Source organism: Carcharhinus amblyrhynchos, chromosome 8, assembly GCF_965287045.1.
Source record: "Carcharhinus amblyrhynchos chromosome 8, sCarAmb.v2.hapA, whole genome shotgun sequence".
Classification (NCBI taxonomy): Eukaryota; Metazoa; Chordata; class Chondrichthyes; order Carcharhiniformes; family Carcharhinidae; genus Carcharhinus; species Carcharhinus amblyrhynchos.
In genome coordinates this window covers 46,694,871-46,762,852 of record NC_137331.1, presented here as the reverse complement: position 1 = coordinate 46,762,852, position 67,982 = coordinate 46,694,871, and the positions used below count along the sequence as shown (strand labels likewise).

The window sequence follows — 67,982 nt, the reverse complement described above, 5'->3', positions numbered from 1 at the left end:
TATTTCCTTTTCAACACCCCGTTGCTCCTGATGTCCGTCCCTAGTGGAAGTTGGGTGAGTGGTTATGGAAATGGCGTTGGAATGTAAAGAGCGATGGTGGATATGAGAAGGGCGGGTGGCGAATGGAGAATCTGAGTTGGTATGGAGGGGCCATGGTAGTTGGGTAGGAGGTTAATAGGGAGGTCGAGGTGGGGACTACAGGGCCCAACAATTTTTACAAGAAGCTCTGGAGAACCGAGTTGGGCCTTCTGACAAGGTCACCTCAGCAATCCCTCCAGGGTTGGCAGGTCTGACTCTATACTGACTCCATCCCCCAGAGCTAATTGTGACTCCCCTATAAAGCAGGGTGGATCTGACAAGTAACAAAAATTTGGCATCGGTCTAGCCAGCAGCAGCTCATGGCCTGACACCAATTGAAGAGGTGAGGCGGAGAGATGAACGTTGTAGCTTACTCACGTCCTTTCCTATGGGTATGGGCACACTTCAAGTCACTGGACCGGAAAATTGGGTGAATGTATTTCCCACTCAAAGTCTATTTCCAAGGACTTATTGCACTTAAACTTGGAGTCTGCTTTGGTGTTATTCTTTGTACCTTCTCCAAAGTCAAACTGTCCTTCTTCAGAGAGGGGTAGGTGGTGGAGTGGTGACAAAATGTTACACAAGACTATGCTTTCACCAAAACCAGGCTAGATCCTGGAATCTAGGTCAATACGGATTTCATTAGATAAATAAATGTCACAGTTCTTTGTTCAACATATGTCTGTCAAGCTCTGCTTCTTACTTTGCCTCTCTCAAACACTAAACACACGGTTGATTTCTGAATAAGAAACTTGGTCATTATGTTTTGTATCTCTTAGAAAGTTGGTCGGGATAGGTAGGATTTTCCATCAGCTTCCTCTGTAAAACGACAATCTTGCTGTAAACCACTAACCAATTACACTTGAAAATAAATCCTTTAGCAAGTGTTACAGACAGTAGGAGGGTTAATTTAGACAGCCCTGAGTTCTCCTCTTGTCCGTAAACAGAAAAGTGTTTTTGCTTCCCCCCTTGGCATACTTTTCCCAACCCTTCAGTTTTGGAGTATTGATGAACCACAGCAAACTCTAGATAAGGTAAAATAAGAGGGTTGGTTTTATTTTACACACATATAGTGGGGAGTTTTCCTGTCCCATCCACCATGGGAATCTTGGCGGGTGAGGGGTGGACCATGGAAAGATACGTTTACCTCTGGCAGGATTTTCCGGTTTCAGAGCGAGCGCAGCTGGAAAATCCCACCCATGGTGTGGGAGAAGGGTTCTACAACTTTTGTATCCATACAATAAAAGAGGGACGAGGGAAAGAAAGAGGTATGGGGCCGGTCCATGATAAAAGTGAGACTTATAGTTTCACGTGAGTTCCAGAATCTAATGGTACATTCCTTCAGAGGTTAGCTGACTGAAACTATGAAAGGATGATCCGTTTTTCCAGAGACAAGGACGGAAAAAGGTATGTAGGGATGAATTAGTCTTAAAGGCACGGATCCAAGAGTTCCAATATTCCAGTAGTTCAGAGTGTAGATGAGGACCAGACAATTTACCTGGACAGAGCTCTTTCTGCTGTTACCGGCTGGGTGGTAAAATGGCGGACTGCCTGTGTTCAATTCCACACAGCAATATTGCAGCTTAGTGGGGGTCATGTGACATACCTTCCACTTTTACTCCTGGGCTTTGGATAAAGGATGTGTTTTTCCAGTTGTGGAATCTGAAGATGATTAATCGAGGAGTGAGGATCCTTTTTGTCTTTATAGACACACCTTCTATGTGGTCCGGAACTCTGCTTTAGAAATGTAAAGGGGATTGGTGCAATTCTTTGGAATTCAATCTTATGCAGTCACAGGGGGCTTAAGCGCCTTTTGAAAGATAATGAGGCCCCTACTGGCTTTCTGAAGGCTAGAAGTTTCTCTGGAATGAATCATGATTAGTCAGGGTTAAGCCTTTGTCCGTTTTTGAAAACAATAAAGTTTTTAAAGTAGGCTAACGTAGATAGATATATTTCTATTTCCTTCCTGTCTCCTGGGCAGGAGACAAGGTCGAAAGTCTAAAAGTACTTTATCTTGGATAAAACCCTGTTCTTGGAGATTCTGCAAGGACTCTGTAGCAGATATTAGTAACTGTCTTGGAGACAAGGAATAGGTAACTGTTTTTAGTCATTTACACCTATTTTCAAAGGGTTTCCCTGATCTCCCAGTTCAGTTAATGCCAGAAAAACCCAAATTAAAAGTACCATATAACAGCATCATTTATATTAACAAGTCAGGCAGAAAAATAATTCAGTGAAAAGTACAACAGCCGCGATTTTCTGGCTGCCTTGTGCCTGGTGCAATTTGCGTTAATCCGGGGAAATTGTGTATGGGCCCAAGGATGAGTTTTGTGCCGAGTGCCAAACAGTTTGCGATCTTCCCTATCTGCTGGCCATGGCTACAAATTCCTGCCCCAGGCTTTTCGCTGTGGTCTCCATCCTTGCAGTGTTGGCCTGTGTGCCAATGCAATGCCGACACCATCTCCTGCGCCTGAAGGCTGTGGGAATCCACCAAGCAGCATTGCAGTTGTGAGAATGGTACTGACGGCTCTTTGAGTTATAGAATCCCTACAGTGCAGAAGGAGACCATTCAACCCATCAGGCCTGCACCGACATTAATCCCACCCAAGCTGTATTCCTGTAAACCCATGTACCACCCTGCTCTTCACCCTGACACTAAGGGGCAATTTAGCATGGCCAAACAACCTAACCCACACATCTTTGGAGTATGGGAGGAAACTGGAGCACTTGGAGGAAACCCTCGCAGACATGGGGAGAATGTGCAAACTCCATAAGGAATGTCACCCAAAGGCTGGATTTGAACCTGGGTCCCTGGAGGTGTGAAGTTGCAATACTAACCACTATGCTACCATGTTGGCTTATCAGTTTCTGCATCTCCAGCAGCTCTGGGAGAACTTTTTCCAGCAGCTCAGCATCTGGTTAGGGGCTAACTGTTTCCTGAGATCCAGCAGACTTCTGCTTGCCCAATCCTTTGGACATTCCTACCTCCAGTTGATGTGCATCAGCAGTTGTGTGGTGCTCAACAGATAGTGATCCTGAAATCTGTCTGCTAATTCCACACATTGAGGTCTCTGTGCCGGCGAATGGTGCAGATGATGCCTGCAACTCTTGGTCAGTGATTTCCTTCGCGTTTTCCACTGCGGAGCTGATGGGGGTTGGAGGGGTGGGGGACGGGTGTGCGGGCGTTGACTTCTGATGGGCCAGCCTCATCCGATGTTAATCCTGCAAGACAAGAAACCTGGTTCAGTGCAAGGGGGGGACAAGTCTCTGGGCAGATTGACACTCACTTGAGGGAGGTCATTCTGTGGCTCCTCACTTCTGTGGCACATACTGACCTCACGGGTAGATCTCTTGCACGGCTCCCCTGAGATCTCCATTACTCTGTCCTGATCCGTGGTGAGGGACACAACTGAAGAATTCTTCCACCAGTCTTCTCCTTCTCCCTTTTATTATGGACTATCTTCTCCTGCGGGCTCAAAAGGGGATGATTGAAAGCCCGATGGCTGGTGGGCCTGGGTTGGAGTTGGGAGTGCGGACAGGTGGTGTACATTGGCACCATGCCTAGACAGGAAGAGGTGTTGTGATGAGGAGTACCAGGGGGATTTGAGAAAGATGTTGGCAGGGGAGTTCAGTATTAGGAGACTGCAGGATTGTCAGGGAGTGGATTTATTGGACATTCCAGGTGTGACAGACAGGACTGATGCCAGGATGTGACAGATGATCTCTAACCTTTGCAGCTCGAACAAGGTCATTCATTTTCCCCGATACAGATGGAGCTCCATCCCTGCCTCCCATCATAGTCCTGTCCCTGTTATGGGCCCACCTCCTTGAGGTCCCACCCTCCTCTTAGGCCCTGCCCCCATGGCACTGCCTGGTGCCAGGATTCATTGTGGGCAGTGCCAGGATTCCAGGCTGGCACTGCCCAAGGGACACTGTCCAGCCCTGCCTCTGACCACCTGTGGGGCTTCAATGATCTCTGATCCCAGTGGTGAGACCCTCATCTCTGATCCTCATTAATGGGGCCCATACATGATCCTTGCAGGTGAGCCTTGATCAGCAAGGGGTTAAGTGTAAGTGAGCCCAGACAATTACAAGTGAGCATAGAACATTACAGCGCAGTACAGGCCCTTCGGCCCTCAATGTTGCCCCGACCAGTGGAACCAATCTAATGACCCTCTACCTAAACTATTCCAATGTTATCCATATGCCTATCCACTGACCATTTGAACGCCCTTAGTGTTGGTGAGTCCACAACTGCTGCAGGCAGGGCATTCCACACCCTTACTACCCTCTGAGTAAAGAACCTCCCTCTGACATCTGTCCTATAATTACCAACCCTTAATTTAAAGCCTCGTGTTAGCCATCACCATCTGAGGAAAAAGGTTCTCACTGTCCACCGTCTCTAATCCTCTGATCATCCTGTATGCCTCAATTAGGTCACCTCTTAACCTTCTTCTCTCTAACGAAAATAACCTCAAGTCCCTCAGTCTTTCCTCATAAGACCTTCCCACCATACCAGGCAACATCCTGGTAAACCTCCTCTGCATCCTTTCCAATGCTTCCACATCTTTCTTATAATGCAGTGACCAGAACTGTACACAATACTCCAAGTGCAGCCGCACCAGAGTTTTGTACAGTTGCAACATAATCTGATGCCTCCGAAATTCAATCCCTCTACCAATAAAAGCTAACACACCGTATGCCTTCTTAACAACCTTATCAACCTGGGTGCCAACTTTCAGGGATCTATGCACATGTACACCGAGATCTCTCTGCTCGTCGACACTACCAAGAGTCCTTCTGTTAGCCCTATATTCCGTAATCCTATTACTCTTTCCAAAGTGAATCACCTCACACTTCTCTGCATTAAACTTCATTTGCCACTTCTCAGCCCAGCTCTGCAGCTTATCTATGTCCCTCTGCAAACTGTAACATCCATCCTCACTGTCTACAACTCCTCCGGCTTTAGTGTCGTCAGCAAATTTACTAACCCATCCTTCTACACCCTCATCTAGGTCATTTATAAAAATGACAAACAGCCCCAAAACAGATCCCTGAGGTACACCACTTGTAACTGAACTCCAGGTTGAATATTTCCCATCAACCACCACCCTCTGTCTTCTATCAGCTAGCCAATTCCTGATCCAAACTGATAAATCACCCTCAATCCCATGCATCTGCATTTTCTGCAGTAGCTTACCATGGGGAACCTTATCAAATGCTTTGCTAAAATTTGCTAAAATGTGGGACTCAATAATTATATTGAAATTACTCAATAAATATTTAAATTAGCCTCATGCTCTTCCTGGGAGTGAGACTGATTTTGCCGGCAGACTGGGGCTGGTAACATTATGAGAGGCGAGAACCTGGGCGCGAGTCCGATCTTCCGCCTCTTGCCCGATCTTACTGGCTTGTCATAAGAACATAAGAAATAGGAGCAGGAGTAGGCCACCTAGCCCTTCGAGCCTGCCCCGCTGTTCAATAAGATCATGGCTGATCTGAAGTGGATCAGTTCCACTTATTCCCCTGCTCCCCATAACCCTTAATTCCCCTGTCTATCAAAAATCTGATCGTCATGCCGATGGACGACCAGGATGAGCCAGTAAGATTGCTCCCAATGGCTTTGATTGTACTAATATTTAATTTGAGGAAATTCCTCCTCATGCAGTACTGGATGGCAGATAAGCAACCTGACAAACAAAATAGGGTGAATCAATTTCAGAGAAACACCAACACTAGCATATTTCAGACATAAATAAAGATGATGTCAGTTCAGAGATGCATTGGGGTAAATGGCAAATGCTCCATTAAAGTTATAATTATTCATGGATATTTGTTTTGGCTTGCGAGATCCTGAAACAAGCATGAAGGAACATGAAAAGTAATTATAAAAATGATATTTAATTGCAGACAGTGCAACAGTGTGTCAGAATCAGACCTATGACAAATAATTTAATGGTAATAACTGTGTGTTATTACAGAGTGGAAAGTACTATTGATAATTACTTCTGTCTGTTAGCTTTTGTGTTTTAAATAGATGTGGAAAGCTATTAGACCCACCTGAGCTTATCTCTCCATTGCAAAATACAACTGTTTCTGAAATGAATTCATCCTGTTTGCCTCCACTCCTCAGAAGTGCATTCCACCTTGATCAAGTGTGCCAAGATCTTCTGGCTCCGGTGATGGCACACCTCTGCTGTGGGGAGGGTGCAGTCAGTGGCAAATCCCATTGACAGCGGTGGGCAAGAGGATTCTACTGCCGGAGAATTGTGTACTGCCTCCTACCACATGAAACATTATAGAAACTAATTATAATCCATCAGTTTGAACCCATCATCCTTGTCCTAATGTCAGAACTTGATTCAAAGTAGTGTTTATCTCCTCTGCACAATTTGCAATCTTTATACATCTAATATCATAGAATCATAGAATCCCTACAGTACAGCCCATCACATCTGTACTGAATACAATCCCACCCAGGCCCTATTCCTGTAATCCCACACATTTACCCTACTCATCCCCCTAACACTAGGGTCAATTTAGCATGGCCAATCAACCTACATCTTTGGACTGCGGGAGGAATCCGAAGCACACAGAGGAAACCCACGCAGACATGGAAAGAAAGTGTCAACTCCATACTGACAGTGATCCAAGGTCGGAATTGAATCCAGGTCTCTGGCACTGTGAGACAGCAGTTCTAACCATGCCACCCAATATGTCTAAGAAATTCTCTCAATCACTTTTTTCATGACTTAAAAGTACAAATTTCCCTAATTTCACTTTATGGTAAGATCAATCAGCTGTTCCACAAACTCTTTGCAGGGTTCCTTGCATCATTGTGAACAGCACTGGGCATTAGAACTAAATGTTCCATGCGGTTTAAATGTGACCTCCTCCAAAGTGTGCATGCTGCCCTTTTGACTGCATGGTGCAGTGTCATATTTGCTTTATTGATTGCTGCTCAGTGTTTGGATATGTTGGCTCATAAATTCACCTTGGGAATTGAGCGGAATGGGTAATAGTAAATTCCCTTGATGTCATCTAATTTCACTCTTAGCAATTTATATTGGTGTGGTATTCCCCTCAAACAATTACAAAACTTACATAAGAGTAAGATCTGAGAGTTGCGCTATTACAATTTCCATCGGGGAGCCTTCTAACGTTTAATTAAATTGGCAAACATTATCTTCCCTTCCACCACATTCCCGGCTGTACGGGAAAGGATGAGGAGTTTTAGTCCTTGTTGGAATATATCCTTTTCATACAGAATATAATTGACTAGAACTTATTTCATTCCAGAAAGCAGAGCAAAAACAGACCAGGAACTGACACATTGAGAAAATATAACATAGAAATAAAATCTGCAACTGTTTGAAATTCTAAGTGCTAAAACTAGGTAGTCAGCATTTGTGAGATTTAATCTGAATATACTCATTCATTACAAAAACAAACACAACTCTTCAAAATGAAAATGGTGTCCAATAATATTCTAAGCTGTAATAGTCTAGCAGGGAGTGACCTGTAAAGATCCACTAAGTGTCTCTAAAGATCCACTAAGTACTAAGGATTAGCATAAACATTTTGGCTTGCAAAATATGCAATTAGCTGAACACAATTGATGGAGCAGATTGACTCACTAGTCATCCTATTCACCATAATAGATTCCTCCTCTGTAAATGCTGGGACATTTATCTCAAAGTCCTGCAGCTGTTAGAGTCAGCAACCAATTATTCTGTGGTTAAAGTGGGCCCCCAGTTTGAGCAGCATCGTGTAGAAAATCAATCTGGTAATGCACTCCCCGCCAAAGTGGCAAAGCTTTAGTAAATCTAATAAATGTAAGAAGAAATCAAACTTACATATTTCAGAAACCAGGTTATGTTAAATAACAATGCATTAGTTAAGCAGCATTTTTCCTGTTGAACATACGGGTCCAGACATTTGCTGGTTGCAATAAGTGAGCTTAGTGGAAGTTGCCAGGTTTAAACGTCAGTGGTGGTCCCCATGCCACTATCAAAACACCTCGAGCATTCACTTGCCCCTGATTTCCAGGGCCAGGTTTTACCGTTGCTGCTGTGTGCACACACCCAACCTGAACTCGTGAGAGAATGAACACATTGGCTAGAATTTTACCGCCACGCCCACCCTGGAATCATGGAATTCTCTGTTGGCCTCAGGCGGGATTTTATGAGCCTCGCCCCAAGCGAAGTCGTAAAACATCAGCCATTGCCCTCACACAATATTCCAGTCGGTGGGCACGCAGGGGAGTTGGAAGCATGCTCACCGACAGTTAAATGGGCAATTAAGCCCAATCACTGCATGGGCAATATATTCAGGTGGCCATTCCATTCTGATGGATATTTCATGCAGGATAAAACGGGATCAGGATCTTGGCAGTGTGAATGGTTAGCAGTTTGGTGAGAGTTTGTAGCTGATTTATTGCTGACATTTCATAGCTCTCTCTGTGTTTTCTGCTGGACCCTCTGCATTGGTAACAATTTTTTTGGAGGACTCCTCTGTTCGTCCAACTTTCTTGGAGACTTTCTGCCGAGTGCACCCTTCAGTGCACGAGACGGTGCCAACTGCATCCCTGTAAATGGGGACTGTCTACTCCACGGATGGGACCTCCTCTGAAAAGGGAGAGAGGGGCAGAGGGAAAAGGGGGGGGCCAGGTATGTGTAGGTATCATTCTAGAGAGCGGTTTGTGGGAATAGACGGGAAGGCCTCCCGGCTGTCCTTACCTCCCTCAAAATTCCTCATGCAAGCCTCCACATCCTGAGGTGCAGGGCCAGCAAGAAGTGCAAGGCAGAAGGCGCTGCAGAAAACGCCACTATCCTGCAGCCAGAATCTACAGTGCTCCAGCTACCTCACCATGCCTGAGGTCCAATCCCAAAAGAGGCTCTGCCTCACTATACAAACTGTAGCCCCCGTATGGGGGGGACGATTGGGCCAGAAATTGCCTCCAGCCGTGTGAGTGGCCACCTTATGCCAGTGTGTCTGAAGGTAACAGTAGGCATCAACATTTTCACCACTAGTTCTTTCCAGGGATTACTGGGAGATTCAATGTATTGTGTCCCAATCTGCAGTCCATAGTTGTTTCAAGCTGGTCACCGAAGCTCTCTTCAAACAGGTCATGACCTTTATTCATTTCCAGTCTGACAAAGCCAGCCAGGTTGAGTAGATCAGAGGCTTTGCAGCAATTGTCGTGTTCCCTGCATCCAGGATGCCATGAATTATAGTCATGTGGTCACCAAGGTGCCAATGGATGAGCTTGCTGACTGTGCTGACCTCTTGGCCCTGATGACCTTGGCGGTTATCCAATGGTCAGTGCAGCCAGTGTAAGTGCTGACTGGGAAGGTATGTCCGGTGCCATGGCTGGGACACGCCTCAGTCAGTATGGCCTCATCAGATAGCACAGTCACTGGCAAATGAACAAGGAGATGGTGCTGTCATTCAGAGTGTCCTGAGAAGAGCATACAGAGACGATTAGCAACTTGTCCACCAGCGTGGAGTTGCTTTGAACCTCCCTGCTGACCATTGATGGATGGGTACCTAGCGGAGAGACAAGGTTCCTCTCCCATCTCTCACACTGTCAGTGATCTGCTGACGTCACTGACAATGTGTGGGTTTGAAGGTCCAAGTGTAACCCCAGGAACCTCTGATTCTTTTCCTGGAGCTGCCTCTCTATGGAACTTGCCACCCTCTCAATGGAGGCTTTTTTCTCAGAGCTCAGGGTCAATGCAGTGCTTGCGTTCTGTAATGACTCCTCCATGACAGAGGTCCTGACATGCAGACCCTCAGGGATCTCTGACAGATTTTTCCATGTGTCCTGTTGGATATGCCTAACTGATGACTAGAGAGACTCAACATCTGTCCTGACTCAGCACATTCCTGATCTCCAGCAGCCCTCTGTTTGTCTGTACAATTGGCACTCTCTACCACTGCTAACTTCTCATGTGAGTCTGCAGCACTCTCCCCACTATCCTCTGCCATCTGAGCTGATGACCTAATGACCACCGGCATGCCAATATCTGTGCTGGTTCCCAGACAGGGTGCGACACAAGTGAATCTGTCTGGGATAATCCTCAGAAGTTAAAAGAGGATCCACAGGATGTCAGCAACCTCTTGAGGATGACTAATCTGAGGGTGAAAAACAATGTGTCAGTGCATTCAATCATCACATAGTCAATACAAAAAACAAAGAACAAAGAAGAACACAGCACGGGAAACAGGCCCTTCGGCCCAACGAGCCTGTGTCACCATCTTAACATTGTGAGTGCCTTCCTCTACCTATGACTTTTGTCTACGTCAATTGGGGAAGATTGAGGGAAGACTAATTTAGGGACAATTTGTTAACACCGATCAGCCTAAGAGCACATTTTTGGGGTGTGGGAGAAAACCGGAGCACCTGGAGAAAACCCACGCAATCACGGGGAGAATGTGCAAACTCCCACGGACACTGGCCCAAATCCATGTATCTGCACAGCAAACAGTGAGAGTCACTGAGCTGTCATGTTGCCCATCAGATGGTTCAGTTTAAGTGTACACTAACGACGTGAAGCACTAGGCAACTCCCGAAGCAACATCCAAGAGCAGCCCTCGCACGACCCACCGCGTGTATGTCCCTTGTTGGACAACAAGGCAGACCGAATCACCTGTGAAGTAAAAGAAAAGACATCAATAAACATGCACAACTTATATAGACATTTACGGAATCCCCAGAAGCTCAAAAGTAAGACAAGTGAGCCATGAAATATGTTGGAAGGTCTGTAGGAATTAATTGATTCCCAGGGATGTCCCAAGGCTCTTGATCTTTATTTAGATCAGTCTCCTGTATCCCTCCATCTGTAGTCTGCTCATGTGCCTGTCTAAGTAAGCCTTAAACAACTCTAGTGTGCCTGCCTCCACCACCCTACTTGGCAGTGCATTCCAGGCCCCCACCACCCTCTGTGTGAAAAACCTCCCTCTAACATCCAAATTATATCTCGCCCCCCCTCACCCTAAGCCCGTGGCCCCTCGTAATTTTTGTATCCATCCTAGGAAAAAGCTTACGTCTGTTCACTCTATCTATACCCTTCATAATCTTATACACCTCTATTAGATCTCCCCTCATTCTCCGCCTTTCTAAGGAGAACAGCCCCAATTTGCCCAATATCTCCTCATAGCTCAGTCCTTCCATACCAGGCAGCATCCTGGTAAACCTCCTCTGCACTGTCTCCAAGTTCTCCACGTCCTTCCGGTAGTAAGACGACAAGAACTGGATGTAGTACTCCAAATGTGGGCGAACCAGCGTTCTGTACAACTGCAACATTAGACGCCAGCTAACGTGCCTGCAAGACAGACTGGAGGCATTGTGATAGATGGTCAATTGCCAATCTTCATTGGAAATTCTTACTTGAAATGGGATGTCCCTACATTTATTGCACTCTTTCAGTCTCGTCCCTGTCTACTAGACTCTAACTCCTCCAAAACCTCTGCCTCTCCACAACCTATGGACCTTTCTCCACAATGACACTCATGCTCCAGGGTTCCATCTCACACTTGGTCGTTCTGAGGAGGTTGGTCACCTTACCACTCATCTGTGTTTTCTCAACATTGTTACAGCTTTCCTTCTCCTGACTGGACAGAAGAGAATTCATTCGCCCATCTCTACCTGCAAAACCATTTCAGCCTGGCCCACCCATCGAGGTGCATGTCAGAAAAGCACGCCTCACCCTTCAATGCACCCAAGGCAAGCAGACAGATCTATCAGTCTTGGCTGGCGCAGGTTTCAGTGCCATTTGGCACAGATTCTTAGACTCATGAGAACCACGATGAATGATTGCCACTTAGAACATCTCTGCACAGTTACATGCCAAGTCAGTACTCAGCACTGTAAAGAAGATTGTCAAATCTTTTGTGGTACTGTATCCAGCTGTGACACATCGTATCGTGCCCACCGACCTGGGCTGCCGCCTCCGACTATGCCTTCTTGGTGACGTGTATGGTCTCCTCTTGCCATCCTGTGACATTATGACTTAATTCCTGGCAGTTACCTCCTCAACAAGAATGTGTAGGTATTTGTCAGAAAAGTGGGGGCAGAGAGCCCACTGGCATTGCCCTCCTGCCTGGTGACCCCCCCCCCCCCCCCTCCGCTGCTGGTGCAGAAGCTATAGCTGTATCCCAAGCTTCAGTTTTTGCCAGCACCGCTCTCTCTGTGTTCACTGGCAGCCCTCAGGGAACAGCCTTTGCTGTTTGTAAATCCTAAGCCCCATCGGAGCTGGCACCCACCACACTCCTGCCCCCACCACGGGCACTTCTCCAACCAAATGCCATGTTTCATACCCTTAATTGGCTACCTTTGACCCTTCTAATGAAGCATGTCACTATGGGAGTCTGCATGGGTCCTTGCTGTATCTGTTTCCTGCAGGTTATGTTAACAGACACTTTGATCTCTTTCTCAGACCCAGTTGCAGACTCCTTCTCCCAACTTATGTGTCCCGCTCTTGGTCTGATTGAATTAATTCCCTTAACTCTGCTTCAAATTTCCATTTATCCATTCACTAAACTTGATCCATCTCTGACTCTTCCCTTCCTTTCCTTTTCTCTCTGCCTTTCTCCTTCTCCCACATGCGGGCGGACCAACTGGGGATGAGCTTTCCACAGACACCTATTATAAGCTCATTCATGGATTTTAGTTTTTACTACCCCATTTCTTTTGAGGACTCCATTCCTTCTTGCTGATTTATTTGGCTCATGTGCTCTGCTGATGCCACCCTTTACATTGGTGATTCTGGGTAGTCCCCGTTTTAGCTGAGCCCAGCACTGTATTACACTATGACAGGCAGCACCTCGGGAGAGGAACTGCCCCATTTCCTGTACTCATTCCTCTCACTCCTTGGGCGAGATTCTCCCACCTCCCAGCTGAGTGTTTCCCGCTGGCGGGAGGTTGTTCTCTAGCAACAGAATTTCCTAGCTGCTGTTGATGGGAATTCCCGTTGATGTCACCCCATGCCGGTGGGAAACCCACGGGCAGAGGTACACTGCTGGTGGGACCAGAGATTCCTGTCGGCATGAACGGCCGGACAATTCCAGCCCTTGTCTTCCCTCAAAATGGTGATAAAATTCTCTTGGTCCTCATGTTGCATCCCACTAGCCTTAAATTTATCTGATCATCTTCTGCTATTTCCACTACCTTCAGTATAATCCCACCATTAAAATGATGTTCTCCCCTCTAAGTTCACCGCTTCTCCATACCCGTCACCTTTTGTCCTTCCCTTATAATCATCCGAGACAAGCCCAAGAGGTGCAACAACTGTTCATTCATCATTTTGTCGAGTGGATGCTTCAGTCAGGAGGCCTTAACAAGACCTTGAATTCAATTAACATAACAGAATCTTGATCAACATTGATCGACAGAGCTGGGGTACGCCCACTTTCAGATGGCTATCAGACAAACAGAAATGCTATAAGTGGGCTACATTATCGGAACAGAATTCCCAGAAGGAAAGAATAGTTTTAAAGTTTTTAAAAAGTTTTACTTATTAGTGTCACAAGTAGGCTTACATTCACACTGCAATGAAGTCACTGTGAAAATCCCCGAGTTGCCACACTCCGGCGCCTGTTCAGGTACACTAAGAGAGAATTTAGCGTGGCCAATGCAGCTAACCAGCGCGTCTTTTGGACTGTGGGAGGAAACTGGAGCACCTGGACAAAACCCACGCAGACACGGGGAGAATGTGCAAACTCCACACAGACGGTGACCCAAGCTGGGAATCGTACCTGGGTCCCTGGCGCTGTGAGGCAGCAGTGCTAACCACTGTGGCATCATGCTGCCTCCTGTTACAAAAAGTAGAGTTGGTTTGCATGCGAAGATTCAAATAACAAGCAGCAGAAAAAGAGATATGTTCTGTGCACGGAACAGAAAATGAAACTCAGACAGAAGCCTGTGAAACACCCCAATGACCTCATGATCAAATCACATGACTGGCTCTTAAAGCAATCGTGCAACCACTTAAATAGATAACAGGACCATGATTCTTATTTCCTTCTATTATCGGTGTTCCATTTTAAGGTTTACAAGGCCAGTTCAGGCCAGCCTTCACATTTCCCTGTTTTACTGTTTTTGTTCCTTTCAGGTACTCCTCAGTTCTTTGAAAAATTACAGCTCAGTTCAGAAGACTATTTTGGACTGTTAAAATACTAATGAGTATTTTGCAGTTGTTAGCATACATTCTGCAGTGTAGTTCTTTGAGGCTGTCCTGTCAATTAGATCATGGCTGAACTTTCCCTCAAGTCATTTCCCTGCCTTGTTTTACATTTCTTTTTATTCCTACACAACAATAAATGTCAGGCCTGAAAATTTCAATTGACCCGGCATCCACTGGGTTTCAGATTTGTACAATCTTTTGCGTAAAAAAAACCTTCTGAGTTCATTTCTAACTGTTCAAACTCTAATTTTGAGGTTAGGCTTTCTTTTTCAGGATTCCCCCTACACTGCAGAATGCATGCTAACAACTGCAAAATACACATTAGCATTTAAACTGTCCAAAATAGTCTTACCAACTGAGCTGTAATTTTACAAATTAAGATAATGCAAGCTGAAAAAAATGACAGTTTGAAAATATATTTTTACTCTACTCTGATCCCATGGAGTCTGACTGGAATTTATGTGGCTACGTTTACTAGTTCATCAAATATACAATTAAAAAGAGCTGAATCATGACACATTTAATCATAAACTGGCTGATCGCTTTCACAGATGTTTACAAAAATGAACTAAAACAATGAATCGTGCCATGTGAGTGGCACATTTTCAACATTTTACATGTATAATCATCCATGGATTGTAAGTGTTACTCATTAACTTATAAAATTCTAACAGGATTAGACAAAGTAGATTCAGAAAGAGTGTTTCTGAGGTCGGGGAGTCCAGAACTAGGGGTTTGAGGATAAGGGATAAATCTTTTAGGGCTGATGTGAGGAGAAATCTCTTCACCCAAACAGTACTGAATGTGTGGAATCCCCTCCCACAGAATGTCGTTGAGGCCAAAATGTAGTGTGATTTCAAGAAGAAATTAGATTTAGCTCCTGGGGCTAAAGGCATCAAGGGATATAGCAGGAAGGGGGATCAGGATATTGAATTTGGTGATCAGCCATGATCAAAATGGCAAAACAGGCTCGAAGGGCTGAATGGCCTACTCCTGTTTCTCGTTTCCCAGGCTGGAATTTATTGTCCTTCACCAATTGGCTCGAGAAGGTGGAGGTGAGCCTCTTCCTTGAACTGTTTCAGTCCACGTGATGTAGGTACATCCACTGTGCTGCTAGGGCAGGGCATTCCAGGATTTTGACACTGTGACAATGAAGGACCAGCGAGGTAGTTTCAAATCAGGATAGTGTGCGTGTATAGGGCAATTTGCAAATGCGGTATTTCCTGTGGCTGACCTGCGTCCATCTAGGTAGTTGGAACACAGAAACATGGGATTTAGGAGCGGGAGGAGGATATCTGAACCTGCTCTGTCACTCAATAAGATCATGGCTGATCTGGTTGTGGCATCATAAGAACATAAGAAATAGGAGCAGGAGTAGGCCATCTAGCCCTTCGAGCCTGCCCCGCCATTCAATAAGATCATGGCTGATCTGTCGTGTCTCAGTTCCACATTCCCGCCCTCTCCCCATAACCCTTAATCCCCTTGCCTATCAAAAACCTATCAAGGCACCATCAAGGCACCTTTCCTGTCTGCCCTCCCAGAACCCTTGACTCCCTTACCTATCTAACTCCATCTTGAATAAATTCAAAGAGCCAACCTCCCCTGTTTTCTAAGGAAGATAATTGCACAGACTAGCAACCCTCTGAGAGTAATCTTTTGTTTCTCACTTCCATCTTAATAGGGATACCTAATATTCTTAAACTGCATCCACTCGTTTTAGTCTCCCTCGCAAGAGGAAACATCCCTCCAGGATCTCCACTATCAAGTCCCTTCAGGATCTTATATTTTTCAATTAAGATCACCGCTCATTCTTTTAAAGTCCATTGGGTACAGGCCTAACCTGCTCAAGGTGTCTTAGGGCTGGATTTTCAATGCCTCCATTGGGTGGGTTTTCTGGGAGGGGGGCAGTGACACATCAAATAGGGCAGTGCACAGCCCACCACTTTCCCACCCACTCCCCCAGCTTACCCCCATGACATGGTAGATGGGCAGCCAGTAAAATTGGTTGCACCCCCCCCCACCCCTTTGCCCCAACAATCTGATATTATGCTGCCCATGCCATAATGGGGGCAGCACAGTGGCACAGTAGTTAGCACCGCTGCCACACAGCGCCAGGGATGCAGGTTCAATTCCCGGCTTGGGTCACTGCCCGTGTGGAATCTGCTCGTTCTCCCTGTCTCCACTTGATTTTCATCCGGGCGCTCCGGTTTCCTCCAACAGTCTGAAAGACATGCTGGTTAAGTGCATCGGCATTGCTAAATGCTCCCTCAGTGTACCTGAACAGGCGCCGGAGTGTGGCGACTAGGGGATTTTCACAGTAACTTCACTGCATTGTTAATGTAAGCCTATATGTGACTAATAAATAAATAAATAACTTTAAATATCTTTAATATGGTTGGGTGGGCATTCTGTTTTTGTAAAAAGATTTTTAAAGGATTGGTGTCATCAGCAAAATTAGCAACCACATATTCAGTGCCTTCATCCAAGTCACTGATATAGATTGTAAACATTCAAGGCCTCAGTGCTGACCCCTGTTGCACTCCACTAGTTACAGCTTACCTGCCCTAAAAGACCCATTTACTTCTGCTTCCTGCTGTCTTTAGCAAAGCTTATTCATGTTAATATGTTATCCCTACACCATGCACTCTTGTATAGTAACCTTTCATGTGGCACCCTATCAAATGCCTTTTAAAACTCTAAGTACACTACATCTAAAGGTTCCCCTACATCCACCTTGTTTGTTATTTACTCAAAAGGTTTATTTTGTATTTAAACATGATTTCCTTTTCACAAACATGTTGGATTCAATCTTGCCAAAAAAATTCTATGTGCCAAAACGAGAGAGAATTGCACTGATTTTTTGAGCAAGCTCCCAGATACAAGCCCAGATGTGATTCTCACCAGTCAGAGGAGACTGAAGTCTCCAGCCTGCTAGCGTCTTCTTCCCTCGCCAGAAGTGATTCCCTCCAGCAGTGTTTAAAACAGCTCCCCGCTAACCAGGAGCAGGCAGCCTGACCCTGCTGGAGGGAACAGGGGCTGTGAAGGCACCACAGGAGGTCGGGGATGAGGGGTATGCCCCCTGAGCAGTGCCAGCCAGTCCTCCAGGCACTGCCAAGGGGTAAACTGGCAATGCCTAAGGGGTACCTTGGCACTGGCAACCAGACATTGGGCAGTGCCAAATGGGTGGGGCCTATTGGGGAATGGACCTGTTGGGCGTGGGGGCTATTGAGAGCGTGACCTATTAGGGGTGGGAATATTGAGGGCAATCGGTGGAGGTGGGGGGGACTTTCTGCCACTCTTCATTGGGATCACAGGCAGAGGGACGGTGGATGGTGATCGGGATGGGCCGTCCAGGTGGTGTTGGGAGTTGGGTTTGCCCAGGGAGGTTAGGACTGTCAGCAGTGGAGTGGGTCAGCACTGCCGTTGTGTTGGGCGGGGGGGGCGGGGGAACATCCAGGAGATTAGGGCTTGCCCAGAGAGATTTGGTAGGCCAGCTATGGGGGGAGAGGGGGAGAGTTGTTGAGAGTCGGAGGGGCAGTGAGGCAGGTTGTAGGACCAGCCAGCAATCGAGACGCCAGCAGTGTGGGGCCACTGCGCATATGCTGATCTCAGTGCTGACAGATGGGCACATGCACAGTGGCCCACTCAGTGCTATGCTGCTGGCCTCTCCAGCAGGAATAGGCCCTGCCTCCTGATTTTCAGAGTCAATCTCCCCAAGGCACTCTAGTGCTGCAGTGTGAGAGATTCAACCTGAAAAAAACAGTGGGATTTACTCTTGTTTTCACATGAATTCAGCATTTAGAATCTTTTTTGGGAGAATCCCAGCCCTGATGTCTGATAATGTTAGCCAAATGAAGCACCTTGCAGTATTAACATTGACAAATATAATTCTTGATCTCATTACGAGCAGTTCTTAGACACACAAACAAAACTGATTATGCCATTTCCTCAGTTATAACATTGTTGGATAATCAATGAAGATTATCAATATTCCTTTTGGACATTTTATACATCCTCTTTTGGAGAAAAAGAGGTTTTAGTTATTAATTTATTATTTGTTTAAATACATTCAGTATATTTTTACCTTTTAACAGATGCGAGTGTATTTGAAATACATTTGAGTGTCACATAAGAAATTAGAAGTGAACATTGGTTTAGTGTCTCTGCCAAGCCTTATAAACTCAACGACAAAGATAGTACAGCAACTTACATTTACACAGTACTTCAAAGAGGCAAGCCAAATGAAAAGAAACACGAGCTGTGATTTTCTGGCCATGTCAACTCCTGGCACAGAGTGCATTGGAACGGAATATGGCCAGAGAATTGTGGGCGAGTGGTTTAGTGCATTCTGCTTTGGGTAAAACCTCATCAATCTCTTCCCATCCACCACTTTGGGAACATCTCCATCGCCGGTGAAAGCGAGGGCAGAGAATTTGGCGCTCAGCCAGAACTCCGTTCTCTGCAGCAGACCCAAAGAATCCCACTGATGTGAACAGCCAGGGAATTCCTGCTGCTGAGTCCATCTGAGGCCAGATCTCCCTTCTCCTGGGATTTTCATACACTTGGGTGTAGCAACAGCATGGCGAGCATCACTACTGGTCCTCACAGAGACAAAGCGTGATGGCCACTTCAGGCAGGAGTGAGGAAGGGGAGGCCTGGAGGCCACTGAGAGTGGCACGCTAGCACTGGCAGGTAGGCTTTGCCAGGGTATCAGGGCAGCGTCAAAGCGGCTGGGACATGAGGGAGCTGGCGCTTTGTGGGAGGAGGGGGTCATGAAGTGAGGAGGGTTGAGATCGTGGGGGCTCATGAGAGGCGGAGGGGGAACATCATGAGCAGGGAGTCAAAAAGGGAGAGCTCACAGTTCGGAAGGGATGCCCAACACTTTATGACAATGGTTTCACGCTCATCATTAGGCTTCTAATTCTAGATTTTTATATGAATTAAATTGCCATAGTGGGATTCAAACCTGGGTTCTCACAGTATTACATAAGAACATAACATAAGAACATACGAAATAGGAGCAGGAGTAGGCCATCCAGCCCTTCGAGCCTGCCCCACCATTCAATAAGATCATGGCTGATCTGTCGTGGCTCAGTTCCACATTCCTGCCCTCTCCCCATAACCCTTAATCCCCTCGCTTATCAAAAACCCATCAACCCGCGTCTTAAAAATATTGAGCGAGGCAGCCTCCACCACTTCAACGGGCAGAGAATTCCAGAGATTCACCACCCTTTGAGTGAAGAAGTTCCTCCTCAACTCCATTCTAAACCGCACCCCCTTTATCTTGAGGCTGTGCCCCCTAGTCCTACTGTCCTTTCTGAGCGGGAAGAGTCTCTCCACCTCTATCCTATCCATCCCATTCATCATCTTATATGTCTCAATAAGATCTCCCCTCATTCTTCTAAACTCTAACGAGTACAAGCCTAGTTTATTCAGCCTCTCCTCATAGCTCAACCCCCTCAACTCCAGTATCAGCCTAGTAAACCTCCTCTGCACTCCCTCCAAGGCCAAAATATCCTTGCGTAAGTACGGTGACCAAAACTGCACACAGTACTCCAGCTGCCGCCTCACCAATGCCCCCTCAGCCTCTGGATTACTAATGACAATACCAGCACGCCAATACCTCCTATCAACGGCAGATGGACTTGAATAGGTTTTTCAAAGCAAATGATAGGGAAGGAATAAGATTTGAAGATTGGAAAGTGGAACTGAGCAGCGACAGATCAGCCATGATCTTATTGAATGGCGGGGCAGGCTCGAAGGGCTGGATGGCCTACTCCTGCTCCTATTTCTTACGTTCTTATGTTATGTTCTTATGCTTGTGTTCATGAGCTCACACTTGCAGGCATTAAACTAATTGTCACAAATCTCCACTCTTCCAAATGTGGCAAGTTAAATAAAATATCATCAGATGTGAGCTACTGGCTGAGATTTCACATATAAATGAAGCAATCACATCTTTCTGTACTATTCTGTTTTTTATATTTCTAACTCAAAAGGTAACTAACAGAAGAAGATCATTTCAAGAATTTTATTAAAAGATATTAGATAGGCTAGGATTTCAATTACCAGTTAATAGAGTTTTTAATTTCCTTAAAAAGCCTTTTGGAATCTGTATTAAAAAATATTATGAATAGATTTATTTGTTCTTATTTTTACTTTCCTTATTTCATTCCAGTTTTAATTGTTTTCCACTACATTGCTAACACATCTTGCAAGATCTTTATCGTGCAGCACAAATGATTCAAAAGCATTATTTACTCCAAAAGATTCTGCTGACAGCCTTTTCTAATACTTCCTGGTAAATTGTTTATTATATGCTTCTTCTGCTAAATGAAAATTAGCTTAACTCCACCCAAAACCTGTGGTATAAGAAGCATTGCTCCATAAAATGTTGACTATACTAGGTACATAGAACTAGGAGCTCAGTGTAGCAGAACAAGAGGACAGTGATTCGGGATTTGTGGTAACAAAGACATGAATTCCTTCTCAGGTAAAACGATGATTTACATCTCCCTTCTCTCCAGTGATTAACAGACATTGAAAATTAGATAATGTTCAAATGGACCTTCAGCCAAATGTTTATCGTTACGTCTTTTGCTGCAATAATGCTGTATATGTGTTTGAGATTCAATTCACAATGTAACACTGCATCAAAATAGATTATTATTTTTCTTATTTTTGCAATGAGTATCTAAAAGTGAGAGAGATTATCATGTTGCCTAAAAGTTTGTCACTTAAAGACAATATTAAAGTGAATTATGCTGAAAGTATCAATTAAAATAATCTAGAACTATAGAATTTTACACAAGAGTACAGAGAAACATGGGCTGAAAAATTTTTGCAGCAATGATGTAGGTGTATAACGTGGTTACATATTTGTCTTATACAAGAAGTTAAATGTATGACAAGTTTGCAAATGTTCTGTACCCAAAGAGGGAAAGATGATTATGAAGATTATCTGTGAAATTCTTGGATATTTATTTTGTCGTTGTTTTATATAGAGTGATGCAGATCCCAGGTAGACCATGCTTTATAAATAAGATGAATAAAGCTTGGTCATTCCCTCAACATAACATCACAATGCTCGGCTCCTAAATTTGAAATCTGAGTTTGAATCTTAGCCTTGATTGACAATTATCAGAATGTTCCTCCTCCAAGTTTTGCCTGGCATGTTGAGGGTTGAAAAGGAGGTCATTTTAACATGTGGTCATAATATTAAACAATCTATGTTGGCTGGAGTCAGTTGTGCATTATACCTATCTCCTGATTTCCAATTTCTTTGAAGGTATCTGGTTTTGGTCATTTCAAATGAAGGATGAAAATGACCTACCTGTTTGCTATACTGACTGAGAAAAAGTTGGCAGAAGTTAGCCGGCTAGTTATCCTGTTCTTATTACAAGCTGGGATAACAAGCACAAGGGGAAAGGATAAAAAGGACAGGGCAAAAATAAAAGAATAAAGGAATGTTGCTAATGACCACATTATGGTGGATTTACTGTCGCAGTTCTTTAATCAGTACTGTCATCTCACAACTTTCTGCGCCATAGGGATTCTATTCTATTTTAACCTGAGTTCCCACAGCCTAGCCCTCAAATCAGGCTGTTGATAGTCGTAAATGTGGGTGGGAATTTCCTTGGAATGACAGCCACACCACTGCTGAAACTGTATCATAAGTATGGTGACAACTCTGTGGATGTATGGAAGGAGATTCCTGGCCCTCATCTCCCATATATGAGGCCCCAGTAGGTAAATGCACGATTGGCAACTTGTCCTTTTTGGAATAAAGTCAAATCTTTTGTTCAAGTAATTACTCTGTTGAAGCATAAAAAATAAATTTTGAGTACACTAATCTGCGTAGAGCAGAGTTCTGGGTGCCACAGATTTAAATTGCAATGTGATAGGAAAGGCAAACACACCAACTTGCATTAACGCAATGCCTTTAATGTGGAAAACATCCCAAAGCACAGAGAAAAGCCCCAGCAATTGCTAAAGATGCTTCATTAGTTGTGGGCATACGTGGCTGTGAGTCAGAAGTCTATTTAAGTTTCACATTAGAACACCCTTATGGATGGAAGCTGATATTCCAGTCCAAGGAATGCTACTATGTTAGGTATATCCCCACCTTTGAATGTTGCGGATCCCCTGGAATTTTGTGAAGAAAAGCAGGGAGTTCCTCCAGAATCATACATTCCTCCCTTAATCATGATCACCACAGAAGATTAAAGGGCTGTTCCAACTGCTGTGGAATATTACATTTGTACAACATGGCTGTTGCATTTGCTGACAGTGACATACAGCATTTAAAAATAATTAGTTTGGTCAATGAATTAAAGTGATAGCTACACACACTCACCTTTTAAAATCAAACTCCAGAATGCTGAAACTAAAAATAGAAGAAATCCACATGAGTCTGAATCGTACTTCATAAAATCTGAGTTATGAATTGGAGACAAGGCTAAGACCGTATATTTGATTTGATTTATTATTGTCACATACCAAAACACAGTGAAAATATGACTAACATAGGATTTCAAAAATCAAAACACTCTGGGTTCAATAGCAGGACCCTGTCAGAAATTGGGTTCAGTAATTCTGAGGGAGGCTGAAATTCTGGGTGGACCTGTTAACAGCTCCCTGCCATGAGTTATTAGACACAGTGAAGCCTGGAGTAAGCGTAGTCCTTGAGTACTTCAAACATATCCCAAGAGGGGATGCCAAAGAAAGGGGGGGAGGGAGGGGGTAGAGCTGAGTGGGAGGACTTCCCACACCAAAAATTTTCCTGGCCCCAGCTTCTCTGACCAAACATATGGAAGAACTCAGTATATGGTTGCCCAGGTTAGCATTTAAATTGGGCACTCTTCCCCTACTCCCAGCTACTTCAGCATGATCAGAATGGCCAATGATGTCTATTCCCAGGCACTTACAACTGATGAGCAGCCCTGTGGATTTTTTTCTTAGTTTCCTTTATCATAATTTAAATCCAGTACAGAAGTCAAAACAATCAGGGAATTAACTCAGCAGCAGGGGGCCCTGAGAAATTCAATTCCTGAGGCACCAGCTTCATGGCCTTAGTCAGTCTCTTGCCCTGAGTCAATGGAAAGAAGCAGCTACTCAGCAGATGGGATCACCAGCAGGATGGAGTTCTGAGAAAGGGCTTCAGGGTGGCATCATGATTAAAGGTTGGGTGGGAAGGGGTGCAGGGGAACAGAAGCTTTCCTCATGGAGCCCAGGGGAGCACTCCTGTACCTCCTGATCCACAAAGAAAAAGAAATGAAGAAGAATATTATGGCTTCTCCTGACAATATAGGCCTCTTGTTAAAACAGCAGTTGAATGTTGATAATATAATTGAAGCCCAATTTGCACATTTATAGATTTGACAGTTCTCCAGTCAGTGATCCTCTTGCCTGCTCAGAAGATTGGAACTCTCAGGATTCAACATTTACCACCTGATGACCCCACTCTTCCTTCTTCATTTAACAATGGGGGAGGTGATGGCCTAGTGGTATTATCGCTAGACTATTAGCCCAGAGACTCAGCTAATGTTCTGGGGACCTGGTTTCAAATCCCACCACAGCAGATAGTGGAATTTGAATTCAATAAAAAAATCTGGAATTAAGAATCCACTGATGACCATGAAACCATTGTAGGAAAAACCCATCTGGTTCACTGTGCATGAGTCGCAAAAACCCAGCCAGCAGGTGGTCAGGAAGGCGAATGGGATGCTGGCCTTCATAGCGAGGGGGATTGAATATAAAAGTAGGGAGGTCTTGCTGCAGCTGTATAGGGCATCGGTGAGGCCGCAGCTGGAGTACTGTGTGCAGTTTTGGTCGCCGCACTTATGCAAGGATATTTTGGCCTTGGAGGGAGTGCAGAGGAGGTTCACTAGGCTGATTCCGGAGTTGAGGGGGTTGAACTACGAGGAGAGGCTGAATAAACTAGGCTTGTACTCGTTAGAGTTTAGAAGAATGAGGGGAGATCTCATTGAGACGTATAAGATGTTGAATGGGATGGATAGGATAGAGGTGGAGAGACTCTTCCTGCTCAGAAAGGACAGTAGGACGAGAGGGCACGGCCTCAGGATAAAGGGGGGCGCGGTTTAGAACGGAGTTGAGGAGGAACTTCTTCACTCAAAGGGTGGTGAATCTCTGGAATTCTCTGCCCGTTGAAGTGGTGGAGGCTGCCTCGCACAATATTTTAAAGACGCGGGTTGATAGGTTTTTGATAGGCAAGGGGATTAAGGGTTATGGGGAGAGGGCGGGAATGTGGAACTGAGCCACGACAGATCAGCCATGATCTTATTGAATGGCGGGGCAGGCTTGAGGGGCTAGATGGCCTACTCCTGCTCCTATTTCTTATGTTCTTAAGAAAGGAAATCTAACTTCACAGCCACAGCAACGTGGTTGACTCTCAACTGCCCTCTATACAAGGGCAACTAGGGATGGGCAATAAATGCTTGCTCAAAAGTGATGCCCATATCCCAGGAAGGAATAAATTCCTGAACTCATTATTGGCTCAGAACTCAAACCAGAATGCAAATATTTGCCAAAGTTGCTGCAAGAAGCTGGATTTTCTGTTTAGCTCTTTTCTTTAGTGTCATATAAATCCCGAGCTTGAATGAGATCTGAGTAGTGCCACTACATTTGGAGAGGAGTGGTGGTTCTTCAGGCCCATCTCTTATAATCCTGAAAACAGTACAAGACAAAAGTTGCCATCCATTTGGCAATCCTTCTTTGTCCCTGACAGCATCCAACCTCTCTCTGCATTGCAACTCCTTTTCTTATGGTCCTTTATTTATAAATATGACTACATCCTCCTCTGAACTTTCTAACTCCTATTTCACTTTTCCTGATCCTGACATCCTCCCCACTCTTGCGCTGCAATTCCCATTGTACAATAACTTGAGAGCTTGAGTGTTTTTGTCCATGGCATCAGTTGACCAAGTTCGAGGGCAATAAAACTTAAAACACTGTCTCTGAATGTAACATGTTTTACTTGGGTTGCAAAGATTACCTCCCTCAGTCTGATCTTCCTGCTAAAAAAGCCAATAGTTCCTGATTTACTTCATCTCTTTCTATTTATGTAAGCCTTGACTATGTCCTGAATATGAGCTTTGTAAATATAGCCACAGTCCCAGAGGCTGCTCTCCCCGCTTTGAGAGAGAGCTGACTGATAGTGATTTAAGCTGAGGGGCAACATCCATTAGTTGGAGGGCAACAAAAACAGAAAATGCTGGAAAATCTCAGCAGGTCTGACTGCATCTGTGGAGAGAGGTGAAGGGCAAGGTTGAGAAGTTGTTGCCTTCATAAATAACCTCAGCCAGTCCGGGAATGGAATGCACACCGTTGGCATCGCTCCACATCATGAATTACCCACCCCGTTTTAGTCCTTAATTTGCCTTTGTCACCTTATTTTATAGCTGCAGAGAGAGGCATCAAAATAAGAATTCGGAATCATGGAAAAAAGTAGCTCCATAATGATTAAAACACATCAAATAATCTTTGCTTAAAGAAGTCATAGTAAAAGGTAAATGTCAAGCGTCCAGCACACAAATGCTAGTTGATAAATACTCAGGTATGCAGTAGATGGATGGATGATACAAGATGGGTGCATTGTCTTCCCTGCCACCATTTCTGTTGTATGCTGCCGGTACATCGAGTTCCATAATGGCTGGAGTTGGAGAGTAGAACATTTGTAGAATTGATCCTTAAAATAAAAAAAGAAACGGAGGAACATTGCTTGAGAGGACTGAGGAGAGGAAGTAAGTTGTGCAATCTCAGCAACCCTTGTAAAGAGATGAAACTTTCCTGGATAGATTTGACTTTTGGCTGAGTGACATAGAATGTGATGGCCAGCTTCACCTGCCAGCAGCAAAGACAGCAGCAGCAAAGTAGTTTTGAGGCCTCAGCTTATTTTAAGTTTGACAAATGATTTGAGGCTTCCTGGTAAAACCTATTGGATTGAGGCAAGAATAGCACAGGGTGCATTGCAGGGAGAGTGTCACAATTGTGGGGATTCTGGGTGGCAGTCACCTGGATTACAAACAGATTAATTCGGAGCAGGAGCAGATCACCCAGCCCCTCGAACCCACTGCATCATTTCATAATTCATGGCCGAGGTGATTGTAATTTCAACCCCACATTTCCACCTACCCCCAACAACCTACCCCCTTGCTTGTCAAAAATTTGTCTACCTCGGCGATAAAAATATCCAAAGACTCTGCTTCCACCATCTTTGGAAGAAGATAGTTCCAAAGACTCACTACCCTCTGAAAGAAAAAAGATTCTCCTTCGCCTCAGTCTTTATTTTTAAACAGCGACCCCTAGGTTCAGATTCTCCTGTAAAAGGAAACACCCTCTCCACATCCACCCTGTCAATACCCCTCAGGATCTTACATGTTTCAATCAAGTTGCCACTTGCTCATCTAAACTCCAGCGATACAAGCCTAGCCTGTCCAACCTTTCCACATAAGACAACGCACTCATTCCAGCTATTAGTCTGGTAAACCCAGAAGGACCATCTTCCTCCTGAGAGCCTCACAAAAATAATTCAACTCTCACCTCCAACTGGCCATCTTCAGTCCTGCCGCCAATGAAACTGGTCAGAGTTTAAGCTGCAATCAGTCTCAACCTAAAATTGGGGTCCAATCATAAGACCCTGATTTCCATATCAAAAGGAGTGGGTAGTCTGGAAAGCCAGCAGTAGACAATGAAAATCATATACATTTCAGAAAACAATTTTGCAATATAAGTAATTTGCTAAGTGTTGCTGAGTATTGCATTCTTAGGAGCCAAAGGTGAACCTGCACCTATGTTCATCATCACTGCGGCTTTCCTTGCATTATTTCATAGAATCATGGTATCTACAGTGCAGAAGGAGGCTATTTGACCCATCGATTCTGCACCAACAACAATCCCACCTAGGTCCTATCCCTGTAACCCCATATATCTACTTTCCTAATCCCCCTGACACTAAGGGGCAATTTAGCATGGCCAATCACCCAAACCTGCACATCTTTGAACTGGTGCAAGCTCCACACAATCACCTGAGGCCAGAATTGAACCTGGGTCTCTGGTGATGTGAGGCAGTAGTGTTAACCACTGTGCCATTGTGAAGGGTCTGTTGTGGACTAATTTAAAGAGATTGATTGCTACTTTTACTCAAGAACTCCATTGTCATTATATCATGTAACTATCAGCTGGAGAGAAAACCTTCTTTTCATCTCATAATGCCTACATTTCTATGTAGGCTCCTTTCAAAATATTGCTGGTCACATCAGCCGTACTAACAGGGCAGTAGGACTGCAGACACAATTTTAAGATTGTTAATGCGAAAATTAAACCCAGTCATACTCCATCCTTTGAAATAATAAGATGGAATAATCAGTAGCCTTCAGCCATTTCTGATGCGGGAATAAACAGATGCTTCAAAAAGAAAGTGTCAAAAATAATACCATACCTTCATTCTGAAGTAATCACCGATTAATACTGGCCAACTTGGATGAAGCAACTGTGCCAGGAGATAAAAACTGACATGGGCGCAACCACCAACTAAATTATGATAGGGATGCTTAATAGCCACCCACACACATGCCCCTCCCACATTCCTGGACTGTCTGCATACCCTCTTAACTTTTCATTAACCTCATTATTGCCCAGACAATCAAATGACGGTCTGTGGTGCCGACTCTTTCAACAGAACTGTGTTTGCAGCACTCTACATTGTTCAATTTGGGACAAAAATAGAACACGCTGGAAATATAATCAGGTCCACCAGCATTTAAAAAGAGAAAAGGCAGCTTAATATTTTGAGTGCGTAACTCTCAGAAGTAATGTTTCACCACCCCCCCACACCTCCCCCCCCATGTATAATTTTATACATCTCCATTTAATCTCCCTTCAGCCTCCTCTTCAGTCTGTGCAATCATCCCTCACAACTAAAATTCTCTCGTCCTGATAATATGCTTGTCAATCTCTTCAGCAGCCTCTCAGTTACAATCAGATCCTTCCTGTACTGTATTCACTATTCTGGCTGCACTCTAATTCATATTGTTTATACAGTTCCAGCACAATCTCCTTTGCTCTTCAATGGGTGGGATTTTCCATTCCTGCCAGTGCCTGGAATTGCGCCAGACAGCAGCACAGGAGTCATGGCGTAAGTTTGTTTTGCATCAGCAGGAAATTAGTCAGAATCATAGAATCATAGAACCTTACAGTGAGGAGGAGGCCATTTGGCCCATCGACTCTGCACTGACCACAATCCCACCTAGCCCCTATCCCCATAGCCCCATATTCACCCTAGCTAGTTCCCCTGATATTAAGGAGTATGGCCAATCCACCTAACCTGCACATCTTTGGATTGTGGGAGGAAACCGGAGCACCCGAAAGACACGGAGAGCGCTTACAAACTCCACACAGACTGTTTGCTCAAGCCATGGAGAATAAGGCCGCGCTGAGTATTGTTCTCGAGGATCAACGTCCATTGACGTAATATTTCTCCTTGACTACTGGTGTGCATTCATGCAAGGCAGGGGGCACGGTGGCATAGTGGTTAGCACTGCTGCCTCACAGGATGTATTCGTCCTAATCAATACCCTCGTTGTGGATGTGCAGTCTTGTCTGAGACGGATGCTGAGCCACTTGTGGGCCTTCAGGATGTTATTACTCTGCAAGGTTGGCCTAGGGGTGCCATGTTTAGACTGAGGGCAGGTCACAGACTTGAGACTGGATTCTTGACTTGGTGCTAGAGGGAGACCATTCAAGGCAATTTACAGTGATGTCTCAATTCTATTTGTCCACAAATACAATAAGGAGTGGGAAATGCAGGTTGCAGGCAGTGCTGCTTTACTAATGGCCCGGCAAAACACCACTGAATTCTGGCTTCCAACCATAAAACACCCACCTACCTTTAATCTTTGTTTCCTGCCACTGAGCCAATTTTGGATCGAACTTGCTACATTTCCTTGGATCCCATGAGCTTTTAATTTCCTGACCAGACTGCCCTGTACCTTGTCAAAAGCAAACAACAAACAAACAAAGAACAATACAACACAGAAACAGGCCCTTTGGCCCTCCGATCATGTGTTCCTAACTAGACCATCCATTTGTATCCCAGTCTGTTCATGTGACTATCTAAATAAGTCTTAAATGATCCCAACATGTCTGCCTCAACCACCTTACTTAGTGGTGTATTCCGGGCTCCCACTACCCTCTGTGTAGTCTCCCGCATATCTGTATTGAAGCTTGCCCCCCTTACCTTGAACTTGTGATCCCTTGTGTTTGTCATTTCCGACCTGGGAAAAAGCTTCCAACTATTCACCCTATCTATGCCCTTCATAATTTTATAAACTTCCATTAGGTCGCCCCTCAACCTCCATCTTTCCAGCGAGAACAACTCTAGTTTACTCAGAAAGTTAACCTTGCTAATATCTATGTAAATGATATCTTGGGTGGAATTGAACAGTCCTCCACTGGCAGGTTTACAGAGGGATGAGAATGGTGATGAGGGGCCGTTAACATTCCCTCTGCCCTCCCAGTTGCCCCAATCTGTCCTCAATTTTATTGGCATGGATTAGGAGCAGACCAAGCTCCTGTCCAGGCAAAGAAAGAGTTCCGCATGGCACAAGATGTGCATTCAATTGAACTGGGGCACCCTACTATGCCTTTACTTATTAGATTACAATCTAAATTTATAAGGTGAATGCTTGGTCCTGTGAGGTGCACACCTTAAAGGCAACATTGCTTGCGTGTGGTCTATTTGTTCCTGCACCGCATATTCCCAATAGTGCTTATAGGGAGCAATGGCTAGATTTTTATCCCTCTCCATAGCATGTTTGACAGCAGCAGGAAGTGGGGCACCACTCACTGGTGGAGAGATCCTATGGCCTTGCCATTGTTCAACGGGGTTACCTGTTGAATGGACTTCTTGCTGCTGGGGAAACCCATGGTGGGAGTGGGCTGTCGGCTGGACCATAAGATCCCACCAGCAAGACTGGTAACAAGAGTTTGGTGATTGTCACTAATTAAATTTCATTGAACCATAACTCTAAAAAAGGTCAACTATAATACTCACCAATCAACCTGCCGTCCCATCACATCACTCTCTGATTTTCTGCCAAGTATACACTGCTTGTGCCATTGTTTATCTCTGTGTATTGTGGTTCCATTTCTCCTGAGCTATTCATGCCACGACTATTACTCCTCCTGTGTTCATGTCTGGATTAATGGACTGACGTGCCATTTGCCCCATTAGAGCTTAGGGAGCATTCTCCAGTCTAAACTGGTTATCACTTTTCCTTCAAATTAGCAGTGACTACACATCAAAAGTATTATATTACTTGTAAATTGTTTTGGGGTGTCCTGAGTTCATTAAAAGAGTACTGTTGTATAAATGTAAAATTTTGTTTTAATCTCTCTCAGTTCTTTGCCAGGTTAATACGCCCAATATCTTCACTCTGGCTTCCTTCAGCACTTTTGCCTCTGTTCACTCTTGAGTCGAATGTAAATCTCACCACATCACTCGGCTGATGTAACGCATTTACTGAATCTCTTACTCTCTACTAATTCTTCCAAATTTCCTGCTGTCTGCCCTTCTCTACATTCTTGTACCTTGCTTTCTAAAACTCAAGTGTTCTCTCCTGAAGTTTTCTTTTATTTAATGCCCCCTTTCTAATTTCTACTTGCGATCAGGAATTGCTTTATACTCTGCATTCTCTCTATTAACTTTACATTTGGTGAGATGCTCTTCTTATTTCTATTTCTGATGCTATTTCCTTAAGTTTCTTTAATCCTGTGACCTCTTTTCAGCTCTTCGATTCTCTTAGTGACTTAACAACTCTCCCGGAAGCCCACAACATGCTGTGCCATTTGATATGTTTTGTCATGTTGCGCACTTTCTGATGTTTTTCCTGTTTATAATTTACTTCTTTTGGTACTGATAGCTACTGCTAGAACCTATCTCAGACCTTAATCTTGGATACAGGCCAGAATTCTCTGACCTTGCCGGTGGCTGAGATTCTCTAGCCCCGTTGCAGTGAATGCAGTTTTGGCTGAGTGCCAAATTCTCTGTTCTCACTGGCAGCAGTAGTGGGTGAACAAGATTGGAGAATTTTGCTATAAAGTATGTTGGGAGTGATTCTTGCGGCCTGCTGCGCTGCTAGAGCAATGCAGCGGGCCAGGGGAGATCAGCGGAGGCCATGTAGCAGGTTTTCTGCTGGGTGCCATGGCCTCTGCCAGTCTCCAGCAGCCAGGTTTCAGGGATTTTTATGCGAGTTCAGCACTTAGAATCTTTTTGGGAGAATCCCACCCACTGAGCTGTGAGCCCGAATTCTCCAACCTTACCTGTGGCTGGAATTATTCAGCCCCGCTGCTGTGAACAGAGATTTGGCTGAGTGCGGTCATAGGATATCAGAGACTAGAGAATTCTGGCCATGAGGTCTTTCTGGAACAATGCACTTGAATGACTAACTTTAGATTTTGACTTCTCATTGCTAGAAGCTCCATAATAAGTTTCAATACAATGTGCTGAAAATTACTGGAAAACTGCACCGTGAAATTGGACTCAACTATATTGTTGAGGTCAACCTTCATTGCAAAAATCAAAGAGAATTATGGAGTCAGTGAGTTACACCATGAATGAAACTTGAGTTCTTGGAACCTTTGAGCCATTGAAAGTTTAATCATTACATCTCCTCCAAGGCATGACGATGACAGGAAATATATGATTGGATTTCCACTCATTTTCTTGCCACTTCTAGTTAGACTGAGAAGTTAGGAATGTGGTGTGCCCTTCGTCATCTAATATCAATGTGATTTTGGCTCTCACCTTCAATGGGGAAGACCATTAAAGATTTGGAAATTGTCCATCTGAAGCTGAAATTGGTCCCTTAGGATTTTTAGCCCCAAAAAACAGTAAAGGATAATGGTCTAGATTGGTTCTTGTGTGCCTTAAAAATGATGTGGAGATGCTGGTGTTGGACAGGGGTGGGCACAGTAAGAAGTCTCACAATACCCGGCTAAAGTCCAACAGGTTTATTTGGTAGCACGAGCTTTTGGAGCGCTGCTTCTTCATCAGATGAGTTCACCTGGGGCCTTCATCTCACTTGCGTGTGTGTCTAAAGACAAGTATTTTAGGAAGCTCACCCCACTCTGCATTGAGAAGATCAAAGGATTGCCATGGTATCCCATAGAATATTCCCATATTCTTCATTGCCATGAGTGAGGAGGAGAAGCAGATACAGGAGGTAGATGTTGAGAGTGCACAGGGAGCAGACATTATTCCACCAGTTGGGACTTACCAAAGAAACAAGTTGTCACTTCTGTGAAATGCTGCAGGAATACCTGAATGTCCAACTTCCTGTTGGACCAAATCGGTCAAAATATAGGTGACCAAAGTTCTCAATTTCTATATCTTGGGGGCCTTCCCCCAAGTCACCCACCGCAGACCTTTGCAGCATCATTGAGAGAGCAGCATTTGAAGGCCTGCATACTCTCTTTCACAGGGGATAGTACTTAATTAAACATAAAAGAGCTCTCTGAAGCAAAGCTTCAGGACCATTAATTCCTCCAAGATTGCTGGCTTCCCTGAAGTACAAGGAACTATTTATGGTATTCATTGACATCTGCTCTGAGCTTTTAGAGGTTTCCCAGTGGCGGAGTATTTTTGAGATCCACCACTGCTCTTTTCCAAATTGTCACTGCCGGAACTTTTGGAATAAATGTTTTCAATGTCAAAATCAGCATTCAAAATGGCATAAGTTATGATTCATTCTGCCAATTGGGCCATTCCAGGAAATTCTACACAAATAACCCATATCACCAAGAATTAGAACCAAGGACATCCAGCTTTGAAATAAACAGAGTGATACAGAATGGTACATGCAGGATTATTTCCTTCTGAGCACAATTGGTTGCAGAAAGAAAGATGAGGTGGCTGGATTCTGTCAGCACTGAGCTCGGTAAGGATGTCATGTGGAGAGACATTAGGGAATCACTAATGCAGTGGTGGGCAACCTCTGGCCCCATAGGCCATATTCAGCCCCTCAGGCTGCTGAGTGCAGCCCACAAGACATTTTGTTGACCATTGAATTTAGGAGTCGCAGCGTCATGTTGCAACTGTACACAACTCTGGTGCGGCCGCACTTGGAGTACTGTGTGCAGTTCTGGTCCCCACATTACAGGAAGGATGTGGAGGCTTTGGAGAGGGTGCAGAGGAGGTTTACCAGGATGTTGCCTGGTATGGAGGGGAGGTCCTATGAGGAGAGACTGAGGGATTTGGGGTTGTTTTCGCTAGAAAGAAGACGGCTAAGAGGGGATCTTATTGAAACATATAAGATGATTAGAGGTTTAGATAGGGTGGATAGTGATAGCCTTTTTCCTCGGATGGAGAAAGCTAGCACAAGGGGGCATGGCTTTAAATTAAGGGGGGGTAGTTATAGGACAGATGTCAGGGGTAGGTTCTTTACCCAGAGGGTGGTGAGGGATTGGAATGCCCTGCCTGCTGCAGTTGTAAATGCGCCTAGTTTGGGGGCGTTTAAGAGATCTGTGGATAGGTTTATGGACGAAAAGGGATTGGTTTAGATTAGTGGGTCATTGTTTTTTAACTGGTCGGCGCAACATCGTGGGCCGAAGGGCCTGTTCTGCGCTGTAATGTTCTATGTTCTATGTTCTATTGCCCACATGCAGGATTGCCAGATTCCACTGGTTTCTATCTGCAGTTTTTCCCTGCAGTATGATTAAAACGATATATGATTGCACATATCGTTGACTGCGGGAGCTGTGTGCTCTCTCTGTGTTCGAAGCAAAGATATTTATTTTGTTTATACAATTCCAAGTTGATCTATTAACAGTTAAGCATTTTCTATAACTCGTTATGAAATATTTCATTGAATCATAGAACCCTACAGTGCAGAAAGAGGCCCTTTGAGTCTGCACTGACCACAATCCCACCCAGGCCCTACCCCCATATCCTTACACATTTACCTGCTAATCCCTCTAACCTATGCATCTCAAGACACTAACTGGTGATTTTAGCATGGCCAATCAACCTAACCTGCACATCTTTGGACTGTGGGAGGAAACCGGAGTACCCGGAGGAAACCCACGCAGACACGAGGAGAATGTGCAAAATCCACACAGACAGTGACCCAAGCTGGGAATTGAACCCAGGTCCCTGGAGCTGTGAAGCAGCAGTGCTAACCACTGTGCTACCGTGCTGCCCCTTGGCATGTGTTAAATGTATTCAACCTTATTCATGGGGTCATGGTTAGTGGGCAAGCCTGACTTCAATCTGGTGGCTCGCTATCACTCATGGGGCCCACTCACTAGCCCAGTTTGCCTATCAATGGGTCAGTGCTGATGCTCACTGCAGTGCTGAATCTCCTTTCAAAATCAATGTCCCAGCACCTAGCAGAAAATGGCTGGAAGTATACAGCAATCCTAATGGCATCTGTGAAAGAGAAACAGTAACACTTAGGATGGAATCGCAAGATAGAAGGTACCTGAGCCTCACTGTAGCAGAATGCATCATAACACATGAACCTATCTTTTCTCTTTATTTGTGCTAACTAATCTGTTACGTTGTGCAACATTTTCTGTTTTGACTGCAAAGAAGCAATTAGTGTGTTTAATATGATGTGAATCAGTCTGTTCCAATCTCTCACTGTGAACCTCCATCTGTCATCGGTACCTATTATGTTGTGGTGATGTGAACATCTCTGCAGTCTCTTGCTCAAACAATGACCTGCTTGAAGAAATGGCAGTGTTTGAACTGTGGGTGTTGCTCTGAGGTCTCGTACTTGTTTTGCTGCAGGAAAAGGGTGTTGGTTAGGAGAAAGTCATCTTCTAGATATTTCATCAGGAGGAAGTCTCACTTGGAGTTTGTTTTCTCTATTTAGTCATTGCCTATCTCGGCCTATCCAGAGATTCAGATCCTTCCCAAATCTGACACTGAAATCTCAATGGAGAGCCAGTTTATTGCCTGTTGGGACTTAGGCTATGGATTGCTCGAGGTTGGTGTAGAATCCCTCCTTTTTCTCATGGGATGTGGGTTCCACTGGCTAAGCCAACACTTATTGCCCATCGCTAATTTCCCTTGGGAAGGTGGTGGTGAGCTGCCTACTTGAACCACTGCAGTCTGCGCAGATCCCTCTTCCTTGGTCTCATCTGTTCCCTCTGGTGTAAAGGCGAATGTGATGAGGCATGCCAATTCCTCATCAGAGTGAGCTTGTCTGTCATAAGATGCTCACTTATCCCACAGGAGGAGTTACCGGGGCAGGGGGGCGGGTGGTGGGGTGGTGGCAGCAAGTTCAGTTTTGATGTCGGATCCCACCCCTTGGAGGCGACATTCCTATTCAGCAAGGTCCTTCTGCTGGCTTGCTCCTCCGATTGGCCTTCCCTTGTATATCCTGTCTCACTTTGGGCAATGATAATGATCATGATGAAATTCAAGAAGGGACAGGAGTTTGATTTTGGTAATTGTAGAGGAGTCTTTTTGTCGTCTGTCACAGGAGAGGTCATTTCCAGGATCCTCCTCAACTGCCTCCTCCAAGTGGCTGAAGATTTCTTTTCCGTAGTCACAGTGTGATGTTCACCCTTTGAGAAGCACCACAGACATTGTATCACTGCACAGCAAATTCAAGAAAATTGTAAGAAACAGTACCAAATACCGTGTGGCCTTTTTCAAACTCACGGAGGTCTTTGGGGGTAATTTTCTGCCCTCCTCCTTGGTAGGTGAGAATAGAAGGAGTGGAGAATTGAGTCCCAAAACTCCATTTACGTTCGTGGGATTCACCCGCCCTCCCACTATGCAATGACGAGAACCTCCTAATAATACATTTACATATGATTAGCCAGTTTCCCCACTATACCACCTCCCCCTGGTCTCATCCCTGGTGGTCTGTTGTCACAGCAATGGGGTTTTCAACAGGTAAAAACATGGAACTAGCGAACAGAACCCACAGGGGGGTACACAGGTAAGTGAAACCCCCCCCCCATGTGTAAGTGGGTAATGCCAGGGCAGTACTCCGGCACTTCCCCAGGGCAATACCAGAGGGCAGTACCAGGGACTAATTCCGAGCATTCAGTTTCTGTGAGGTGGGGGAGGGATTCCATGGTGTGGCGAGGGTTATTTTATCTTATTTTTAACATATTTTTATCTTCTTTACATGGAGGTGTCCACCCTCAGAAATTTCCCTGCATGCTCCATAATGATTTGCTAGATAGGATGCTTACAAATGGAACCATTACACGTGCTATCTCATTGAAGAATGGGACCAAACAAGGCTGTGTCATTGCACTAATTCTCTTTTCTCATTACAATACTGCACCTTATTCTAGCTAATTCCCTACTGGCCCGGAGGTAAGTGACTGAATAAATAGGGAAGTGAACAACCTGTGTTGTCTTCAATCCAAATCCAAAACCACTTCAGTCTCATCATTGAGCTCTGATATGTAGATAATGCTTGTGTGCGCTCACTCAGAAACTGAGCACCGAGTTATTGCTGACTCTTTCTCTGAAGCTGAGGAGAAAATGGGTCTTTCATTTAACATCTGGAATACTAAGATCCTCTTCAAACCAGCTCCCAGAGCAAAACACCTCCCACCATTGATTCAGCTGAATGACAAGATCCTGGAAAATTTGAATTATCTTCTGTATCATTTACCCTGCCAATCCCCCTGACACTAAGGGCAATTTAGCATGGCCAATCCACCTAGACTGCACATCTTTGGACTGTGGGAGGAAACCAGAGTACCCAGAGGAAACCCATTCAGACATGAGGAGAATGTGCAAACTCTGCACAGACAGTGACCGGAGGACTGAATTGAACCAGAGTCCTTGGCACTGTGAAGCAGTAATGCTAAACAATGTGCCACTATGCCGCCCTATCTTCCCTATCTGCTCTGTAGATGACCTCCAGGCTTGTGGGTAATTTGCTGGAGTGAGGTGCAGTATTGCGGCGAGAAAGTTGGAAAAGAGAAATGGCACAATGTCACAGCCTTGTTTGAGAATTTGAGGACAAGGATCTCAAACCCAAGACTAGAGTCACTGGGCAGCAGTGATCCCTGCACTCCATATGCTTTGCAGAATTGAACAAACATCAGCAAGCATCTCAAACACTGGAGAAATACCGTCAGCAATGCTTTACCAAAACCCTCCAATCCAGTGGCAAGAAAAATGGTCCAACAGCAACATCCTTCCTTCAAGGCAACATGTCCCGCATTGAGGCACAAATCTCTTAAAATCAGCTCAGCTGGGCAGGACATATCTTTCATGTCCTCTTTCAGAACAGCACTTGTTCTATTCAGAACTCGGTCATGGCAGGAGATTCCTGGGAGGTTAGAGGAAATGCATTATGGATGAACTTAAAGCAAGAACAGAAAATGCTGGAAAATCTCAGCAGGTCAGACAGCATCTGTGGAGTGAGAATCAAGCCAACATTTCGATGACCCTTCATCAGCTCTGTTTCAGGTTTCAGCATCCGCAGTGTTTTGCCTTTATGAACTTAAAGCATCCTCAAAGAGGTCAAATATTCCCACAAACTCATGGGAATTCCTGGCTTGTGACTAAACAATGTGGGCAATGTTCATTTGGAAGGCAACAAACACACTGAGAGACTTTGCCAGGAACAAGAAGAGGTGAAATCGAGGCCTCGGTAAGATAGCAAAAATGATTCTCTTTATTCAAAACACCGATTATTAAAAAGATCTAGGTAGCTAAGCTTTGCTGTTAATTATAGCGTTATTGTAGCATTCATTTTGAGAGACAGAAACAATATTCCAGCCTTATGGGGACTGATTACTGCATCGGTGAACCTTCATCCGAAGTAAACACACATCTGGAAGAAAATTGCATGCCCTTGGTCTCTGCAGGTTCATTTTAAAATGAATTCTGTATCTAGTTGTTTTGAAGCTTTTTGGTTTGATTACAGGTGTGAATTGCTGTGGTTGTGTTTTCTCTCTTCACTAAATTGGCTTTATTGCAAACTGTTGGGAGGTATACAAGCTTGTGTCTCCCATTAGGAAAACCTCCAATTTTCAGCCTCGCAGCCTGATGGTTTTCTGAGAAGTTGCCAATTTACGAGGAGAAACTCCCTAAATTACACAGGATCCTGAATGTGGGTTAGCAATCTCAGTAACCTACCCACCTTTTCCAGTGGCTTCCTGCGACTGCAGTTGGAGCCCTGTGCGTCTGAAAGAAAGAGGAGCAAGGTTACAGCATAGTCATTTACAGACTGTCTGCTCTGTGTTTTTAAACCTATTCTTTATTCCTAAAATACACGCTGTTGTGATGTGGCTTTTGGGTGTTGGTGAGAATGTACTCAGCGTCCCCCCATAATTGGGCTTTTGTCCCTGTCTCTGGAAGGTAATTTACAACAGTTTTAACTCCACCTTTGTCGGGACGGAATGCCAATTTAATTCATTCCCCATGCTATTAGAAACTGCAGTGCTGCCATCTGCCACCTGGAACACCTCCCAGTGTAATCCTGATAGCGGCAGTATGCTTGCTACACCATGGGCTGAGTTTAACTGACCCCCAGGAGGCTGGGTCAGGGGAGGGAGGCTATAAAATCACGGGAAGCCACTTTGGATCATTAGATTAGATTCTATACTGGTGGGACTGGAAGGAGACAGACGCCCACCCCAAGTAAACAGGCAGTCAACTCCCATTCTTAAGGACCCAATGAATGTCCATTTTAGGGTTACCATCGGCATCTTGCCAACAGCAAGCGGATCAGTCCCCCCACCACATAAAGGGGTCACATCTAAATGTCTCCCTGCGGCCGGCCGAAGTGAAGGCTTGATGAAACAAGGATGGGCCCGCAGTCAGGGAAGCTAGCTGCCAGGATTTTACCTGTAGGGTTTAGCCTCCAACACACAGGGCTGCGATCACTTCCAAAGTGGGTGATGCCCAGGCCCCACTCACCCAGGCGCACATCTCATTATGGACAGATATTTTCTTGTGAGGGATCATAACAGGGTTTCCAAAAGAAAGATCGCATTTTGAGATTCTCCCTGCCCATGGCCGCCATGTAATCTGGTTCACACTCAGCGAGGACGGCATGGTGGCACAGTGGTTGACACTGCTGCCTCACAGCGCCAGGGATCCAGGTTTGATTCGGGCGACTGGCATTTTCCCCGTATCTGCATGGGTTTCCTCCGGTTTTCTCCCCCAGTCCAAAGATGTGTAGGTTAGAGGAATTAGCCATGGTAAATGCACAGGGTTATGGGGATGGGTGACGGGAGAGGGCCTAGATAGGATACTTGATCAGAGAGTCAGTGCACCTTATTAAGGATGATGACCAGTCCCCAAGAGTTGGGTCAAATGCCATCCTTCTGTGCTGTAGTGATTCTATTTGTGTAGGTAAATATTAAGTTAAAGATTCAAAATCAGCTTTAAGCCAAATTCTCCCACCTGCCAGCATCACATGAAACTGGCGGCAATCACTACTGGTATCCAGAAATGGAAACCAGACATGCTGACAATGCCAGTGGGGGGCTAAGAGTTTACTGTAGCCCTCGAGTGGCAAAGGACATAGATGGGCAGTATCTCCTTGAATCCTGGCCAGTATGCCAGGGGCACTCCCAGGCTGGTACTGCCAAGGGGTGGGACTTGAAGGGGCTGGGGCCTGAAGGGGTGGGATCAGAGGGGGATTGACCCATAGTAGGGGTTTGCACACATGCAGGAGGTCCTTTAATGTCAGCAATTGTGGGTTGGGTGGCGATATTGCCGGCAATAAAGGAAGGGTACCTTTGACGCCAGTGATTTGTGGGCGGGAGAGGGGTTAGTTTGAGATGGTGCCCTGATCTCAGACTGCTGGCATCTTTAGACCCTGCTCCCCTCATTCGCAATGCAAATCATCCTGCCCCCTCCAAAAAACATGATCATGTTGGGGAGAATTGTGATCAAAATTGCACCAACAGAACTAGGGGGAATCGGAGATAAGATTTAGCCATTTTTTGGAGTATTGCACCCTAATTTTTTTCTTACCTATCTGCTGTAGGCCCTAGGCCTACTCCATGCCTCAGCAATGGTCATGGCTCCATGTAGCCCTCTGATTGGTCACCTTCTCTTGGGGATAGACCATCAGCCTTAATAATATTCAAGTCTTAGGTGGCTACTCAATTGGCTGCTGCTGGTAAAATGCTGTCCCAGATCCTATTGTCCACTCAAGGTGAAATTCAAATTAATCCGAGCCAATGGATTGTTGTTATATGTTTGAATGACACATTGGAAATATTTGCTTGAAGGTTCACTCTTGTGATAGAAAGGAAGAAAGAGAGAGAGAAAGATAAGTGAGTCAGGATGTATTGATAGGAAATAAATCAAAAAACTGAATCCTCATGTTACACCCTGAGGTAATTACTGGATGTGAGTTTACACAGTTACAAAAGGAGAGTGCTGATTCAAAAAGAAGGGGAAGAAGGAAGAGAGCAATACTGCCCCTTGGAGGCAGTGCCCGGGTATGACCCTCTCTCTCCAGGGGCTGGACTCCCTGTGCATCTCTGGCAGGTCCTGCTCACCAGATGCACAACATGGGGGACCTGCCATGATTCATGTCGATGTGCCCACGTTCTCTGCTTCTCCCAACTTTTAAATTTGGATTCCCATTATGTCATTAACGGGGGCCGGGGACAATCGATCAGGAAACCCTACCAGTGTAAAAGCTGTTTTGGGACTCTCGCGCTGTTCTCAACCCCCTCTGCTGTTCCCGCCCCCCCCCCAAAAACAGGGGCAGAAAATCTCCTCATCAGAGTATCACTATTGATCAAGAAAGGAGTGAAAGGTAAAAGCAGTTAACTGTCAGCAGATAACCTAATGTCAATCACAGGCAAATGTATAGGGCCTGAGTTCAACCCTACAGATTTAGGCACTCAAAATTTGAAAACCTTCAAACCCAAACCCAATCCACCCATTTCTGGTTCTTTTGGGTGACCAATCCACTTTCAGGAGACATGTCAGTTGGGAAACATTCCTCCAATTTTACATGTTTTTTTGATATATTGCATTTTGGTCAGAGTTCCCTGGACAACCGAACAGACAAAAGAGGGGTTACATTCATAAGGTAATTTACTGCAATGTTTGGGGGCCAGGATGAGCAGGACTGTTCCTGCCAAGTCCAATAAGTTTACCTACTTCCATTTCCCTGATCTTTCTCTGCAATCACCCTGATTTCACACAAGCTGCTACAAACTCTGAACTCTCCTCCAGCCAAAAATTCTGCCCCCCACCACCATCATTCCCTAACCACAATCTGCCTTGCTGACCACCATTATCTGCACCTCCGGACCATGATGCCCAGATTATGACCCCCAGACAATGTTCCCCAGACCATGATCTGATGATCCCTGCTGACAACAATCCCTTCCATCAGAATGTCCCCTCAAACCAAGATCTCTTTCTCCCCACCACAATCTGCCTTACCAATCAAGATCCTGCCCTTCAATCTTGATTTTCATGACTGCAATCTACCCCCCCAACCATGATTCTCTCTAACTGCAATCTGCCCCTTGAAACTGATCATTCACTCCTCTTGATTTCTCTCTCCCTCCGTACCTACTCACTGCAGATTGGCCAGGGCATCTTGCAGGCAGCCACTCAATTAGGTTGACCGTCAGATGGGAAGCCTGGTAAAAACATACAAAGGTCTGGAAATCTGCACTCCTCTCCCCCAATGCTTCCTCTCAGCAAATACTGAAGTGTTAGAAACTGTAATTAGGGATGGAATTAGTGACAATTTGAAAACATGTCCGCTAATTAAGGACAGTTAACATGGATTTTCTAACGGTAAGTGGTGCTGACAAATTTAAGAAAATTTTACAAGAGATAACAGATTGGAGAGATATGAATGATTCAGTTTGTGCAGCATTTATTGATTCTCAGAACTTTGATAATGTGTCTCTCAAGTGTTTGTTAGAAAAATCTTGTTGGAAAATATAAGAAGAAATGCAGTCCTGTGGATGGAGAGTTGGTCAACAGGCAAGAAACAAGTTTCCAATGAATTAGGTTTTCTCAGTCAGAAAACAAGTTGCTGAGTGTTTTTGTTCTGAGTCTAGTTACTTGATTTGATTTGCACAGAAGGAGCACAGATTCAAAGTTGGCTAATAAGAACATAAGAAATAGGAGCAGGAGTAGGCCATCTAGCCCTTCGAGCCTGCCCCGCCATTCAATAAGATCATGGATGATCTGAAGTGGATCAGTTCCACTTTCCCGCTTTCTCCCCATAACCCTTAATCCCCTCGCCTACCAAAAACCTATCTACCCGCATCTTAAACATATTTAGCGAGGTAGCCTCCACCACTTCAACGGGCAGAGAATTCCAGAGATTCACCACCCTTTGAGTGAAGAAGTTCCTCCTCAACTCTGTTCTAAACTGCGCCCCCCCTTATCTCGAGGCTGTGCCCTCCAGTCCTGCTGTCCTTTCTGGGCGGGAAGAACCTCTCCACCTCTACCCTATCCATCCCCTTCATTATCTTATACGCCTCTATAAGATCCCCCCTCATCCTTCTAAACTCTAACGAGTAGGATGAGGGGGGATCATTGCTTCCTCATGACAGACATGGGGGCACACAAATGATGAAGCTGTAGTTCGGTTAGTGGAACAGGCAGGCTGGTGAAACCTACAATTTATTTGACTAATTGACAGAAATAAAACAAGAGAATGGGTTTAAACACACAATGAACGGATATGAATGAATAAGAAATCTAAAGAATCAAATACAAAATGTTTGAGTCTGAGTAAAGTCATGAAACAGGTCAACAGCTTTTTTATATTCTCAATATAGGCATAGAGAACAAGATACAATAATAAATCTGTACAAAAATTACAAAGGCTACAGATGAAGTACTGTAGACACTTCTGGGTACCCATCATGGGCGGTATGGTGGCACAGTGGTTACACTGCTGCCTCACAGTGCCAGGAACCCTGGTTCAATTCCAGCCTCAGGTGACTATAGAGTCTGCATGTTCTCCCCAATTCTGCATGGGTTTCCTCCGGGTGCTCCGGTTTTCTCCCCCAGTCCAAAGATGTGTGGATTAGGTTAATTGCCCCTCAGCGTCAGGGGGACTAGTGGGGTAAATAAGTGTGCAGTTACAGAGACAGGGCCTGGGTGGAATTGTGGTCGTTGCAGGCTTGATGGGCTGAAGGGCCTCCTTCTGCATTGTAGGGATTCTATTCTGTTCTATTGAATTACAAAAAGTACAGTAAAGCCATTAAGAATCTACAACAGTGGCAACAATGGGAAACTTCAGTAATGAGAAGAGACTTGAATTACTGAAGCTATTCCCATTGGAGCAGAGAAGGCACAGAGGAGGCTCTAAGGTGAATTTTCAAACTATGAACAGATATGATTTAAAGGAAGAGTGCAGGATTATTTCCTTTGCGCAAGAAGATGATGTATAAATTTCAGAGCCCGAATAATACAGTGGGGAGAGAGGTGAATGCATTTCTTTATACAACAGGTTGTTGAGACATGGAATACTTTACAACAAGGAGAATGAGGCAGTGACCATTGTATCAATTTAGGGAAAATAATGGACGAATATTCAAAGAAAACTATGCAAGGCCGTGAGGAGAAAGCAGGGCAGGGAGATGTAACTTGAAATGCTCAAGCAAAGAGATGAATGACAAGTTCCTGATTTGTTAGATTCGGTAACTAAGAAATCAAACAAATTGAAATTCCTGAAAGCCTAAAATTAACTTGAATTTCCAGTTTAGAATAATTAGGCTCCCATGATTACAAAAAAAAGTTAGGCAAATGAGGCATACTTTTAAATGTTATTTACAAAAGCTTACCTTATTCTTATTTTGTTTACTTGAGGGAATAAATGGAAATAGATCTACTACAATGATGTAACTGTTACTTATCTGACTGCTCAATTTTTCAGTGAAATTTATTTACTTGATGTATTTTCTGATGTGATGCCATACTGCTGCCAAAGACTGATGTGGGAGCATGTGGAGACGTAGGACAGGTCGTATTGCTTAAAGCAATTACCAGACTGGTTTATTTGTTCATCTCTTGGGCATATTTCCAAAATTTTACCTATATCACAAGGCGAAGACAGACATTTTTGATGATATGGGAAATTAGGATTCACGCATGAGTAACGTTCCTCACTGCAACCTGAAAGATATTGTGCAGGTTTTGACGAAGGTTAAATACTGTGTAACCTGGCAGAACAATTCAAAGGTCAGACAGATTAAAAAAATTGGATGCACACAGCTAAATTTTACAGGCAACACTGCTGATGTGGGTAATTTAAAATAGGAGATTGAAATAATCAATAGTAAAGGTCACAGAAAGGCAACAATCACCTTGCTATGTATTATGGAAACATCGCAAAATGATTCCAGATACAGGAATTACATTGAAATGCAGTGCCTGCTATATGCACAAATTTAGCTGTCAGCATCGTCTCAAAACCACAATTGAATTGAATGCGCAGTTAATATAAGAACATAAGAAATAGGAGCAGGAGTAGGCCATCTAGCCCTTCGAGCCTGCCCCGCCATTCAATAAGATCATGGCTGATCTGTCGTGGCTCAGTTCCACATTCCCGCCCTCTCCCCATAACCCTTAATCCCCTCTCTTATCAAAAACCCATCAACCCGCGTCTTAAAAATATTTAGCGAGGTAGCCTCCACCACTTCAACAGGCAGAGAATTCCAGAGATTCACCACCCTTTGAGTGAAGAAGTTCCTCCTCAACTCCATTCTAAACCGCCCCCCCTTTATCTTGAGTCTGTGCCCCCTAGTCCTACTATCCTTTCTGAGCGGGAAGAGTCTCTCCACCTCTATCCTATCCATCCCATTCATCATCTTATACGTCTCAATGAGATCTCCCCCCATTCTTCTAAACTCTAACGAGTACAAGCCTAATTTATTCAGCCTCTCCTCATAGCTCAACCCCCTCAACTCCAGTATCAGCCTAGTAAACCTCCTCTGCACTCCCTCCAAGGCCAAAATATCCTTGCGTAAGTACGGCGCCCAAAACTGCACACAGTACTCCAGCTGCGGCCTCACTAATGCCCTATACAGCCACAGCAAGACCTCTCTACTTTTATATTCAATCCCCCTCGCTATGAAGGCCAGCATCCCATTCGCCTTCCTGACCACCTGCTGCACCTGCAAGCTGGATTTTTGCGACTCATGCACAAGGACCCCGAGGTCCCTCTGCACCGTCACCTGCTGCAGTTTTTCGCCACGTAAGTAATAATCCTTCCTGCCATTATTCCTACCAAAGTGGACCACCTCGCACTTGCCAACATTAAATTCAATTTGCCAGTTCCTGGCCCATTTGCCCAGCCTATCTGGAGCCTTCTGTAGACTTTCCACACCCTCCGCACAATTTGCCGCTCCACCAATCTTGGTGTCATCAGCAAATTTCGACACCCTACACTCGGTTCTCAATTACTTACATTTACATAGCACCTCCTTCTTGAAGCCAGCCCCACAACAATTCAAGCTAAACTCCTGCAAAATCAACCACAATAGATTGGACATAGCGGGTGGGATTTTCTGGCCACGCTCACCCCAAGACCGGAAAATCCCTCCTGAGGTCAGTGGAGCTTTGCTGTCCTGCCCGTTACGGTTCCCATGAAAGGCCAGATGAGAAAATTTCACCCGATGTCTAGATGGGCGAAAACTGTCTCCCTGCTAGGTCCTGTTTTCTGAACTCGTAAATGGTCAATGTTGCAGAGGAAGAAAACAAAAAATGCTTCAAAGATACTCTGAAGCTCTCCTTGAGGTGCGGCAGCATTGACCTTAATGATTGTGAGGAGCCTGTTACCAAACCTTTAAAATAGCCAGTGCTTGTCCACCAAGCTGAGTCACAAAGTTTTAATGATGAGACAGAGAAGGATAGAAAAAGAAGCAAATCTTGCACTCCCGTTCCCTTGTGGAATATGCTGCTCCAAGTGCCAAAGGATCTGTGGTTAAAGAATCAGCCTGTTCAGTCACACAAAGACCCTGGAATCAAGGGGCAGCTGATATCAACGACGGCGAAGTAAAGAATTTCCAGCATCTTGAGTTATATCTTAAATGGGCAGAATATGTGAGTGAATTGGAGGATAAATTTTCCAGAGGCGGAGAAGTGGTATGATGGATGATGTAAAGGGGATTGTGGGTGGAAAGTGACACAAGAAAATGATCAGCAATGTCCTTATTGAGAATGGAAACCATTATGTTTCAAACAGTTTTTTTGCATTATGCAGTGTTTTATGTTGTTAGTAGCTTTCTCTGGCCATGTTTTTGAAAATAATTTAAATTGACTCCATTGTAGAGGGATCCTTTCATAGGGAAGCTTTAATTATCTGGTACTGTCATGAACCTATAATTAGAGCAAATGATTTGTTTTGTTGTCAGTCAGATCTGCTCACAAAGACACATTTTCTTTGCCACCAGGAATTTTAATCAGGAATTAACTCAGTTATGCCACACACCATAAGTGTGGAGCCTGTTGTGAGACTGCAACAAATCATTTGCATACAAATGATCCATAAAGCTAGCCCAGAGAGACTGGAAATATTAGACTGACAGAGAGCACACAGCCACTGTACAAATGGATGGAACAGGTATTTTCAATAAAACAGAGAACATATAAATGGAGGAGAATATTTATCATACAACAGCAATCAACAGATTGAGGGGGGATTTGTGTGCACAGGAAACATCTATAGCAGATTGTTTTATTAAACTGTGAACTTGCTTCATATCTTCTCAATAATGAATGTTTATCCATGTCCAAATGATTACATGGAAAATAAGAGAGCACTACATTTGTATTTTGAAAAGGAGCATTCTTGATGATCATTCATAATTGATAACAGTAAATTCTTATATTCTTAATCCTTACAATCTTTCACATCATTGTGTTTCTTACCAGGATTTTGCAGCTCCATGCTCCTTGTGTTCCTGGTTGTGTTTTGTTCTGATGGTGTCACTACACGCAGTATCCGTAAACACCGGCGTAGTAACAGGGAAGTAAATAGTGAGTATTCAAGCATATATGTACTGCACTGAAATAATCAGAAGTTTTCAGTCCAGTGATACCTCGGTAAAATGACCATTTCAAATGATCTTTTCAATGAATTGCACCCTCAGGTTTTTGCTTTGTTGGCAATAGTTATTCAATCCAACAATATGTTCTGATGTAAACAGCTGGCTCACACAGTAAACTTCATTTAGCAGATATTTAGTATGAGCTATGTAAGTAAAAATTAATTTGCCCACTTGGTTAAATCAGGCTAAAATCATGCGTAAGATCACGCTTGCGATCAGATGTATTACCTGTTCTTGTCAGCTTGGATCTGGTATGTCCCTCACCTGGGGACCATGAATTGAATTGGTTTTTGGGGCAAGTAGATGGATTCAGGGCTTGCCCTACCAACTCTGCATGTTGGCTCAGTAACTCTGAGAGAGGACTGAAAAATAAGTTACTAAAATGAAAAATAAAATGATAAATAGCAATTAAGCCAATTCAACGCTGTAGAACATTTTAAAGAATCAAGAGGAGCATAGCACCATAGAATCCTTACAATGCAGAAGGGGGCCCTTCAGCCCATTGAGTCTGCACTGACTCTCTGAAGAACAAGGCCCGCCACCCTGACCCCCGCTCCATTTCTGTAACCCTGTATATTTACCATGGTGGCTAATCAACCTAACCTGCACATCCTTGCATACTAATGGGCAATTCAGCATGGTCATTCCACCTTTGAAACTTGGAGTAAATTGCAAGGGTTCTACTTTCATGAACTAGACAACTACATGCTGTTAGGAATGCATACGGTTCCTCTGATCTCAAGAGTTATTAGCAGGATGACAATGCCTGGTAAGGTGCTAGAACACCTTGAGGGGTTCCATTAAATGCTAACCACTGGTCCCACTGACAGAATGTGTGAATCATGCGAACAGCCTGGCCAATAATTTCCCTTACTTATGCAAATAACTGAAGATGAATCTAAATGTAAAGATCAACTGTCTGAAGAAGCAATCTCAAAAGAGCAGAGATGGGGTAATTTTTTAAATCAAAACAGATTTAGGAAACACATTTTCTGCTCTACCACCTTATCAGAATTATGGCCATCATAAAGTTTGTATCATTTCTGAGGAACACAATTTAATTTGATGATAAAGTCCTATTCTAAATTAAGTTTTAAATTGTTGGAGGCACAGTGGCACAGTGGTTAGCACTGCTGCCTCACAGCGCCAGGGATCCAGGTTAGATTCCTGGTTTGGGTCACTGTCTGTATGGAGTTTGCACATTCTTCCCATGTTTGCATGGGTTTCCTCTGGGTGCTCTGGTTTCTACCCACAGTCCAAAATCTGTTGGTTAAGTGGATTGGCCATGCTAAATTGCCCCTTAGTGTCAGGGGAATAGCCAGGATAAATGCATGGGGTTATGGGGATAAGGCCTGGATGGGATTGTGGTCGGTGCAGACCTGATGGGCTGAATGGTCTCCTTTTGTACTGTAAGATTCTATGATTCTAAATTTGTTAATTTGGATGCATTTAAAGATTGTTTGGAAATTTGTCCTGAAAATCATATTGGGTTGGATTTTACAGCTGCAAATCACGGTCCCTGCGCTCACATTAAATATGGTAATAGCATTGGATCGGCAATCTGTTGTCGTCCAGCCGGTTTCCCATAAAATGGAAGGTCAACAGATGCCAAAATTGGAAATCCACCCACCATTTTGAAAATAACAATTAGCAGAAATAAAAGAGCGTGTTAAAGAGGTAATTGACTGCAATTTTACATTGCTCGCTCCATTTATCGGAAGTCACATAAGTAAAATCTTTGGGTTGATTTGATTTTTGATTTGATTTGTTATTGTGACATGTACTAATATACAGTGAAAAGTATTGTTTCTTATCTGCTATACAGACAAAGCATACTGGATATAGAGAAGGAAACGAGAGAGTACAGAATGTAATGTTACAATCATAGCTAGGGTGCAGAGAAAGATCAACTTAGTGTGAGGTAGGTCCATTCGAAAGTCTGACAGTAGCAGGGAAAAAGCTGTTCTTGAGTCGCTTGGGACATGTCCTCAGACTCTTGACTTTTGTATCTTTTTCCCAATGGAAGAAGGTAGAAGAGAGAATGTCCAGGGTGTGTGGGGTCCTTAATTATGCTGGGTGCTTTTCTGAAGGTGCGGAAAGTGTAGACAGAGTCAATGCGTGAGAGGCTGGTTTGAGTATGGACAGGGCTTTATTTATGACCCTTTGTAGTTTCTTGGGGTCTTTGACAGAACAGGAGACATACCAAGCTGTGATACAACCAGAAAGAATGATTTCTTTGGTGCATCTGTAAAGATTGGTGAGAGTCATAGCTGACATGCCAAATTTCCTTGGTCTTCTGAGAAAATAGAGGCTTTAGTGGGCTTTCTTAACTATAGCATTGGCATGGAGGGACCAGGACAGGTTGTGGGTGATCTGGACACCTAAAAACTTGAAGCTCTCGACCATTTCTACTTCGTCCCCATTCCTGTAAACAGGGGCATGTTTTCCACTATGCTCCCTGAAGCCGATGACCATATCCTTCGTTTTGTTGACACTGAGTGAAATATTATTGTTGCTGCACCAGTTCACCAGATTCTCTATCGCTTTTCTGAGAAAGAGGAAAATTTCTTGAGTGATTTATCAGTTATAAGGAGACAAGGGCTGATGAAAAGACCGACAAGTGGGATAATGGCTGCTTGTAGTAGCAGAGTCTGCTACTGTAGGTGGTGGCATCTGGTTGCCAGTAGAATTTATTTCTTAAGGTTTTATAGGCTGATGTTACAAATGAGAAGAGAACGAGAGGGAAAGAAGTCTGGAGACAGGGCTATCTTGGAAACTGAGCAGATACACCAGAGATCATTGTCCCAAGTGGATCCATGTAACAGAAAACACTGTATGGACAGTCTACAGGCAGAGGATGAATTACCTTCAGCTATGAGTGCCAGTCCTTTGCAGGTGTATTAGTATGCCCGCCCCAATTTCAGGGCAGGTGAGATTCGCAGAACGGCATTCTCTGTTGGCCTCGGGCACAATCTTACGTTTCTCAGGTGGGCATGCAGGTAAAATTCTGGCTGGGATTTCTCCTGGGAGACAGTGACTTGTCTTGGTGAATTGCTGGTTAGGTAGATCAGTTGAAATTGTGTTTGTAGCCATTTATGATCTGGGGCATTCCAGGAACCAGCTGGAAAACTTTGTGACATATCTCAAGCTTCAGATTACCATTGTATAAATACCATCTTGGATGAAATGTTTAAACAAGCGAATCTCTTCATCTCCTTCACCACCTATGACATTAAGTTGAGTTGAGAGAGACAGAAGCTTTGTGTGTGTAGCTGGATTCCCCAAAGTTCAAGGTGCTATAGATTGTACACACGTGGTTATCAAAGCTCCATCAGGCCAGCCTGGGGCCGTGTGTCAATTATGAAGTTTTCATTCCATCAATGTTCAACTTGTCTGTTGTTACAGGATCATATAGGTGTGGGCCTGCTATCCTGGGCGTAGTCACAACTCTTACATCCTTAGGCATTCCCAGATGCCAAGGCTTTTCTGTCCACTAGTTCTACTGAAGGGATGGCTTCTTGAGAGAAGGGACAACCACTGAAGAGAAGGCTATGATGTCATTGAAAACTCCACAGACAGTCTGATATGTGGTACAATAGGAGCCAGGTATCTGGAACATTCCCTGGCTTGTTACTCACTAATCTTCATGCCCTATGCAGCCTGGCATTCCAGAGGGGAGGCCCTCACAGAGATGTTCTAATGGAGCAAGCCAAATCCACTGACGGTGAATCTCAGGATGAGTCTGAGGATGAGCAGGAAATCACCATTGATCTGTGTGGCTGCCTGTGCTCTGAGCCCCACCATTTAGGCTGGAAGCTGTAAGAGGTGGTGAGGACTCAACACAGAAAGCATTGGGAATAGATGATCTTTCAACCTCTATGGAGTGACTAAGTTAAAAGGTAGAATTGGGTTCTTTTTCCTGAACATTTCTGATCCAGAAAGGAAATGGGTCAGGTATGCTCAGGTGGTATTTCAAGGGTGCCGAATGAGATACTGGATTTTTCATGCATCTGCCACCAGCTCAAAGTCCACGTGTCTTTAAATGGGTGGTTGTGACCCACTTCTGGTTCATGACCTAACCCCACTCCCACCAAATATCCCACCCACACATTTGATTGGCTCTGTGATTCACCGGTGGCTGCTAACTGGCCAGCTGATGCTTGAGTCACCATGCTGAGACGACTGGACCATACACTTCCCATTCCCTCATCCTGACGGAAACCCTAAAATCCAACCCATTGTGTTAAAGCTAATCCTAAAATTTTACAAGCTTGCAAACAATCATTATATTGTAAAATCACAGTGATTTGTAAAAAAAGATTACATTTCTGACTCTTTTCATTTCGGCTAATTGGGATTTAATTTAAGCCACCTGCAGCAATATAATTCCAATGAACACAGCTTTCCAGAGCTGCTAATTATGTTGTTTGATTGCTTGATGATTAGCTGTTTCTGCCACTTTATGGACAAATATGAAGACAATGAACTTGTTCTGATAATTACATTTTTAATTATTCAGATCAACACCTCCCCAGTTACCTCCAAAGAGTACCTCAGTGCAGCACAATGTACAATCAATATGTGGTAAAAGCAGAGAAGGTTGTGCGGCCTTTGAAATACCTTCCTTGGATAATGATGGGACCTTTGAAACATTCAGGAGTAAGGTAAACTAAATATTTATCATTTTAATTTGCTAATTATAAATTAAACCTTAACAAATAGGACTAAACTAGGTCTGTTAGACTTCCACAGTTTAGAAAGAGATTGTCGGTGCAGACTCAATGGGCCGAAAGGCCTTCTTCTGCACTGTAGGGTTCTATTATTTTAAGCAGGTATATTGGCTCATGCCTACATTTGGAAGATCCTACTTCCTCTTGTTGGTAGCTTGTGTGTACCCCTTCCCCCTGCACAAAGTGTTCCTACTCCTCTGGACTCAAAGCAAAGTTTGTTTATTAGTTACAAGTAAGGCTTACATGAAGACTGCAATGAAGTTACTGCGAAATTCCCCTGGTTGCCACATTCCAGCACCTGTTCGGGTCAATGCACCGAATCAGCATGTCGTTCAAACTATGGGAGGAAATCGGAGCACCCGGAGAAAACCCACGCAGACACAGGGAGAACATGCAAAGCCCACACACACTGACACAAGCCAGGAATCGAACCTGGGTCCCTGGTGCTGTGAGGCAGCAGTGCTAACCACTGTGTTACCATAGACTGGAGGTCAGTGCACCGACTCAACAATAGCAGTCTGTATTTGGGAGCGCCCAGGGCATTAGTCCAGCGAGGGGTAGGTGGCCTGCCACACCAGAGCATGATTAGCAAACCTGTACAGTGTTGTTTGCAGCCTCCTGGAAGAGGTGAGGAGTTCAAAGGGACTCAGCTAAAGAATGGAGAGGATTGCTGAAAGCACCCTTCCTCCCCACCCCTCATCCCTTACTAATGGCCACACTCCCCTGATTCCCCCCCCCCAAATCATGACCTCCATCTGACCTGGGGGCCTGTGATCCCGTGACAGTTGTAGACTTTGATTTTGGTTCCTATTCCATGCCGGTTACTGTCGTCACTAGGGACTGTCACATTTCTTTGCAAAGGTCAATTAGTTTATTTTCACAACTATCTGTGCAGGCTTAGTGGATCGAAGGGCCTGTTCCTGTGCTGTATTGTTCTCTAAGGCAGAGAATGCCAACTCACAGCCTATTGCAGAGCAACATAAGCTGCTTTTTCCGGAAATGCAGAGCTTTCAGCCTGTAATCACTGGGTACCCATTAAAAATGAAGTACTTGCCCTAGACGCCTTACCTCCTGGTGAACAATAGATACAGATGAATGCCTTTGTCATAGGTGTTTCTCCAACTTGCTTGAAGTGGTAATTTTGGTCACAGCTTAAATACAAAATTGGCTGTTTGTTTAAGGTCCATTACGTGCAAGAGAAGACATAACAGCATGCCGAGCGTCTTCTGGCACTGAGCCACCTTACCGTTAGTGATACTTCATTCAGCATTCGGCCTGGCTGTGTACTGCAAAGTTGTTACAAAACCAAGGTTAAATAACATGGGCTGTGTCTCTTAAAATTAGGGGCTCTCCATGTTTTTCAACAATTACAATTTTAATGAGATGAACAGACAAGTGCTTCAGAGAGAAAAAAATGGGACTTGCTGGCTGCAAGATGCAGAGATAGGTGATACATTTGGAAGGGAGCCAGAAACAACTGAAGAAATATTTCATTCAAGTGTGAGGTGTGGATGGAACATAAAAATCTTGTTTCCTCGGCTGATCACGTGATCACATAGAAGAGGAGGGGTATAAGGCACAGGGAGATCTATGGAAAGGGAAATCAGACAGGAACTAAAGATAAAAGTTAAAGTTAACTTATTAGTCACAGGTAAGGCTTACATTAACACTGCAATCAAGTTATTGTGAAATTCCCCTGGTTTCCACACTCCGGGTCAATGCACCCAACCAGCACGTCTTTTGAACTGTGGGAAGAAACTGGAGCCCCCGGAGGAAACCTGCGCAGACACAGGGAGAATGTGCAAACTCCACACAGACAGTGACCCTAACTGGGAATCAAGCCCAGGTCCCTGGTGCTGAGAGGCAGCAGTGCTAACCACTGTGCCCCCATGCTATAACAATGACCAATCTGACACCACCTGATAATGTGCCTGTGAAACACCTTGTGAAATTTTACTATATTAAAGGCATTGTATAACTGAAAGATGCTATTGTTTTCATTGCCTGGTTTGCATTTCTGCATTTCTACTGAAGCTGAACTTTTATTCCCAATAAATCTTAGTCAGCAGCCCAGCAAACTTAAAAGTTCAAGTCAAAATTCCACTTGTGCTGTTCATCATCTGCCCTGCCAGTCCCACTTTGTACTTGATTTTAAAAAGTAGCGATCCAACACTTTTCCCCCCCTGATTCCTTGGTAGGGTACACAGCACAGTCATCAGTTGTCATCCAGTAACTCACTCAAAATGCCCGCTGCTTGTGAACCTTGATGTGATATGAATTATCAGCAGACTATTTAACCAAACAGTCTGAAGTCACAAGTACATCTGATACCCTGATGTCACTAGATCATATTCAGGGTGAGAACACCAACTGATTATTCCTTCCCTAAGATAGGACTCATGATTCAATTGTAGTGGTCTCTATGTTGCCGAGCTGAGATTTTCCAGGTAAATCCCTTTCTGGAAAATCCAATTCTAACAATTGAATAAGAAACTGAGATGAGTTGTTAAGCACCACTGGCATTGATGTTCAGAATAATCTTAGCATTCACGGTTTATCTTTCTTATGAAAATGCCATGATCTTTATTACATTCAAATTGAAGCTGTTTCTGTCTTTAGGGTTACAGTAGCAGGTGGACAAAAATGTCTGATTCACAAGGGAGTGGAAATACTTGCGAGGATTGGGAAATCTAAGACAGTGGTTGAGGACGCCAAGCACTTGGCACATACCTGGAAGGTAGAGTTGAACCCTTTTTCTTGATTTCTCATAAAACTAAAAACCATGGCCTAAGAATTGAGTCACACAGTTCTTGTTGTTTTGGGCACTGACTGACTAATTAATAAAACAATTCTGAAAAGTTAGAGTAATATAATGAAAGTGCCCAAATGAAACTTGCTTAACTCCGAATAGAGCATTCAAAAAGTGCAAGTCGTTGACTTCTAGCCAGAAGAGCACTTCCAGCCATTTTGGGTAACATATCTGTACCGATAGCAGAACTGCATTGAAATAATTTAGTCAAATGGAATCTTATGGAACTCATTTTCAATTTTCCAGGGATTCTCGTGTTTAACTCGCAATGTTGCTCTAACTGACAGGCCCTTGTATGGATGTGAAGCTGGGTGGTATAGTGGTTAGCACTGCTGCCTCACAGCACCAGGGACCCGGTTCGATTCCCGGCTTGGGTCATTGTCTGTGCGGAGTTTGCACATTCTCCCAGTGTCTGCATAGGTTTCCCACGGGTGCTCCAGTTTCTTCCCACACTCCAAAGATGTATGGGTTATGTGCATTGGCTATGCTAAAATTGTCCCTTAGTGTCAGAGGGACGAGCTAGAGTAAATGCATGGGGTTATGGGGATAGGGCCTGGTGGGATTGTGGTCAGTCTAGATTCGATGGGCCAAATGGCCTCCTTCTGCACTGTAGGATTCTATGATTCTAGGAGCAGCTGCTGTTGACTCTACACCATGCAAAAATGGGTTAACCTGTTATTGCAACGTTCTGCAATCATTCACCTCCTCAGTCAACATCTCCTGTCTCAGTGACAAACCCTTCCTTGCTTACATGAAGGCTGCTACAATACCAGCAGTGGACCAGTCTTCAATTCTGCTTTGCTGGAAACTCTGCCAGCTCCGTGGGAATGAGGAATAAGGATCTAAAAGCAGCAATACCTCATGCCTCACCTTCAGACACAGGACTGCACCTCCCTCACTGCGTAAGCCTGAAACTCTAGACCCACAAACTCAGGCATCATGAAAATTTTGATTGTATATTCTTTTGGTAACTTTTTATTTTAATTGTCTGTTGCAGGTGGAGGAGGAAAGACCAACGTATAGAAGAAAAATGCTTGAATTTATTCACGCCTGTGGTGAAGATTACGATGTTTTAACAGACAACTGTCATGACTGCACAGAGAGAATGATGGAACTGACTGGCATTTCTTATTTTTAAACTGTGATTATTTAAAATCTAATTTTGGAATTACTTGGTGGTCAGGTCACTCCAAACCAATGTGTGGATTGTTGGTCAAATTTTTAAAAATCTATATATTTTTTCATAAATATTATACTTTACAGATCTAATTTTCTTGTCCTACCTATTTCTTGATTACTGTGATAGACATAGTTTAAATATAAAGTTTATGTGAGATGTTATATGCCAATAATATTTCAAATTCTAGCAGCGACAGAATGAATATTTATGACAATGTGACTTATTGATGTGTCACAATTCAGTATTTTTGCAAAATCAGTTTGTTCTGTGATGTAGAATATGCAAAGCACGATTCTATTAATTCTGCAATAAAGAACTAATAACTCCCTGGACCAAATAACAAACCTCCTTGAGTACTGAAGGAGACTATGGAGGGACATTTTCACACACTTCAAAAACCATGGAAGGATCATTTGGTACTGGTAGAGTTGCACTGGACTGGATGCAGATACGGAACTTGCATTTGAAAAGTGGGGAACTAATCTAATTTAGGCAATTAGTCTAACATCAATAATGGATACATCAATAGTAACCATTTTAAGGATTAAGTTGGAGACATAAATCAGTTGTTTAATTTTAAAAAAGTCAGCATGGATTTACAATCTTGACTTTGAATATATCACAAATAAAGGAACTAAAATTCCTGATGGTATATTTATTTGGATTTTTAAGGCTTTTGGCAAGGTTCCATATGAAAGATTTTCAATAAACCTAAAATCTAACGTAGAATATAAATAGTTGGACAAAGAGGAGGGGACAGAGGTTAGACAAGGGGTGGAATTCTACTGTCCGGCCCACCACAGGAATAGGAGTGGGCGGGTCACAGATTATGAAAAAGTCCATGGACCTCGGGCGGGATTTTCCGACCTTGGAGCAAGCGCAGATGGAAAATCCCGCCCAAGGTGTCTTGTCAGACTTGTGGGATGGAAGTGGTGGGAGTTTGTTATCTGGTGCAACTCTTGTCAGCGTTGCTAGCAAGGCCAGCATCTATTGCACATCCATAATTGCCTTTGAGAAGGTGATGATGAGCTGCCTTTTGGAAACCGTTGCAGCCCATGTGGTGTAAGTATACCTGCAATGCTGTTAGGGGGTGAGTTTTAGGAATTTGACACAGTAATCTGAAGGGTCAGTTTACTATAGAATTGGCACCGAACATCCAAAAAGGAGCAGGAAAGTACCATGATGCTACTCACATGCAGTGCCAAGATGGAGAGGCAATAAAAACAAATAGAATTCTGAGATACATTAGGCTCAGATCTTCCAGCCTACGGATCATTGGAAATTGAATGTATGATCCAAGATGGGTGTCGGGATCTCGCAGAAGTGCTGACTTTTGTGGGAATTGTCTGGAAAATTTTAACTTTCATTGGGCAATTCCCCTTCTTCACATCCCACTGCCACTGCTGGTGAGAATGGAGAATTTGGCGCTGAGCCAAATCCCCATTCATTGCTGCAGGACAGGAGGATCTGGGCTGCTGGCGAGCTCGGAGAACCCGTCCCGTTATCTCCTCTGAGAATTCTCTCTGTGTTGACAATCGTGAACTTGCTGAAGTAAAACAGAAACAGAAAATGCTTGAAACAGATTTCCAGCTTCAGCAGTTTTTCTTTATGTCAACAATAAGGTTGCCTGTCTTTGCAATAAAGTATTTTAATAGGCTTATTAAATAGTAATAACTGTAGTAACTGTAACAATAACAATAGCTTTCATTTATATAGCATCACTAACGTAGTAAAATATCCCAGTGCATTACACAGAAACTTTATCAAACATAACCAGTAATTTTCTGGTTGCCAAGTGTTGATCTTGTGTTGTACCCCAAAGATGCACTGGGAAATCCCTCCTGGTAGTTCCCAAAGCTGTCAGACAGGCATTTCCATGGCACTAACAGTCTCCTCCATCACCATTACTTCCCCTCCTCACCACCCGGAACAATTGCACTGCGTTTGGAACCATCTGACAAAGCAAGTCAATTTTTTGCATTCAGATAGTTCTGTCAGGGTTGCGCTAATAGATACTCAGAGGGTGTTACAGAAATAAAACCATTTTCAACTTCTACGTAACTATTTTAAATACTCAGACTGATCACTGCATGGGACTTCGCCCCACACCCCCAACCCCCCTGCTGCCCCCAGGGAGTCCCCGCGCCCTGACTAATCCCCCATTGTGTTCCCCAACACCTAATTTCCCATGGGATTCTCCTCACCCCTGACCCCTCCTCACCTGCATGCGACTCAACCCTCTCAACCATGAGCCCAACTCTCATCCCTAACCTGATCTGACCCGATCCCCGAACCTAGTGGACCCCCCACCCCTTCCCTTGTCTCACCCCTGTGGCTGTCACAGCCTGACCTGAACCCCTGACCTGATTAGAACACCTTTCTCCACCCCCTCCACCTTTCCTAATTCTGCTAGAACCTCACACCCAACCCAATGCTCTGTTCTGGCTGAAACCCCCACTCCCTTGACACCAGCCTTGACCTCTGAGTCCCCACCCCTGACCTCCAGCCTCTCCAAGATCATTCCACATCGCAATGCCCAACTTCCCTTGATGTTTGACACCCTCACAGCTGACTTCTGGCCCCCAAAACCACAACTTCTGATCCCCCATCCATGATTTCTGACCCCTCATACCTCCCTTAGAATCCCAACCCCTCGATTTCCAACCCTTCTGATCACCCAAATCCCATCCACTTATCTTCTTCGTGGCCTGACTTTTAAACTTAGTTGCTTTATAGCAGCTAGTGCAGTAAGGAAAAGGGGGCATGGCCTCCTTGAATCCATTGCAGCTGGATTACACCAGTGCCAACAGGAACTCTTTCAATCCAGACCCCAAGCTGTTCCAGCCATCAGAGGTTTCAGCACAGTTGTTGAGGGCATATAAGTGCGCTACAAAGTCCTATAATTCCCTCAGGCTTTTGTTTTCCAATGATAGTCAGAGGTTCTGGCCCAATATAATCCTAAAACATTTAAGAAGATCACGGAACAGATAATCGAAAACTTGGTCAAAAACTAGGTTCTGAGTTGCACCATTTGGGAGGAGAATGGGGTAGAGTGTCTGTGATGTCCATGGAGGGAGTTCCAGATAATTGAGAAGACAGCCACCAATGGAGGGAGCTAAGGAAATGGGTGATTTTTTTTATTGATGTGTGCGTGGGATGTGGGTGTCGCTGGCTAGGCCTGCATTTATTGCCCATCCCTAATTGCCCATAAGAGACAGAATTGAAGAAATGCAGAATTCCTGGAGGGGGGCAGTGCTGAAGGTTACAAGATGAGGAAAGGCAATGGAGGGATTTGAACTCAAAGATGGAAGTTTGAAAACTGAGACATTGCTGGACCTGGGGTATCTGTAAGGTCAGCCAGCACCAGGATTTCACACAGACAGGACAAGCAGACAATGAACAACAGAGGATGTGCTTGGGTTCACAGAAGGTAGAAAGTAGGAAGCTAGTCAGGTGAGCATGGGACAGTCACATTTGGAACTTAGCAAAGCATTAATAAGGGTTCAACTGCAGCTGGGCTGATACAAGAATGGAGACATGTGCTATATCCTCAACATTGACGCCCCCCAGCCTCAGCTCCTTGCTATACTCCTTATACACTTATGACTTTGGGGCCAAATACTGCTCCAATTTGATTCTCAAGTTTGCTGATGACACCACTGTAATGGATCGGATCTCAAAGAATAATGAGACACAATACAAGAAAGAGATAGAGAATTTGGTGAACGGGTGCAATGACAATAATCCCTCCCTCAATGTCAGTAAAATGAAAGAGATAGTCATCCACTTCAGGAAGCATTATGTAGACAAGCCCCTGTCTACATCAAAGGGGATGAAGTGGAAATGGTTGAGAACTTCAAGTTTCTAGGTGTCCAGATCACCAACAATCTGACTTGGTCCCTCCATGCTGACGCTATAGTTAAGAAAGTCCAGCAATGACTCTATTTTTCTCAGGCGGCTAAGGAAATTTGGCCTGTCCTCTATAACTCACATCAGCTTTTACAGATACACCTACAGAAAGCATTCTTTCTGGATGTATCATAGCTTGGTATGGACCCTGCTGTGACCAAAACCGAAAGAAATTGCAAAGTGATGTGAACATAGCCCAGTCTATCATGCAAACCAGCCTCCCATCCATTGACTCTGTTTACACTTCCCGCTACCTGAGAAAAACAACCATTATAATTAAAGACCGTATGCACCCTGGACAAACCCTCTTCCATCTTCTTCCATCGGGGAAATGATACAAAAGTCTGAGGTCATGCACCAAACGACTCAAGGACAGCTTGTTCCCTGCTGCCATCAGACTTTTGAATGGACCTACCTCTCATTAAGTTGATCTTTCTCTATACCCTAGCTATGACTGTAAAATTATATTCTGTACATTTTCCTTTCTTTCTCCCCTATATACTCTTTGTCCTCATAGCATACAAGAAACAATACATGTATCCCAATACATGCAGATACAATAATAGATCAAATCAAATTACAGATGTGATAGTAGGTGATGGATGAATTCAGGATCAAATAAAATAATACGGTTACAAACAGTTTAGTGAAGACTCAGAATGTAGTTGGAGAGAGATGGAATGGTTGGAAGGGGATAAAATTGGTGGCTAGAGAACACAGTTTTCTGAGGGAGGAAAGTGGGGTCTAATGACAATGGGCATGATTCTCCAATCATGATTGTTCCTGCCCTGCTGTGGAGAATCCCAGCCACGGACGAGGTAGGAGATTTCGGTGAACGGGAAGGTGCTGGTAAACCTATGAGAATTTGCTGGGCAGCCTTGTGAGGGTGTGGGGAAAGCAATGCGGCCCACATTTAATTCTGGAACCACCACCAAATTGTGTTGAGTTTTGGGATAATGAGTGTTAACTGGCTCAATAGTAAGCCTAATTAATATATGAGTTATCTCTTACAATTATACGGGCCCGGCTGCCATGTTTCCTACCATGACATGCTGCATTAAACCCAGCCCCGTCTCCAGATTAGAACAAACTGGGATTTTTTCATGTAGAGGAAAGATGCATTTTATCTGGTTTCATTAAAAGACAAATTGGTAATTATAAAGTCATAATTGCTAGACCTCGATCAGGTCATCCCTCAACCTCTGTTGTTCCAATGAGAACAAACTGAGTTTATCCAACCTCTCTTCAAAGCTAATACCACACCCCCGCCACCACCACCAACCCCCCACCCCCAGAGCAGGCAACATCCTGGTAGACCTCTCCTGTACTGTCTCAAAAGCATCTACATCCCCTTCTGGTAGTATGGCGACCAGAATTGTACACAATATTTTTAATGAACCTAACTAAGGTTTATAGAGCTGCAGCATGACCCCACCAATTTTTATACTCAATGCCCCGACTGAAGATGGCAAGCATACCATATGCTTTCTTGACTACCTTATCCACCTGCGTTGCCACTTTCAGTGATATAGATGGATATAGCTACTATTTCTTGATGATATAACATGCACAAGTTTTAACTGGATACTATACCCTTATGTATGCATGATGTATGATTAGATAGCGATAACTCCTATATGTCTATTGATATATGCTAATTACTTGTAATCAAAGCTGAGACTTTACTTGCCTTTTGTATTTCTAAATTTTTCCACTCTGAACGCTCTGACTGGACATCCAGGGTCCTATAGTTATTGTAAAGTTTCTCTTGGAAACACTCTATTACTTTGTTTGGCTACCTGAGGGGAATGATTGTTTTTAGGCACAAGAAAACCATCGTAGCAGCCCTTAACAAGCACCAAGGGGAGGAAGAGGACACTTGCAGATCGTTGAAGATCATCCATCTTTTTCCGAAATTGAACACCCATCCTCTTTACCATGCTGCTGGCACTGTCTCCCAGGCAGGATTTGCCACATTGCTGGGAGGCCTCCACGCAACCCAAAAGTAGATTGTTGCCCACCTCTCCTCTACCGCCATCAGTAGTCTCGTGAGGGCCCCTCTAAAAATCTGGGAGCTGGTCTTCGGGCTGCCATCCTGTGGGCTTGAATGAGAGGGAGTGCTGTGAAGCCATTTTAAAGCAGTGTCCCTTGATTGAAGTGTTCAGAAGGGCCCCGGTGTTGGTGAATCAGACTATTTTCATGCAGGAAAAAATCTTTCAAAGTGCCTAAAGATTGTGTTCCGGATTGTGCCACTGGTGCTGCTGAGAACTGCACCAATTTGCAAGCCGGAAGTGGCACTCTGCCATTTTTCTGGAAAATTCCCCCCATAGCTTTCCCTATCCCCTTTTACTTCTGTATCTTTTTGCCCTAGTTTTATATTATGTGTCAGTTCTTATGTCAACTATAGCTGTTTAGTTTGATAAATAGAGCTCTTGCTCCTTCCGGGTATATACTGATTCTATATCAAACTCATTTATTTTTGAAAAGCTCCTGCTCTTCGTCTGAACATTGTACTCAATAATAGTTTTGATTTGTCCCAGTATTGTCAATCCCCATTAAAGTTAAACTGAACGAAACCAAGAATCTTTGTAATTGTGTTAGGCTTCTTCTTTTCAAACCTAACACTGAATTTGGCCACATTATAATCACTTAGATAAATCTTCCTTTACAGCTAGATTCTTAACTCAGTTAGGTCCATTACTTATTACTACGTCGAGTATAACCTGCCCTCTTGTGGATTGTAGAACATATTGTGTTCCAGAAAATTGCTAGTACCTTGGATACACTCAAGAAATTCACCTACCCTGGCCTAGATTCTATCCAATTTAGTGTCAGGATCCTGAAACAACTGTTTAATTTCTGATTATGATTAGCACATAAAACTCACCCAATCCAAAATAGCATTTGCTGAACTTTGGGTCTAGATCACAAATTGTTTTTGCCTCATTCAACAGCTAATAATATCTCTTCACCCAACACTCTGCCTTTTCAAGAGAAAGCCTAAAGAAACCAGGAGATTCTTCTCAAAAGCAGACCACTCAACTTGTGTGAGTAAAGCAAACCTGATGATTATTAAGGCTGGTATTACATCTATGTACTACTACAAATGAATGGTGTTAAACTACCCAGAGGAAGCAGTGGTGGTGATAGTGGGGGAGGCTGTTAAGGCATGGGGTGGTGGTGACAGGGGTGGTGTGGGTTGGTTGCTGCTCCAAACTCCCCTTCTGCAGCAGCAGTACTTACTTCTGCTAGTGGAACTGCCTCCACACTTGAAGGCCATCTGATTGGCCCCCTCTGGGAAATCTCCCAGGCGGGTGAGGTGACAGCAAATGCCATGTCAGGATCTGCAAATGTCCCGATCGGCCATCCTCTCCATACATGCTGCCTGACCCAATGAGTGTTTACCCATAATGTCTTTATTTTAATCAGTCCTAAATGATGCTCTGTCATTTATGATAGAGCATCATTTATGCATATATGTGCTCTATAGATAGTTACATGAGTAAGATGGTATAGGGGGGTATGGGCCAAATGTGGGTAATTGGGATTAGATTAGAGGTTGCAAAAAAAGGGGCAGCATGGACAAGTTGGGCCAAAGGGCCTGTTTCCATGCTGTAAATCTCTATGACTCTATGAGACGGGAATGACTTAAAAGGGAAAGGTAGGGCAAACAAATCCAGAGTTCCCTAGATGAAAGAAGAGTTAGAAATTAAGATAAGGAAGAAAAAGTGTGCTTATGACAAGTGTACAGTTGAGAACCAAGAGGGATACAGAAGGCTCAGAGGGCATTTGAAAAAGCACATTAGAGAAATGAAGAGGGATTATGAAAAAAGACTGGCAGCCAACATATAGGAGCTCCCAAAGTCTTCTGTGGGTATATAAATAGTAAAAGGGTAATAAAAGGAGAAATAGGGCTGAATGAGGAACTAAAAAGGAAATTAGATATGGACGCAGAGGGCATGACTGAGGTAGTAAATGAATACTTAGCATATCTTTGCCAAGGTTATAGATGCTACCCAGGACATGGTGACTGTTGAGGAAACTTTGTCCCTAGAAGAGGTCAAAATTGGTAAGGAAGAAGTATTGAATAAACTGTTGGTACTGAAAGTTGACAAGACACCAGGATCAGATGAGATACAGCCAAGGATATTTGTTACAGAGGTTAGCACTGCTGCCTCACAGCGCCAGGGACTTGGGCTCAATTCCAGCCTCAGATGACTGTGTAGAATTTGTATGTCCTCCCCGTGTCTACATGGGTTTCCTCCAGGTGCTCCGGTTTCCTCCCACACTCGAAACATGTGCTGGTTAGGTTAATTCACATGCTAAGTTGCCTCTTAGTGTCAGGAGGATTAACAGGGTAAATATGTAGAGTTATGGGGATGGGACCTGGGTAGGATTGCTGTTGGTGCAGGCTCAATGGGACATATGGCCTCCTTCTGCTCTGTAGGGATTCTATAATTCTATGATATTGAAGTAAGTAAGAATGGAAATTGCAGAAGCGCTGGCCATAATCTTCCAGCCTTCTCTAGATTCAGGGGAGTAGCAATGGACTGGAAATTGCAAATGTTACACCTGGATAGCCCCAGTAAATACAGACCAATCAGTTTAACATTAGTGATGGGCAAGCTTCCAGAAACAATTATTCGGGGTAGAATTAGCAGTGACTTGGAAAAGTGTAATTTGATTAGGAAGACCCAACATAGATTTCTAAAGGGGAAATTGTGTTTAACTAATCTGCTGAAGCTTTTTGAGAAGATGACAGTAAAGGTCACTGACGGTAATACTGTTGATGTGGTGTACATGGACCTTCTGAAGGCATTTGATGCAGATTGGTGAGAAAGGTTATAACTCATGGAATAAAAGGGACAGTAACAGCATACTTACAAAATTAACTGAGGAATAGGAAGCAGAGAGTAATGGTCAATAGATATTTTTTGGGCTAGAGGAAGGTTTGTAGTGGTGTTCCCTAGGATTTGTAATCGGGACCCTTGCTTTTCCTGATATAGCTGGGCAGCACAGTGGCACAGTAGTTAGCAATACTGCCTCACAGCATCAGGGACCTGGGATCAATTCCCGGGTTGGGTCACTGTCTGTGTGGAGTTTGCATGTTGTCCCCGTGTCTGCGTGGGTTTTCTCCGGGTGCTCCGGTTTCCTTCCACAGTCCGAAAGATGTGCTGGTTAGGTGCATGCTAAATTCTCCCTCAGTGTACCCGAGCAGGCACTGGAGTGTAGTGACCAGGGGAATTTCACAGTAACTTCATTGCAGTATTAATGTAAGCTTAGTTGTGACTAATAAATAAACTTGTTTGCAGATGACACAAAACTTGAATGTATTGTAGATGGGTGAGGAGGACAGTGCAGAACTTCAAAAGTTGGTGAAGTGGGCAGATTAGGTGACAGATGAAGCTCAATGTAGAGAAGTGTGAGGTGATGTATCTTGGGAGGAAGAACAAGGAGACGCAATATAAAGAAGGGATAAAATTCTTAAGCAGATACAGGATCATTGAAAGTGGCAGGTGGAGAGAGCAGTAAATAAAGCATATAGTTTCCTTGGCTTTATTAATACAGGGAGTGTACAAGTGCAAAGAAATTATGCTGAACTTATACAAGACACTAGTTAGTCATCAGCTGGAATATAGTGTACAGTTCTGGACACCACGCTGTAGGAAGGATGTGAATACATTGAACAGTGTGGAGAAGAGGTTCACAGTAATGGTTCCAGGAATGAGAAACTTCAGTTATGAGGTTAGATTAGAGAGGTTAGGACTGTTCTCCTTGCAGAGAAGTAGGCTAAGAGGAGATTTGGTGGAAATGTTCAAAATCTTGAGGGGGCTGGTCAGAGCAGATAGGGAGACATTATTCCTGCTTGTATAAGGATCAAGAACAAGAGGCCACAGAATTAAACTGATTTGTAAAAGAAAAAAATGTGATATGAGAAAACTTGCCACACAACAAATGGTTTAGGTCTGGAAAGCGCTGCTTGGCAGTGCAGTTCAGTTGAGGCATCCAAGAGGGCATCAAATGATTATTTGAATAGAAACTATGTGCAGGGTTACAGGGAAAAGACAGGGCAATGGCATTAAGTCTTAGTACTCATTTAACGAACCAGTGACATGATGGGTCAAATGGCCTCCTTCTGCAACAGAATAATTCTGATCCTGTGCTTACGGATCTGAATATTGCACCCTATAGATTTTCAACATTGTCACAGATGTAAGATTGCTGCTGCCAGGATGAACAGATTTTTTCATTTGGATAGATACTTCTGTTTTATTTTTTATTTATTTATCCAATTCAATCAAACCAAGTCTAATTCAGAGTCTCAACAAGTTGGGACATTCCCAATCCAAGCTGACAAGGCAGGGCTCCCACCTCCTATCTTGGGCTTGATCTACATGATCCAAACTGATTGGAGTAGGTAAAGCACCTCCTCCAAGGCTTGATCTCATTTGCATCTTAGCCAAAAGGCTGAGATCCTGCTTTTAAAAATTACTTTAGATGAAGCTAAAATGTAACCTAATGACTTCAACCAAGCACAGCATATTGATACTATTTGCAGCACTATTAAATACCTGATTTATCTGCACTGGAAATGGTGCAGAGGAGGTTTACCAGGATGTTGCCTGGTATGGTGGGAAGGTCTTATGAGGGAAGGCTGAGGGACTTGAGGTTATTTTCATTGGAGAGAAGAAGGTTACGAGGTGACCTGATTGAGGCAAACAAGATGATCAAAGGATTGGATAAGGTGGACAGTGAGAGCCTTTCACCTCGGATGGTGATGGCTAACACAAAGGGACAAGGCTTCAAATTAAGGGGTGGTAGTTATAGGACGGATGTCAGAGGTAGGTTCTTTACTCAGAGGGTAGTAAGGTCATGGAATGTCCTGCCTGCAGCAGTTGTGGACTCGCCAACTTTAAGGGCGGTCAAATGGTCAGTGGATAGGCATATGGATAATATTGGAATGGTTTAGGTTACAGGGTCATTAGATTGGTTCCACTGGTCGGCGCAACATCGAGGGCCGAAGGGCCTGTACTGCGCTGTAATGTTCTATGTTCTATGATGGTGGAATTATTGAGCTTGTGGAGATCAACTTCGCAACAGCATTTTTAAGTGATTGTGCTAGTTTTGCAACCCTGATTCTCAACCTTTGTATGTTAATTCTTTTTTAATTGTCTTGTTTGTTTTAATATTAAAATGACCAAGTAAACCACAACTCTGGGCCATATTTAAAATTAAAATGCAAAAAAAAACTGCTGGAAATCTGAAATAAAAACAGCAATACTCAGCAGATAAAGTAGGATCTGTGGAGAGAGAAACGTAGTTAACTGGCTGGATTTGGATATAGGTTGGGAAGCGGGAGGGCTAATACTATCATGAGGTAAGGCATTAAGAGGGAAACCCAAGGTCTTTCCGGCACTGGGAGATAGTATCAGTGATGGGAATCTCAGCAATGTGGCATATTCTCATGAATAAAGAGGGAAGGCAAGAAAGGGATGGGAAAGGTCAGAGGTGGACAATGTGAAGAGGTAAGGAGGTTGGAAACTGATGAAATTCTCCAGCTCAGAGACAGAGCCAGACACGGCACTAATAGTCATCAATGTACTGGAACACGGAGGGCCTGAATAGAACTGAAACACAGACTGATGCACCAGGCCGATCTCTTCCCTTTCTCAACTTCTCCGTCTCTAGTTCAGGGGATATGTTTTTCAACCCATAATCACAATAAGCCTACTGACCTCCACAACCAGCTTGAGAATGCTTCTTTCCTCCATACTTTGTATAAGGACTCGATTCTGCTCTGCTAGTTTCTCCATCTCCATCTCTGCTTTGTCAATGCAACATTCCATACCAGTGCTTCTGATATGTTTTCCTTTATCCTCAATGGAGAATTCTCTTCCATCCTAGTTGACAAGATCCACCATCCCCCTGCCCTCCTCCCTCAGGGAAAGGCAGGCATAGTTAAGATCCATACAAGTAACAATAGTAATACCTGTTCTTTTGAAGAAGTGAGTTGAGTTAAAGGAGATATG

General features: G+C 44.0%; 1 protein-coding gene and 1 non-coding gene across 2 annotated transcripts; both read left to right on the top strand.

The window, feature by feature from the left end:
* Nucleotides 1-20,675: 20,675 nt before the first annotated feature.
* LOC145346984 (uncharacterized) lies at nt 20,676-56,369 on the top strand. The gene is made up of 5 exons (XM_080194869.1): nt 20,676-20,757; nt 47,149-47,253; nt 51,844-51,988; nt 54,674-54,791; nt 55,861-56,369. The coding sequence occupies exons 1-5, from the start codon at nt 20,742-20,744 to the stop codon at nt 55,999-56,001; spliced, it is 525 nt and encodes a 174-aa protein (XP_080050995.1). The 5' UTR covers nt 20,676-20,741; the 3' UTR covers nt 56,002-56,369.
* Nucleotides 47,510-47,696, top strand: LOC145347153 (U2 spliceosomal RNA). The gene has a single exon (XR_013887802.1). It is a non-coding gene; the product is annotated as a U2 spliceosomal RNA (small nuclear RNA).
* Nucleotides 56,370-67,982: the final 11,613 nt, after the last annotated feature.

Bases quoted from the DNA above. Each gene is read 5' to 3' on its own strand.
- LOC145346984 (XM_080194869.1), top strand. The intron at 47,254-51,843 runs GTGAGTATTCAA...TTAATTATTCAG, and splicing joins TAGTAACAGGGAAGTAAATA to ATCAACACCTCCCCAGTTAC. The intron at 54,792-55,860 runs GTAGAGTTGAAC...TGTCTGTTGCAG, and splicing joins ACTTGGCACATACCTGGAAG to GTGGAGGAGGAAAGACCAAC.